The following is a 72,089-nucleotide window of genomic DNA, read 5'->3' as shown; positions in this document are numbered from 1 at the left end:
TCTCACCATTTTAAAGCCAAACAATTAAATTATATCTGGTTTTGACTCCTGGTTTTGAGCCCGTTGAGTGCATGTTTTCAAGCTTTTGTCTGCAATCATGAGGGCTAGAAGCTCACTTTTTTAAGCGAAACTGAGATTTTCACATAGTCATCTGACTCCAGGTGCTGGGGCTTTAGGAAAAACAATGTGAGACACACAATAAAATCATGTGAATTGGCAACCCTGGACCTGCTGTGAGGTTTCCCAGCTGAAAACAATGTTCCAGTTAGTCCTCATGCTGTATTGTAGTTACCTGTCCCAAGATATATTTCTTCTAGTTCATATTTAATACCTGTTTTTACTAATAACCTGATTTATCCAATGCAAGCAAGTGGCATTTAGGGAGGCAGAATAGAATTATTGGCACTGTGTAAATGTCACCATTTATGTTTCTTCAAATTTTGCTTGAAACATGTTGCCATTGTGCTGTTGTTACTAGCATGTATGTAATTGTGGTGGGGCAGAGATGCAATGAACCCATCCCCTTCACCTTGCAAAGCCTATGCAAGGGCCTATCACAATTGCAGTCAACAACGAGCAGGAATGCTGTCCCTTGCTGCATCCCTAAAGTGCTGGGAAAGCTGCAGAGAAGGCAAGGTCATGCCCAGAGGCTGCTCTAGCTATAGGTGGATCAAGGCAGCAGGGCCGCAGGTTTGACCTGGCTGCTTCTCTGTCAGGATGGTGGGGGAGAGGGCAGCAACACTGAAAACTTACCTATGGCAGCAGATTGCTTTGAGTGGCCTCTGGCCATGCCCCATCCCACGTGTGCCTGTGGCCCAGAGAGTCCACCCCTGTGGGTGCATATTGGATGAACTGAAGGTTGGTGTAGCCTTTTCAGTCTTCCTGCACATCCAGAGAGAGATTTGCCCCACCGAGAGGGTGAGCTTTGCCTTACTCACTGCTTAGGCCTATGGTTAGCCCTTTCAGCGAGATTTTTCACAAGCACTAAGCCTCTACAATCTGGGCCAGACATTTAAGTCCCTAAATGGGAGCTGAGTTCTTAAATAAGTGTCCACATTTTCAAATGTACTCAACATGCTGCGTGTTGAGCACTTTTGAAAATCTGGCCCTAGGTGACACAGTGGGAGCTGATGAGTGCTAAACTCTTTTAAAATGGGGCCCTATTTTAGATGCCCAAATGGGAGAAAACTGGCCCTGTGATAAATGAAGGGGTCGGGGGGTAGTTCCCTTTTATGGACACCCAGCCAGCCAGTAGCTATAAAATCCCTCTTAGTAGCTGTTCTCTAATTGCTCTACCTGTAAAGGGTTAAAAAGTCTCACTGCTATACATAGGTAAAAGGAAGTGAGTGGGCACCTGGCCAAAAGAGGCAATGGGAAGGCTAAAACTTCTTAAAATTGAAAAAAGACTCCCCTTTTGACTGTTAGTTGTTGTTCTCTCGTGGAGAGGCAGACAGGACAGCAGCTACGCTGTAAGGAGCTTGGGTCAGGTATGAAAAAATCATCAGTATCATGCCTAGAAACTACTCATTTAAAACCCCAGATATGTAAGTAGATCAGGAAATGTCTAGGGAGATGCGATTAGGTTTATCTCTTTTATATTGTTATGTCTCGTGGACTCCTCTGTGCTAACCCCAGGTGCTTTTGTTTTGCTTGTAACCTTTAAGCTGGACCTCAAGAAAGCTATTCTTGGTGCTTAATTCTTATAGTTGCTCTTTTAAAATCGAGCAATAGCTTGAGTTCCCAGATGTATTTTCTTTTTTTTATTAATAAAATTTACCTTTTCTAAGAACAGAATTGGATTTTTGTGTCCCTACAAGGTTTGTGCATGTTATTTAATTAGCTGGTGGCAACAGCTGATTTCCTTTTTTTTTTCCTTTTCCCCTCAGCTCTTCCCCAGAGGGGGGGTGAAAGGGCTTCAGGGTACCCCATAGGAAGGAATTCCCAAGTGCGCCTTCCTGGGCTCTCAAAGAGGTTCTGCACTTGGGTGGTGGCAGCATCTACCAATCCAAGGTCAGAGAAAAGCTGTAACCTTGGGAGTTTAATACAAGCCTGGAGTGGCTAGTATTAAATTTTAGAATCCTTGCGGGCCCCCACCTTCTGCACTCGAAGTGCCAGAGTGGGGAATTAGCCTTGACAGGGCCCAATTCTGGTTGCTGAGCACTTGAAAATGCAGCCCTGAATATGTAAAAGAAATAAAGAATTGCCTATCTCTCCAGCACTCTTCATAGAAAGGACTCAAGATCATTTAGAATGCATTGAAGTCTCTTACAGCCATCTATAGTAATTCAAATAAGCTTCAGCCACAATGAGCATCTCTTCGTAAATCACTTTCTACATGAATGCAACCAGGCTGAAGTTGCATTTTACTTACATTTCCTTTTAATGTCATTAGAGATAGTGCAATGATGAAGTCAATGTTTTGACTCCACAGGGACCATAGCAAGATGTTATATGAAAAAATATATAATTAAAAATGCAGGACAGCCAAATCTTTGATCAGATAATTGAGCTCTCAAAGCCATAAATTTCAGGTGCCACCTTTAACATTTCCAGCAGTTCATCTGAAAAAGAGACAGTATATTTATTTCTACCTTACTTTTCTCTTCGTTCACATAATAGAAATAATTGGAAAGCTACAGAGCGTAGACCATTAGTGATGCAATAAATATTGCATAAAATATTGTAGCTCTGTGGCAAGGGCAGAAAATAAATGCAGTTCCCAATAAATCTTAAGTTAGGCACAGCACTTGTTGGCCAATACTGCTTCCATGACTTGCAGTAGAACAACATTTCTGTATCCTGCACAGATGAATTTAATAAGTGTTATATCTATAACTTTCATAGAATCATAGAATATCAGGGTTGGAAGGGACCTCAGGAGGTCATCTAGTCCAACCCCCTGCTCAAAGCAGGACCAATGCCCAATTAAATCATCCCAGCCAGGGCTTTGTCAAGCCTGACCTTAAAAACTTCCAAGGAAGGAGATTCTACCACCTCCCTAGGTAACGCATTCCAGTGCTTCACCACCCTCCTAGTGAAAAAGTTTTTCCTAATATCCAACCTAAACCTCCCCCACTGCAACTTGAGACCATTACTCCTTGTCCTGTCATCTTCTACCACTGAGAATAGTCTAGAACCATCCTCTCTGGAACCACCTCTCAGGTAGTTGAAAGCAGCTATCAAATCCCCCCTCATTCTTCTCTTCTGCAGACTAAACAATCCCAGTTCCCTCAGCCTCTCCTCATAAGTCATGTGTTCCAGACCCCTAATCATTTTTGTTGCCCTTCGCTGGACTCTCTCCAATTTATCCACATCCTTCTTGTAGTGTGGGGCCCAAAACTGGACACAGTACTCCAGATGAGGCCTCACCAATGTCAAATAGAGGGGGACGATCACGTCCCTCGATCTGCTCGCTAATTAAAAATGGTACGTATCTCAGTGAGAACCTTTCCTTTTGATCAGTGGTTCCCAAACTTGTTCCACCACTTGTGCAGGGAAAGCCCCTGGCGGGCTGGACCGGTTTGTTTACCTGCCGCGTCTGCAGGTTCGGCCAGTCATGGCTCCCAGTGGCCACGGTTCGCTGCTCCAGGCCAATGGGAGCTGCTGGAAGCGGCGCGGGCCGAAGGACGTACTGACCACCACTTCTAGCAGTTCCCATTGGCCTGGAGCAGTGAACCGCGGCCAGTGGGAGCCGTGATCTGCCGAACCTGCAGACGCAGTAGGTAAACAAACCGGCCTGACCCAGCAGAGGCTTTCCCTGCACAAGTGGTAGAAAAAAGTGTGGGAACCACTGCTTTTGATGATTGCTGGTGGTCCACTTACATTATGTATAGTACATTTTGCAGGCCAATATAAATTGACCTTCTTTAATTTGTTATTAGGAATCTCCAGCTTCAAAGTTGACACTATGACATCCATAATATTTTCATAAACTGGGGGGCTCATAAGAGTTATGTACTAACCACTCCTGTCTCAGCACTGAAGTATCTGCTAGACTTGGACCTTGTCGAGGGGTCTGACTGTATTAATTTAACCTCCCCACACAATATAAGAATACTTTAATTATTTGTCCAGATAATTATAGCTGTTTACCTTGTGCCATGAAAGTCCAATTTAAATAGATTGTGAATCTTAGCCTAGGGAGTGTTCAAGATTTCTGCTGCTTGTTACTGGCAAAAGATGCATTTTAATGCTAGCATACTTATTTCATCATTAGGAGCATACTGAAGTAGGTACAGAGATCCCTCTTAAAAAAAGGTGATCATGCTGTAAATTGTGCTGCAGAAATACAGAAAGCTGTCAGCTATTTCATGAGCTTGCCCAGAGGCTAGAAATAAATTATGCTTTTAAGAAAGGTGCCACACTCAGTGACCTTTATTTAGTCAATGGAAATCTGTTAACAAAAATAAATATCTACATTTATACCACTTAGCTGAATGCCCAAATTAACCTCATTAGGGGTATCCAAACGCATCATAGATCATAGTGATTTTTTTAATTCAGTACTGGGTGGGTTTCTATGTTCATTTTTGGTATTCTGAGTGACAGGCATGCTGAAAAGCCTTAGCAATTCATTCAGTATGGAAGAAGAGCAAAACTCACCTCTTCCATGTAGCCATATGGCTCATACCAGTGCTGATCTGCAAGGCTACTCACTTTGCCACTCTATGGTCCTAATAAATAGTGGAACTTTTGGGGGCAATCAGGAAGCCACCATCTGAGGGGCAGCAACTTTGGGGACCTGCTGAAAGGAGTGTGGGAAAGGAACAGCATTATGATGTTGTGGCGCAAATCAAAACTGTGCTAGCTGCTTTACCGAAAGAGTAAGTGACACACCTCTGCTTTGCACTCTGATCATCCCCTTGCTGCTGAATTGCGCTCCTCCCAACCATTTGTTTTATCTAGCTGTTGTCTCTTGTCTTAGTCCCTGACACAAAGAGTTTACAATCCATTTTACTGTTATGTTTGTACAGCGTCTACACTATGGGTTCCCAGTCCCTGTTTGGGATCTCCTGGTGCAACTATAATACAGATAATAAAAGCAATTCCTGTCCCAAGGATCTTGTGACCTAATTATGAAAATGATGCAACAAACTCTGGGGGGAATGGGAGGACAAGAATTACAGCAATAAGATGGTGTGGTTCCATAGTTTTTTATCTGGGTTTTTCTGGATGGCTCCAGTGTAGCCAATTTAATTTTTCTGCTTAATTGATTGGTCTTATCATGGGCTTTGTGGAAGAAGTGAATGGTTTGAATGAGAAGTGGCAGGAGTTTCTCAGATGGGGATTAGGTGTGAGTCTGTGCATAGGGGTGGCATGGAAGGAGGACAATATAATCTAAGGACCTGTCTCCACAGGACATCTATACAGTATAATCTAAGGTGTAAATTTAAGTGGCCTTGGTTTAACCAGTATAACCCTATTCCAGTCTGAGTGCCTTTGTTCAGGCTAGCTTATGTGACTTTGGAAGAAGTTAACCAAAAAGCCAGTACGATATCAGAACGAGAGTGTCCATGTGGGGAGTTATATCAGTGTAATTGTAGCAGTTTAGTCTACCAGTGCAACTGGTAAAACTCTCTCCTGTGTAGACAAGCCTTAAAACCTTGCTCAGTAATTGAGTTTCTGTCCCTGTCTCAGGCACAATGCTTCCCAGAGCACTGTGGTCTGGGGCATGGTCGCATCACCACCCCTCTATACTCAATCAGGTCTGCCGGGCACGGGGGTGAGGGAATGGAAAGGTTCTAATGCTCTTGTCCTTGCCATTAAGTTAGGAGGGGCTGGTGTGGATAGCTTTGTGTGGTCCTGGAGTCTGAGGAGGGAGCACATTGTGTCTGGCTCCTGCACACATGTGGAAGTGAGGAGAGGGTCCCTGTTACTTTGCCTCCATCTTGTGCACCCATGCAGAGCTAGGCCAAGTTATGCTGTCCATGAAACTAGTCTTATCTGCCAATGAACTTTCCAGGGAGCACAAGATCTGGGTTTGGTGTCCACTCAGGGAGCTGTGGCAAACACTTAACACCCCCACCCTGCCCGTGAGTGTTTTTTTTCTTGTTCCTTCCGGTAACATTGCCCAAACTTCCAAAAGATGAGCCTCCCTGAAGGAGAATAAAACCATTCACATCTCCTTCATTTCCATCATGTGGCGTTAAAGGCCTATAAATATGAATTTAGACGTCTTCCATCCCCTCCCTACTCTTTCACAGCCCCCACCATCACTGCCTTTGGTAAACACTGGGGAGGACCTTCGTAATGTACTTTCTCTCCTTTCCTTCTGAAATGATAGAGAGAGACCCCTCAAATCCCTCATCCCCCCACCCCAATCATTTGTGTAAATAACCTTGGAGATGTGCAGCCACCACTGCCCAGCTTCTCGACCAGGTCTGTTGGGAAATAACGAGTTTCCCAAGAGGGCAATTACATGGACAAAGAATAAAGGAAAGCAAGACACTGCTGGATTATTTAGATATTTAAAAAAAAATTGGGGAAGAAGAGTCTGAGGACAGTGAGCAGGGGAAAGAAGCTGTGTAAAGAGTGGGGGATCAAAGAAAGGGATAAGTGGGGAGGGGAAGGAAGGAGGGAATGTGGGAGCAAGGAGCAAGCTGAAGAACACGGAGGAGAAGGGGAGAGACACCGAAAGGTCTGAAGTAGAACAGAAAATTTGCTGACACAAAAAACAAAACAAAGGAAAGAAACAGGTAACCGCACATGGAGAGAAACTCAAGTGAAGAGAGAACAAAGAGCAAGGGAGAGCAAGTAATTGTTTTAAAGAAAGTTTGGTGAGACAGCCAAACATACAAATATTTGATTTATAAATGACTATCCAGCAGTAGTGGCTTGGGAAACCTGCCTTGTTGATGGGAAATGGCTATAGAAGTCTGGTGTTGCAGGGGATTGGGATGAGTTGGTTTTAGTTTGATATCAGAGGATTTTTTTAAAGTGTATCTGTTTACAAATTTTAAGACCAGAAGGGACCATCATGATCATCTAGTCTAACCTGTGCATTGCAGGCCACAGAACCTCACCTACCCACTCCTGTAATAAGCCCATAACCTTTAGCTGAGTTACTGAGGTCCTCAAATCACAATTTAAAGACTTCAAGTTAAAGAGAATCCACTATTTACTCGTGCCCCATGCTGCAGAGGAAGGCAAAAAACTCTGAGGGTCTTTGCCAATCTGAGCCGGGGGAAATTCCTTCCTTCCTTCCAAATATAGCATGTTGGCAAGATCCACCGGCCACACACCTGAGAGAGAATTCACTGTAGTAACTCAGAGCTCTCCCCATCCTAGTGTCCCATCTCCAGCTGTTGGAGATATTTGCTACTAGCAGCACAGATGGACCACATGCCATTGTAGGTAATCTCATCATACCCCTCCATAAACTTATCAAGCTCAGTCTTGAAGTCAGTTACGTTTTTTGCCCCCACTGCTCCCCTTGGTATTCTGTTCCAGAACTTCACTCCTCCAATGGTTAGAAATCTTTGTCTAATTTCAAGCCTACAGTTGTTGATGGCCAATTTATATCCATTTGTTCTTGTGCCAATATTGACCTTAACTTAAATAACTCCTCTCCCTTCCTGGCATTTAGCCCTCTGATGTATTTATAGAGAGCAATCATATCTCCCCTCAGCCTTCTTTTGGTTGGCTAAACAACCCAAGCTCCTTAAGTCTCCTCTCAAAAGGTATGTTCTCCATTCCTCTGATCATCCTAGTAGCCAGTCTCTGCACTTTTTCAGTTTGAAGTAATCTTTCTTACCCATGGGAGACTAGAACTGTGCACAGTATTCTAGTTGAGGTCTCACCAGGGCCTTGTACAATGGTAATAATGTGACGGGATTCCCAGGGTGCAGCCTGTGACTGTGGGACCACTGTGCTCCCTTAACTCTCCAGCCTGGGCTGTCTCTCACAATGCTTTGTTAGTGACAAGCAGCAAACCCCTCCAGGCGCTGTTATCACTCAGCACACACCCAGCTAGATTGCATGAATGCTCCCAGAGCCACTCATGAAATCACACAGAGAAAGGCACCAGCCGAATTCCCCCAGCTCCCAGCCTTGTACCTCAGGAATACACAGTCTTCCACTGCTCAAGATGAGCAGTGCAAGTTTATTAATTGGTTCACCACTTCATCAATGGAAAGTGGACCTACACCAGCCTTTGTAAACCTGAGCAGATTTACCAAACACTTCAGGCAAACTCACTGGTAAAGATAAACAGTAAAACAAGTTTACTGTCTACAAAAGACAGCTTTTAAGTGATTATAAGTGATAGGCAAAAAGTCAGAGTGGTTACCAAAATAAAATATGAGCACGCAGTCTAAATTCTCAATCCATATTAGACTGGAAACACAGGTTTCACCCTTGAAACCTCAGCCAGTCTCCTCCGTTGGAGTCTTCAGTCTTCTCAGTGTCCTTGTTGTTTGTAGCACAGGTTGGGGGAGGAGAAAAGGTCAAGCATGGGGCCACTGCGTTCTGTTTTATACCTTTCATTCATGTGCTTGGAGAACACAAGTCCTGGCATGTCTGGTGGGTATTGCTGAGTCCCCAGGCAAGGTTGAGCAATTCCCTTGGTGTGGGCTAATGCAGGTGAGTCATTGAATTGTAACTCCCTTGCTGGACAATGGCTGTTGATGGTTGTTCAACACCCACCCGGGCACTGGCTATCCCCGTAGTTATTGTCTTTGTGGAGCTCGTATCTGGGTGCTTCCCAAACCCACAGCATATTTTAGTGACAACCATACAACACAATCTCATAACTTCATATGCATTAGTGATGTACATATTTAGATCTGAGTTTTAGCAGATCATAACCTTTCCCATGATACTTTATAAGGCATGCTTTATATGAAATATAAACGTATACAAATGATGAATATGGGATTTAAAGGGTGCTCCCCTGGGGTGTAGAAAAGTATTATTTATGACACTATCGCAACTAGAAATACCTTGCCTGATGGAGTCTAACAGCTCATTATCCTTTTTCCACAGCTGCACCACATTGGCCGCTCATAGTCAACCTGTGAACGACCAGTACCGACACAGTGGTGGCATTTGGGAATACTTTTTTAATGTTTGTGTTCATTTACTTTGCACATTGTTGGTACTTTAAACAGAACTTTCCAGATAAAAATAATGTAGATTTATTATTTGTTTGCATAAAAAACTTGTTATGCACTATATTTCAAATCTTCCATAATTTGGGAAATTGCACCTGGTGTTTGCAAACTTTCCAGATGACCTTTCCCAGTTAATCCCCCCACCCCCAAACTCCCTATATGTGTTTAGCTGGCTGCAGATTTAATCAGGCATCTAGACCTGTGTCTCCTCTGTCTTCCTGACCATTTGAAAAACCCCAAGGGGGGAAAAACATACTATGAATAGTAAATAATTAATAATAATGTTAAAAAGCTGCTGCTAGTCAGCAGATCTTTCTGCTCAATGAGTCAGCAAAGTGTGGGGGGGCGGCTTTCTCTTTCCTGTCATCTGCAGAACTGGCTTTTCTGCTGCAATTAGCCCTCGAAAAGGATAACATTTTTAGTTAGAAGCATGAACATATAAAACTCATCTGGATGGTTTAGAACTCAGGTTAAACTTTGTCACAGTATTAAGAAATGGTGAAGTGGAGACCGGGTCAGTCAGGATGGCTACAGGAGAGTAATAGAAGGCAGATATATAAGCCCCAGACTAAGTAGGTCCCTTTTCCCTGCGTAAGGTAACAGGGAAGGTTCCAGAACAATCAGGAACTTTCTGGAGACAATTAAGACAGGCTGATTAGAACATCTGCAGCCAATCAAGAAGCTGCTAGAATCAATTAAGGCAGGCTAATCAGGGCACCTGGGTTTTAAAAAGGAGCTCACTCCAGTTTGTGGTGTGCGTGTGAAGAGCTGGGAGCAAGAGGCACTAGGAGCTGAGAGTGAGAACATGGACTGTTGGAGGACTGAGGTGTACAAGCATTATCAGACACCAGGAGGAAGGTCCTATAGTGAGGATAAAGAAGGTGTTGGGAGGAGGCCATGGGGAAGTAGCCAAGGGAGTTGTAGCCATCACACAGCTGTTCCAGGAGGCGTTCTAGACAGCTGCATTCCACAGGGCCCTGGGCTGGAACCCGGAGTAGAGGGCTGGCCCGGGTTTCCCCCAAATCCTCCCAACTCCTGGTCAGACACAGGAGGAGTTGACCTGGACTGTGGGTTCAGAAAAATGGCCAAGCTGAGGGCTGCCGTGAAGCTTCAAGGTGAGCAAATCTGCCAATAAGCACAAGACCCACCAAGGGAGAGCAGGAACTTTGTCACAATACGTAACCATGAAATATCACCCCACAATTCAGTGGAAACTTTGGATTTTAAACTAAACAAAACCCAACAGCAACAAAAGCAAGTGTAACATGTAATTCTAAATTCTTCCTTCCCTTTTGTATTTTTACAGTTTAGTTCACATAAAATTAAGAATCAGAACGAACTTCTGCTACTTGAAATGTATTAATTAGGGTAAGCTTAGGAGGTATCCTATCTATCCTCAAAAGACCAGATGGTGAAGAAGTATGTAATTCCACATCACTGGCGTGCTGGCAATAATGGAGTCAGAATGAAGAATGAATTAATTTTAAATCACATCTGTAAGGAAATGGATTGTACAGCATGTTTTTTGTGCCATACAATTACTGCAATTTTAAACTGTTAACACCTTACAATGAGAAGCATTAATGAGTTATTTCTTTTTCATTCACAGGGCCAAATTCTGTCCTTCAATACATTCATGTGGCTTGTTGAGTTCAGCTCCCACTGAACTTAGAATCTGATTCACAGTATTTGAAAATTTTGAATATGCTGGCTGGAAATTCTGCCCCCACTCTCCTTTGTGCAACCTTATTTGGGTCACCAGAGTTGCCTGCCGGTCACAGAGGGCAGAATTTGAGCCAATATTCCTAGTTAGTATCTGTTTTTAAAACACCAATAATTAAATTTAAGACTTTTGATCAAGTGCAAACTATTGCACATTATAAAGAGAAAATATATATGTGGTTCGCATTTGTATTACACATCAACCTAGATGCCTCATGTGAGACCAAGACCACCGTGGAGTAAGTGGTGTTATGCGCTGGAACAGTCTTTGCCATGTCCTCTTAAGTTTGTGATAGGGGTCCATGATTTCAGTGGTCAGGGTCCCACATTCAAACCCCACTGATGACCCACAAAAATGGCAACCTGGTGCAGGGCTTGAAGTCTGCTGTGCAAGGTATGAGCTCTTCCTAACAAGGCAAGCACAGAGCACTCTGACCCAGTGTGTGTCATGTCCTTCTCTAGCGGCCAGTCCACAGGAGAGACTACAAGCCTATTGTGGCTACCAGTTCCTGGTGCTGGCACCAGTCATAGGGGAACATGCTTTCACTACTGAAGATCCCCAGTTCAGCCTCTGCTAATGAGTCAGACAAAGGGTCACAACACTTGCATTCAGGTACAGGGCTTGTGTTGGAGCTCAACAGCTTTGAGCTCTCTGCTGTATGCCACACGCGTAATTGCTGTATTAAGTGGCTTGGTATTGTAGAAATGAGAACAGAAAAAAAGGACACTGTGCTCAGTTTATACCTTTTTCTTCTGAAGGGAAGTAGCTCCTCTACAGAGAAACCCTTAGGATAGCTTGGAAAGAATTATACAACACTTTCCCACATCAGTAACTTTCATGATAAGGTGTATCTGTCTCTGAAAGCACTCATGGCCTGCATATCACTGGTGCACTAAAGAGGGCATGTGCCCTTCACGGTTCCTACATGGACCAAGTAAATAGACACATGTACTTTCATCTGATTCCTGCACTGGTTTCCATCCAATGAACTTTTAAATGAGTGGGACTCACTAGAAGTGTTCTGCGATGCTAATTCAGAGAGAAGCATCCTAGTTCCAGAAGCTAGCACCTTCATTGTGATGGAAAGTGGCAGAAGAAAAAGGGGGCTGCAGTAGCTATTTGGTGGGGTAGTAGAAGCAGAACAGAAAGGTGGAAAGGGGCAAAGAAAACATTCAGTGATGTCTGTGTATTGGGAAACTTAAAAAAAATAGCATTTTTCAGAATATACTGCAGGGGTAGGCAACCTGCGGCACGCGAGCTGATTTTCAGTGGCACTCATGCTGCCCAGGTCCTGGCCACCAGTCGGGGGGGGGAGGGGGTTCTACAATTTAATTTAATTTTAAATGAAGCTTCTTAAACATTTTATAAACCTTATTTACTTTACATACAACAATAGTTTAGTTATATATTATAGACTTATAGAAAGAGACCTTCTAAAAACGTTAAAATGTATTACTGGCACACAAAACCTGAAATTAGAGTGAATAAATGAAGAGTCGGCACCCCACTTCTGGAAGGTTGCCAACCCCTGATATACTTTGAGGGACCTGCTAAGCGGGACACTATGATTCCCATCAACCCCTTCCCAACTGGACATTCCCTTCCTCCTGGCCAGGCAACTGCTTAAGTACTTGCACCTAATGTAGCTGCAACCTGTCCCTTTCCTGCCAGCCCTAGTAAAATATACCTTCGCTTTAGTCAAGTATAAGTGGTTATGGGGACCTACCATGGCTAGTGTCTCCAAGGCCTAGTAGCTGAACTGGCTTCATTGCTTGTCTCAGAGTCACAGTATGCCTGGCACACTACTAGTACCTGAGAGGTTTGGTGTACTCCATCACTCAGCTGCTGTAATCATTACAATACCCAATGATCAGTAAACATCCCCTGAAATTTCCTTCACAACTGCCCCTGTCATAAATATAAAGGGAAGGGTAAACACCTTTAAAATCCCTCCTGGCCAGAGGAAAAACCCTTTCACCTGTAAAGGGTTAAGAAGCTAGGATAACCTCGCTAGCGCCTGACCAAAATGACCAATGAGGAGACAAGATACTTTCAAAGCTGGAGGAGGGAGAAACAAAGGCTCTCTCTGTCTGTGTGATGTTTTTGCTGGGAACAGAAAAGGAATGGAGTCTTAGAACTTAGTAAGTAATCTAGCTAGATATGCATTAGATTCTGTTTTGTTTAAATGGCTGATAAAGTAAGTTGTGCTGAATGGAATGTATATTCCTGTTTTTGTGTTTTTTTGTAACTTAAGGTTTTGCCTAGAGGGATTCTCTATGTTTTGAATCTGATTAGCCTGTAAGGTATTTACCATCCTGATTTTACAGAGGTGATTCTTTTACTTTTTTTCTTCAATTAAAATTCTTCTTTTAAGAACCTGATTGCTTTTTCATTGTTCTTAAGATCCAAGGGTTTGGGTCTGTGTTCATCTATGCAAATTGGTGAGGATTTTGATCAAGCCTTCCCCAGGAAAGGGGATGTAGGGTTTGGGGAGGATTTTTGTGGGAAAGCTGTTTCCAAGCGGGCTCTTTCCCTGTTATATATTTGTTAGACGCTTGGTGGCGGCAGCAATAGGTAAAATAGTTTGTACCTTGAGGAAGTTTTAACCTAAGCTGGTAAAAATACGCTTAGGGGGTTTTCATGTAGGTCCCCACATCTGTACCCTAGAGTTCAGAGTGGGGAAGGAACCTTGACAGCCCCAAACAAATATTTCCTTCTCTGGTATTTGCAGAGACCTTTTGAAATGTGTAGGCACTGACCAAGGAAGCAGGAGGGGAGGATCACATGTATTAATGGTCCAGTGTTGGGGATTGACTAGGGCCCTGATTCTCATTTGCACCAAGCCCATTTTCTACAAGGGAATATTGACTTCAAAGAGTGTGTGAAAAAGTTATGCATGAACTTCCAGGCCTGTTTACACTGCATGAGTAGCAGCGAGGGACTTTATTGTAACTGAGAAACAGGCCTGAATATGTATGTAGCTAGATAATAGATAAACTGCCAATAGCTAGTACATGAGACTATGTTCATGCATTATGTAGGTCTATCTAGTGAAGTGTATTGCTTTTGTGCAGTGTAAGTGATTTAGTCTCTGCCCCTCTTAACAATAAAGTAGTAAACTTTTGTGGCCCAAGGTCCAGTGTCCTTCAGCAGCAGCCATGGGAACTACAAGTTGTGAACTACAAACTGCGACATGTTGGGAGAACTTCCTGGGTCCTGCCAGGAAGTACCCTTTGCCCCTCCCAGCAGGAAGTTTCAGCAGTGACTGAAGCTGGGGGCACAAGGCAAGGAAGCGGAGAGGAGGCTGCTGGACTGTAATCCTGTTCTATGTTTCTTTAGAAAATAAAACTTTATTCCTGGTGGTTTGTCTGAGTGGGCCTGGTCTGAAGTGACTACACACTGACATACAACACGGAGCATATGGAGAAACTTCAGTATCCTAAAGTTGTGTAAAAAGCCACAACACAGACTTATCCTATCTTGAACAACCGGATATTGGGCCAGTGGACAGGAAGGGGGACAGGCTACACTTTGCAGGCCTGATTTTACTGTCAGATACAGCTGTTCAATGCTGTTGCTTCCACATTCCCTTGGGTAATTTGGCTTGGGAAAAGGTTTAGTTACTGATGTACACAAAGGACTCATCTTGTATGATTAGCATAATACAATGGTGAGTAGAAGACACTGGAAGTCAACGGAACTTGGTTCTCTTCCACACGCTGCCACTGAGTTCCTGAGAGTCCTTGGACAAGTCACTTAGACTTTTTGGGGGGGGGGGGGGGCATTTTCAACCATTTTACATTTTTCATGTTAGGCACCTGGAAAGAAAGGACCCAAAATTATCAGACACATTTGCAGATGTGGGCTTTAGTCTCGCTGCTTCTGTTTATCTATACAATCAGAATATGTTCCTAAAATGATAACACTTACCTATCTTTATAAAATGCTTTGAAATCCTTGGATGAAATTGCCAGATAAATTATGATTAATGATAATGGATAGCATAACCCTGCTGCCAGCTGGTGCTGGCAGCAACAATGGCTAAGTTCAATCTCTCTCTCTCTCTCTCAACACTACAAAACAGCACTAGCATGAGCCCTAACCCAGCAATCTGAGAACACTAAATACCACTCCTCGGCACCTTTAAGAAGCAATATACTGCCCCACTCACAAGCACTGAGTCTATGTATAACAAAATAAAACTTCTGTCAAGAACAGAAGGAAGTTGGAATTAATTTTGGGAAAAAACATTGTAACAGTGATTCAGAAATATGCAAACCACAAGAAAACACCCACCACATACTATCTTGGGCAGTAGTCCTTTGCCTCAGTTTCCCACCTGGCAGGGTGAAAGTCTGACAGAGTTATGTTCCTTTAACATGCCCCTCCACTTTCTCTCCAGTGCACCCTACTCACATTTGGTTGTCCAAGGTCAGTGAGATCCTAGACTTCAGAGGTGCGTTCACATAGGTTCACCTCCCACCGCTGAAGGACAGAGTGGAGCAATACTGTTGTGGCTGCTGCTACTGGCTACGATGCCATGTTCTGAGGTTCATCACTAGTTCCGTTTTTAGCGGTTGCAGCTCATAGGGACGTTTCTGGGTAGTGAGGAACCTTTCAGCACACCACTCTCCTCCCAGAAGGCTTAAGGCTCATCCCCTAGCTCTCTTCTTCAGGGTTTTCAGCTCTAGAGATCCCGAAGAAGGAACAGGGACTAACTTGAGTCTGATTCGCTCTGCCTTTAAACACTGGGTATCGAGGACTCTTAAACAGAGCCCTCACCACCAGCTAGGACCACCTGTGCTCACCCCTGCTGACTTTCACTTGGATTTGGCATCTCGCTACCCCCTGCTCAGCAAGCGAGGTTAAAGGTAGGGCAACCCCCCACCCTCAGGGCATATTAAATACACTTCTGCTTCCCTTTAGTTGTACAACGAGGATACCTTTTCGTACCTCTATGTTCAAGACTAAAGAGAATTTTACCCCAAAACAGCCACAACTGATCACTTTGGCAAAGCAGGTTTGTCTGATCACATAGGCCAAGTAAGGGTATCGATGTATGTGGGCTGCTCCCCCCGTTCATCAATGGAGGGCAGGGGAGAGATCATTGAGATCAGTGGCTTACCAGAGTATTTCTATTATTGCCACTCATAAAAACAAACATTATATTGTTACATTAATTAGCATAGTGCTGGAGAATTGGAAGGCAACATGGTCCAGTGGCTAGAGCCAGGAGAGTTTGATTCTATTCCTGATTCTGCCACTGACCTCAGGCAAGTCCCCTCACAGCTCAAGGCCTTGAGTTCTCTCCCACTGTTTGTCTGTCTCGTCTATTTAGATTGCAAGCTTTTCAAGGGAAGGAGCTTCTCTAATTATGAATCTGTGCGGCACTTAGCACAATGGGGGCCTGGTCTGGGCTTAGGCTATGAGGCACTACCATGCTATAACAATACAATATGTTTTAAATATAGAATGGTTTGGTGACAGAGCAGAGTCAGGTGTGTACAGAGCACAGAGGGAAGATAAAAACGTGCTTCAATATGATCAAAAGCAATAATGCTTCTACAGCAAAGTGCTGCTGTCATGGGATCCCCTTCATGCGGATTAAAGCTGAAGCACAGGCCCTTATTGTTGCTCTAGCCAACATAGCTGCTCTCAGTTATTACTAATCTTTCCATGGTTCCAGGAGTGCTGACACAAATCCAAAAGATTTTTTTTAAAAGGCAACCACACAGCTGCAGCCCAAGAAAAGATAAGGGTTATAAGCTAAGTCAGAAATGGTCAAACCTCCAGCTTCACTGTTTATTGTGGGTAATATGACTAACTGGAAAAGTTTTAAGCTGTATCTCACAGCAGTTGGAGCAACTGAAAATCCCGATAAACATAAGTTAACCCTGCTTCTTACGTTTTCAGTTACTGATCATTTTAATTTAGCATGTGCACAGTCGTCTAGCCAAGTGATGGCATCTTCAGTGGCGTGATGCAGTTCTTCTAGGCCACCGCTGAACCTAGTCAGCAGGCATTCCTCAACCGTGTGCGTCATCATCTGCGTTGTGCTGCAGCTGCACAAAGGGCTGTCACAAAGAAGAAGAAATGCAAATATATATGCCAGAGTCTCACAGGGCATGTCGGAGAGAGGCTACGACAGGGACACACAGCAGTGCCACGCGAAAGGCTGTACAGAGACTTGCCCAGTCGGGAACCTGTTCAACAGGGACCATTGATGATGGGGCAGGTCAAAACCAGGCGGGCAGATTGTGGGGTCGGTGAAAAGGGACAAGTTGGGGATTGTAACAGATATGCATTCCTCTCGCCAGAGTGTTTCCGCCCTAACATCCTGGCATGGCGGCTGAGACCATAATGGGCAACATGACGGTAAACATGCAGCTGGTGATTTTAAAAGGTCATTGTGCAGCGGCAGGCTTGGGTTGTCGTGTACTTTCTCCAGTAACTTGCCAGTGGCAACCTCTTGTCTGATATGAGGAGGAGCAATATTGCTCAGAACTGGAAGCCATGGGAGTGAAGTTGGGCGCAGGGTGCCGGAAATGATGTGCATGGCGGTAGGTAACCACGTATCCACCAGTTTGGTGTGTGAAGATCGACTCCATACTGGTGCACAGTACTTCTCCACCGAATATGAGGTGGCAAGAGCTCATGTCCACAAAGTTGGAGCACAAGCACCCCATGACAACCTGCCAGTTTGCTAAGGAGAGTGTTGCGTGTCTTAACTGTAGCTGTTGTCTTCTTCAGGTGTGCATGGTAACTCAGTGTGCGATCTAAGGTCACACCTAGATAGACTGGTTCTACTTCATGCTTCACCTTCTGACCGTTGAGATAAACATTCAGTTCTCAGGTTATGCTAGCATGATGAAGATGGAACAAACTGGAGACTGTTTTTATGATGCTTGGCTTGAGGCACCAAGTCTTACAGTAGTCAGCTAACTTTACCATGGCCCGGTTTAAAGTGGCATCAAGCTTGTGAAACATCCGGGCTTGGGTACCACAACAGATGTCATCTGCGTAAATGAACTTTTGTGACTCTCTTGTTGGCAGGTCATTGATGTAAAGGTTGAACAGGGTTGGAGAAAGCACAGAGCCCTGGGGTAACCCATTTCTCAGATCGATGTTAGATCGATGAAAACAACGCCTGTTTTCAAGTTTCCCTGGAAGCCATTTTCAACAAATGTGGTCAGAATGAGTATTTGGTCGCATGTGCTACGGCCTTGGCGAAAGCCAGCTTGGTCAGGGCTCAAAATTCTCTCCACATCTGGTAATACGTGCTGTGCCATAGGAACAAGCGCTCCAGTGCCTGGAAGCACACCGACAGTAATGATATGGGATGATAGCTTAATGGTTGACTTGAGTCCTTTCCAGGCTTTAGGAGGCCAATGACTTTTGCAGTGCACCATATCTTCAGTAGCCTGCCTTCACGGATGAACCTGGTGAAGAATTTCACATGCCAAAGCCACGCATGGGGGCCAAGGTTTTCCAGGAATTCTGGAGATGTGTTGTCATAGCCCACACTTGATGCTACCCAGTGTCTGTTCCAGCTCTGTTTCAGTGAATGGTTCTGGGCAGTTTCTGATCTAGTGTACACGTTTAAACATACTCTATTCGTTCCTCACTTGTCTTCGCACTTTCTCTCCAAAGGTGCTCTGGCCACTTTAAGTAGGTGTCTGGCTACCTGGCTGGGTGTCACTGAGGGTCAGCAGAGTGCAGGTGGCTGCTGCGTTGCTCCAAGGCATCAGAGCAGACTCCAACATTTGTGGCTGGAATCGGTAAAGTTCATCCTCTTGGTCATCTCCTCCCATCTGGCTTGGCAAGCAGTGTCCAATGATTCAAGCAGATGGTCAGCAACAACTGGGTCACCAGATGCCTCAGATTGCTCAAACAAGGCAGCGCTCTCCTCATCAAGAGAGGGATGTAGACTGGGCAGCAACCGCGTGGGATGGCTCTGCAGACTCCTTTGTAAATAGCACCACTGAAGCAACGGTAAGTCTCATTTACCGAGATATGCCGGGCTGGTATTGTCATCACACTCATCTCCAGCACTTCCCTGTATTTCTCCCAGTCAGCCTTTCAAAAGTTCCACCACTTCTTTCTGGAACGCTTGACAACTGGGAGCTGTAGCCTGATACGGATCAGCGACGGCCTGTGTTGGCTGTGTGGAAAACTATCCAAGACTTGGCATGTTGCTGGCTGAGGATGGCCATGAACTGAACTGACCCAGCACAAGTCAGAAGAGTAGTCACAATCCCATCTAGAAGAATAGAACATGTCTTGCTGCTTAGCATCATGGATAAGGGCACGGTCATTACAAGATGCCCAGTCTGCAAGTTGTTCACCGTTTGTGTCAACCTCCTTATACCCCCAGTCTGTGTGATGGCTGTTGAAGTCTCTGACCTAGCAGCTGGGTGTGGCAGGCTTGGTAGAACCAGTTGGTTCCAGCTGACGCTTGTAAACATTTGTCAGACAGAAACCGCCAACCTGGATAGTGTCACAGAATTCAGTAGACATCAGCTGAATGCCATCTGCAATATCAGACCAAATGTATGTGGCTTGGCCATGCTTTGGGTGTGCCACATGGCACACCCAGTTGAAGCCATCAATACTGTAACGCCCAGCTTTGGCGGTTGCCACGTGTGTCTCTTGCAAGCAAATGATGTCGATAATGTGTTGATAGAGCAAGAATGCCAAGTAAATCATGCTTGGCAGCCGACAAGCCCTCTACATTGAGTTGTAACACGCATAGATAGAGCTGGACCCACAACGTTGAAGTCACCGGGCTGCACGCTGGGATTATTGGTGACGACAATGCCGGGATTCATTGAGCTGGTGCTCGTGCAATTAGTCTCACTGGTTGGATCATTCGCTTCCCTGACTACTGGCAGGTGGCACAACGAGGATGCCTATCCATTGTATTACATAGAATAAGAAAAATGAAGTTACACCAAACACTCTTGCCATTATTTTTCCACCAACTGCCAGAGCCTCACATGTTATGTCCTCCACCTCTGCCACACGAGGGGGCAAATATTTTTTCCCCCTCTTTGAGATAAACCATTTTCAGTGAAAATGGTTTAAGTCCATAGTGTTTGGCATCCTTAAGCAACAGCAAAAAAACACTTTTTCTTCCTGGTGTTCCTCCCTTCCTAAATATTTCATAATTATGCTTTATGTATCTATACACCTAATTTCAAAATAAATGTCTGGGGGTTAGGGGAAAAGTTATGTAATAGACCCACATCTCTGTTCTTATTACAGAAAGTATTCATTTTATGGTGAATTTAAGAAACTTTGTGGTGCCTCGTGGTTTTGATTACTGCTGTGTAAACAGATGAAAAAATTTAAGCTAGCCTCAGTCTGTAATATAGCTGTTTGATCTTGATCATTCAACTTGCTGCAGCAAGCAAAGCAGACAAGGTGACTTCAGTGCTGCAGTTCAAAAATATTTTCCAAGTCTTCACTGTAAAAGGCTCTAGAATTCTCCATGTGGCTTCCCTACCTGGGGTGATTAAGGAAAGTAATTATTCCAATACTAATTACACACAAAACTACTGTAAAAGATTAAGTTTGCAAAGTTAATTCTACATTTTTTAAAATTTGGAGTACTTAAGGCTGCCATGCTGTCTGGAGTGGCTCATAACCATGAGTGCCTACCTCTAAGCAGTCTGTCAAAAAAACAGAGCAGGCACCCCAAACTGGTGGTGTGTTCTATAATTACATTTCACCAAGTTAATAATACATGAACTCCTGGATCAATATCAGTCGTACCATGGAGTCACAGACAGTCCCCTTGGGGTTCCCAGTCTATCTTGCTACCCAGGCAAGCTGGAATTAGTGATAGTCACATATTCAAAAAAACGCAACCCACCACACAATATATTCGGGTTGCTTCCGGACCGAATAGACTAGTCACTTACCCCAATCAATTGGTAAGCTAGATCTTACACCAAGGACAACACCTAGCCAATCTAAAGGTGTATTCACTAACCAGGAAAAAGAAGGTTTCAGAGTAGCAGCCGTGTTAGTCTGTATCCACAAAAAGAAAAGGAGTACTTGTGGCACGTTAGAGACTAAATAAATAAAAATAAATTGGTTAGTCTCTAAGGTGCCACAAGTACTTCTTTTCTTTTTAGGAAAAAGAAATGAGTTATATACAGGTTAAAACAAGCCAACATACACACAAATGAGTTACCATATATGGTTCCTAAAGATGACAGATGGGGTAATCTGTGCATTCAAATAGTCTTTTCAGACCCAGATTGAGCCTGGGCATCTCTGCTTCAGTTTAGTGTCTCTGGCCCTGTGAGAGTTCAAGCAGCAAAGATGAGAGATTCTCTTGTGATTCTGTTTTACCCCACCCCATCTCAGCAGCTCCAGCTGCCATCCTGCTCCCAAAACAGAGGTGTAGGTTGATGATCTACCTGGACATGGGTATTGGGAAGGACAACACCCATGGTTAATATGCTGTGCAGGGCATCTCACAGGAAATTAGATTCCAGCTCCGCATCCAGGCGCAGCTTCAGTTTACACAGTGTCCTGCCAGCATTAGACTTTGCAGTGTAAGGGTGGGGTACACTGGGTGACATGGGTATGGAAGTTTGACGAATGGGCCTCAGGCTGGTGTGGGGCCACTGAGGACAGGGACTTGGGAAGCCAAATAGAGAATCAAATACTTTCTAAATGGGGGTCAGGATTATACCCTCTTCAGAGATGGAAAAAGCGAGGCACCAGGTGGGACAGTGACCTGGCCAAGGTCATGCTACCAGTCAACGGCAAGGATGCAATACAACCCGCTCCCTGCTCTCATCACTGGGCCCTGCTGTATGCCCCCTCCAGCCATCCTCTCCCATAGCCATCCTAATACCGCTGTAGTCAAATCAACCCCTCAGCCAGGAGAGAGGGATTGTTCCCACCCACTCTGCCAAAGGAGGGGAACAGCCACTGGTGGGAGGTGACCTGGGAGTGAGTTGAACAGTGACACCTGGCTGTGGACCAGAGCAGCACCAGGGTTAGGGATCTGGGCAGGAGGGTCCTGGAACCTGCGGTTGCACATGGAAGCTGCAGGCAAGGAAGTGATGGGACTCAGCAGGCTTCCCTGTGCCCCCTCTGGCAGAGCTGTACTGCCAGCTGGGCTTCCCTGCTCCAGGCACTATCTAGTGGGGCTCAGCAGGAGGGCTAGCTGCAGTGCCTTTCCCAGGTGCACCCCTTAAGCCAGGGGTCTCCAAACTTTTTGAATCGCGCACCCCCAGGGACAGCGGTGGGGAAGCAAAAAAAGCACGCCGCCAAAGATGAAGCGGGGACAGCCGAGCTGCCACCGGCGTGCCGCCGAAGAATCAAAGGTCCTCCTCCTGCCGTGCACCCCCATGGATGGTTGTGTGTGCACCCCACTTTGGAGACCACTGCCTTAAGCCACACTCAGCCCAACTCCCACCCTGGCAGAAAGGGGTGAGGATGGGCTCAGGGGAGGGAATCCCATGGCAGGGGGCTAGGGCAGAAGCTGGGGGCAATGGCAGAGATGATTATTGGGGTGCCCCTGCTTGCCCCCACCTTGTGCATGCCCTTACCACAGGCACTTCCCAGAGAAGAAGCTACACAGTGCTCCAGACACAGCCAGCAGGAGCCCACCCACAAGACAGGTCACCTTTCTAATCTCCTTCCAGCCTGCCAGCCTAGCCACCTCTCCCCTACAGCTTCCTGCACACCACCAGCCCTATTCTCCCCACCTCACTCTAATGCCAGGGGGTTTCCAGGATGGAACAGGGTTTGTTAACAAAGGTCACTTACCACTAGGTGCCCCCTCTTGTCCAGGTACATGTGGCAGCACTTGCTGGGCTAGTCCCCCTGCTGACAGTGGCTCTGGCACTGTGGTGGTTTCCTCAGCCTGGTAACTCAGCCATCTAGCCAGGTCCCAGTCTCCAGTGTACCCCTTCCAGGGTGCCACTTCTCCCAAATTAACTAAGAGTCCAAATATGCTTTTGCCAGCAAGTACTTCCACCCTCTCTTGGGTTCTTCTTTAGCCTGTCTTCAGCTACCCTTGTTGGGCCTTTCTATTGGGTGTGACAAAGCTCTGTTCTTGCCTCCATGGGTCCCACATTTTCTGGCGGATTTCGCTAGCCTCAGAGGCTCACTGTGACCCTCCACATAACCCTTCTCTCTCTAGAGACAAAGGTCACAGTCTACTGAGCCATTTTCATCATAAGCCAGCAAGGGAGGTGAGGAGAAGCTATCCTTCCTTGCACAGTCTCTGTTGTCTCCCAGTCTCAGTGATTAATCAAAGGGCAAAGGTATGTGTGTGTGGTGGGGGGGAAGCCCAGGCCCACCCTCTACTCCAGGCTCCAGCCCAGGGACCCTAATAGTATCAGCTATGGTAGCTGACCTATTAGAAACATGACATGTACAATTCCCTGGGCTACTTCCCCCACAGCAGCCCTCACTTCCTCAAGCTCCACTTCACCCTTACCTCAGGGCCTCCTTCCTTGTACCTGATATGGTGTGTACTACTCAGCCTCTCCAACAGCACAACTTCCTTCCACAGCTCCTGACATGCCCACCCATCTGACTGACTGGGAGGCTCTTAACTAGTTTCAGCCAGCCCCTGATTGGCTTCAGGTGTCCCAATCAACCCAGCCTTCTCCCTGCCTTCTGGAAAGTTCTTAATTGGCCCCAGGTGTCTTAATTGACCTGGAGCAGCTGCCATTTCACTTATCCTGGTACCAGGGATTTGTTTAGCCTGGAGCTAATATATCTATCTCCCACTACTTTTCTATAGTCATCTGGCCTTGCCCTGTCACAGGGGTCATACACCCGCTTCTTTGGCACCAGCGTGGCCAGTTCCATCCTCAACTCTGGATTCCAGTCCAAGGCCCTGAACCACAGCCAGGTCTGCTCCTTTACCTTTGTTGCAGTTTTCCCTGGGACATTTCCTACCTCTCTTCTCAAGTTCCCCTCTGGGTCTCCCAGTCATTTCCTTGCTTTAGTCAGAGTATCTCCCAGGCCTCCTTGCCTGAAAAGTTTCCTTTTTCTGCTGAGATTCCTCTCTCTCTCTCTCACTCTAACTTTTTCCCCAGCTGGCCTCTATTGCTACTTAAGCCTGACTCTTTATGGGGAATTCCCTGATCCTTCTCAGGGGTTCATTCTGTGATCAAGTTGGCTTAGCACCAGACTCTCCAGCCCAAGGAAAAGTCATTTTATTACATGTCTGCTCTGCTGTCATTGGGCTGAGGTCTTTGATCAGTATTTCAGGCTGGTTTCTAGAGGGTCTGACTGCACACAGACCCCACAAGCTGGAACAGGAGTTTTGGATCCAGGAGAACTCTGACATTCAGGCCCATCGTCATTCAGAGGTGGACAGGTGTGGTGTGAGAGCCGGATAAACCCCAGTGCTGACCACAAGGAGCTGAAAGAGTCAGGACTCTGGGAGCTGAAGGGTTCATTTGTTCTGCAGTGAGGAGCAGAGCTGGGGAGCGGAGATGCCATGTGAATGAGGCTGTATGATGCTCTCTTCCAGCCTGAGGGGCTGGAGGATCCTGCCAGAAATGCTGTCCGGAGTCCAGGTGCCAGGACATCTCTGGGGAGCCTCTTCCTAGGAACAAAACAAGGACACCATGATGATGAAGATATCTCTGTCCCAGGGCTGGCAGACAGGGATGGGGGAAGCTCCCAGCCAGGCTTTGTAGCAGGGGCCCCAGTTCTCCCCCAAAAGATCCACATGCCCAGAGGAGTAAATACTTTTTACCTCAAGAAGGAGGTGGGATCTTTCATCTAAGCCTCTTTGAGACCCAGCATTGCATGGTTTGATAGGATGAGGAAATCTGTCCCCACTGCTTGTTGTCCTCTCTAGCTGTCTCCAGTGCCAACTCCCCTTCTTGTAGGGTTAGCTCCTGCCATCTCCCCTCAGTGCCCCTGACAGCTGTTCTACCTCCAACCCACCTGGGGACACAGCTCAAATTCTCAGAACCCTTTCCTCCACCCCCACCCAGGCAGGGCAGGGAGGGGGCTCTAGCCAGGAAAGCAGGAGGGATTCTGACAGGAGTGGAGTGGGGTGTGGGGAGTTTGAGACCTTTCCCCAAGTCACCCTCAGTAACTAATGCTGAAGCCACAGGATAGCAGCCATGGGGAACTGGCTGTGGGGCAAGAAGGAAAGGCTCACAGAGGGCACTTAGGGGACTCTTCTGCCTTTCCCAGGAGTGATAGCACCTTGTCCTAAGAACATAAGTCCATGAGGAACGAACACTTATAATTAATTAGCCTTGTTAAAGTGCTGGGTTGGAGCTGCTCAGGGGACAAGCTGGCTCTCTCCTGCTCATGGAGGTGAATTCATCTCCCTTCCCAGTAGGACCAGCTCTGATTCACATTCTCCACCAGGCTTCCTGATGCCAGGCCAGCGAATGGCAATAGGATGGGAATGAGGTTCAGAGCCCCACCCCAAGCTCCTGAGTCTAATGCAGCTACTTACTTTGTCCCCCATCAGCTGCTGGGCTTCCCCCAGGAGGGAGTAGGTGAGGAGCAGCCCAGCGTGGCAGACACACAGCAGGTGATCATGAATGGCCAGCACTGCTGTCTGGAGGAAGAACCTTCTCTGCCCCTCTGAGAAGAACTTTCCGAAGACCTAAAACCAACAGGATGCGAGGCTTCAGCAGATTGCCCAGAGCCAGGCTCCAGACCCTGGCCTAGAACGGCACCACCCTCTAGCGGCCCCAAGAAGCAGCCACTGCAGGGGACCCAGCCAGAAATTGGGTGGGGTCCCATTACCCAGCTGCGGTCAGTCTCAGTCTCCTGTTGGGTCCTATTTCCCAGCTGGGTTCCTTACCCCTTAGGTGCAGCAGCAGCTGGTAGAGCCAGTAAATCCCCTCCCTGGCCTGCTGGCTGATGTCCTTGGCTGGGTCACTGACGAACACAGTGAGACACACGGGATGGATGGCGTGCAGGAACATGAGCTGCTGGGCCTCATCCTGCACCCACCAGGAATGGGGTTAGGGGAGAGACAGACTGTTAGCCAGGGACCTCCCTGCCCCACCCACACCAGCTGCAGCGCTCATGCAGACCTCCACGGGAGATAGTGGGGACCCGCCCATTGTCCAAATCAGCCATGACTCCTACACAGGCAGGGTAAGGAACTGGAACAGGGGGGGAGGAGACCCCAGCAGGTGTATGACAAACACCCCCATCTTGGGGGTCCCAGAACATGGAGGAGAAAGGTCCCCATTAGGGGTGGTGGATCATTAGGGACAAGACCCTCTGCAGGGGGTTGGGATGCTGGGAAGGGGCAGGACAATCTCGGTTCCAGCCCAGATGGGGAACGTTTGTACCTTTTCTCTGCGCTGAAGCTACTCTCTGATCACCTTGAGAGCAGCTTCCTCTCTGGCCACGTCCACCCATTCCTCCTCCTCCTCATCCTCTGAGTCCCTGGGGGTCACTGCACCAGGGAGAGAAGGGGACAGGGAGACTCCTGGTGTCAAGGACAGGGGCGTGGTGGAGAGAGCAGGGTTAATGTCCCCCCTTCCTACCTCAGGGACACAGGGCCGATCAGGCCCCACACTCCCTCCTCTCAGGGATGCCTTCAGACCCCATCAGCTTCGTGAGCCTAAAGCCCCTTCCCACCACACACACACTGTCCTAGACTCCCTGGGAGGTGCCTGCTCCCCCCGGAGCATCAGGGACCAAAGTGGCACCAGCTCCTGCTGCCCCCACCCTCCCTCCCCCCGAGTTCCCGTTGCTGCAGGGGCAGCTCTGTGACTGCTGCTGGTGTCACTGGGGTTCGCGTGGCTCAGGCCAGACACCTGGTCTGGGGACCCACCCCGCATAGCACTGGTGGAGCGCCTGGGTCCAGGGTGTTCACAGCCCTGTCCTCACCCTTCACTGACCCCAGCCTGGTTCCTCACCTGGAACAATCAGTAGCGTCCATCGGCCTCACTGCTGCCAGAGACCCAGGAGCTGCTTCTGTCCCATGCCGAGCTGCTAGTGCTGGGACAGAGATCCTCCACCTCCTGCCCCGGGGAGACTGGAGGGTCCTCAGTGACTGGGCAGGGCCATGCCTCCTGCTGGAAATCAGGGCTGGGCTCCTGGGGCTGGTGCTGCTGCTGCCCACACAACAAACCCTAGAGCCACCCTGCCCTGCTCCCCTCATGTGCTGGGTCCCGCCTGCCCAGCCATATCCTGAGCCAGCTCCATTGGGGCCTGGCCACTGCCACTCCCGTCTTGGAGCCTGCGCTGGGAGTGGGTTTCCTCCGCCGGAAGGCTGGGCACTTCCACCTCCTGGCCTGGCCGAGAGCTGCTTCCACACCAGCAGGGACGGAGAGGCCGCTCTGCTCCTGGGGAAGATGGTGGCTGCTTCCCTCAAGCTCTAGGGCCACCTGCAGAGCCTTCTTCCTGAACATCCTCAGGAGCGTGGCCATCCCGGAACCGAGCGAGGAGAAGGCGTGAGTCTGGGGTCAAGGCAGTCTCTCAGTAAGGCACCTTTTTGGTCCCTTCACATCCCTGCCCCAGCCAGAGCAGTCCTCCTCCCGCCACAGGGGTGAAGGGAGTGCAAGCTACACACACTGGCAGGAGTTCACTGCATGATCTGCTCCTCGTCATTCCTGGCACTGCAATATCCAGGGAGTCTCATCCTTTTAGAGCAGTGGGGTCACTCACAAAGACCATTGGTTACTTTGGACAAGCAGCCCCCTCGTGCCCTCCCAGGCCACACTCCCGTCCAGGCTAGAGATGGAACAGAACCCAGGGGTTCCGATTTCTCCCGGGAAACCATTCTCCATGTCAAGAGTCCCTAGGCACAGGAAGCCCAGGGCCCTTCGTTCCCCATTGATTTCCATGCTCAGCAGTTCACAGGGTCTGGCCCAGCTCAGAGACTCTCAGCCTGGGTAATAGTCTCCCAGAAGGGACGGGGTGGGAGACCCATTTCTGGGACATTTCCAAACACACTGGAGACAGCTCTGGAGAAGCCTCTGCCCGGTCTGAGAGCGAGAGGCTCCTGTTTACAAATCAAATCTCCTTTTGGAGAGATCCTCTCCTCCTATTTCTGCCTCTTCCCAGATGTACAGGGGAAGCCACCACAGAACCCCAATGCCACTCACTCGCTCTAGGTGATGGAGTGATGCATGGAGGATGTTCAACTATCCCTCGCTCTCCTCCTCACTCCCCAAGCCCAAGGCAGGCTGGAGCGGTTGGTGTCCTGAGGAGTTACCCTGCCCAGCCTGGGGAGGGGAAGCTACAGGCTCAGGGTCACACCAAGTGTCAGAGCCATGGATGGGACCCAGCAGTCCTTATTTCCAGGCCCCTTCACTAACCACTGCTGCACACGCCCTCCCACAGCTGGCACTTAAAACCAGGCCCGCATGTCTGGTCCCCCTGCCTTTGAGAGGGAGTGTGCTCTGCTGTAATGACTGGACCAGGGGATTGGGAGTCAGGACTCCTGGGTTCCATTGCTGGCTTTCCTATTGACCTGTGGGACTTTGGGCAAGTTGCTCCCCCTCTCTATGGCTCAGTGGGACTCACATCCCTGAATGGGCTTTAAAAAGGACAATAGTTAAAATTTGGCCCCAACCATTTATTTTTTCCACAGATCAGCCGTTTTAGCAAAGTTTTAGCAAATTCTTTGGCGCTCAACACCTGGAAACACCCCTTTCTCCTTCACAGAGGGCTTTAATGCCCCTTATCTCACCCAGGCTCACTGCTGCCTGGAGTTAGAGAATTGGCCTTATTCCCATTGGACAGATGTGGATCCTGAGGTGCAAAGAAGGGAAGCAACCTACCCTAGGTCCCACATAGCCAGGCAGTGGCAGAGCCTGACAACAGTCCTGACTCCTGTTCCAACTAACAGACAAGAAACTCCCCAGAGGCAGGGATACGGCCCAGAATCCAGATGGTGAGAACATTCTCATGGAAGTCATTTTCTGTCAGGAAATCCCATTCAGACTAAACCAGTTTGTTTTTTGAATTCATAACAAGTTGGATGAAAATCCTTTCCAAATATATTTTGTTGCAAACAAAAGCATCTCCAGTTTGTCACAGTGTGTTAAATTGTCTCATCGCACACAAAGAGGAACCACTGTGATCTAGAAAATTAGATGAGATGCTTCAATCTGAGCTAAGAAGTTGCTGCTCTTAACAATTTCAAAATAATAAAATAGAAATGAAATAGAATCTTTCAGATAGTATATTATATCATAAGCTGATACAACTGAACATGATGGGACACCTCATATTCTTCACTGCTCCTCGTGACACTCTCCAGTGGATCTCCATCCTCCACCCACTGTGAGGCAGGTAGGAGCGGAAACTAAGAAACTAAGGCTGAAAAAGGAGAAGTGACTTGTCTTAGGTCACACGGCCCGTCAGTGGCGGAGTTGGGAACAGGATGCAGGAATCCTGCCTTTCAAACTAACCATCACATCTTGAATTTCATACATTGAATGATCAGGAGAAAGTGTTCTCAAATGAGCTATAGACCAACAATTGTTCATAGTAATTCTTCAGCAAGTATTTTAGGAGAACTAGAATGTTGGAGGGAATCATGAACTGCTCAGAGACAATTAATGGAGAGAAGCATCAAAATTCATCAAACATATAATTGTTTATGACTTATTTGCTTGGTCTTAAAAGAGAACAACAAGGGCCCGAGTCTCCTTCTTGTCAATAGCCCCCTGCTCATCCAATCAGGGTTGAGACTTTGAGGGGCGGGAGGCTGAGGGTTCTCATCAAATAGCTCAAAAAAATGGCCCAGGTCATCAGAAGAGATCACTCTCCAAGTACTATTCTAGCCCCACCTCTTTGTGAGGGCCTCCCACGAAGAGAGAGAATTGGAGAGGAACCCCCACGTCCCCACATATACACTCCACACACACACACACACAACTCCTGGTTGAGGGAGGAGAGCAGGGGAAAAAGACAAAAGAAGCAAGAGAAGACGAGAAAGGAGCGAGGGATGGAGGAAAAGGAAAACCAAAAAGGAGAAACCCCAATGTCTCCAGTGATTCTAAGGGACAAAGTCCTAGGTGGGAAATAAAATTCTGCCAACTCAATCAAGTGTTTTCTGTGCCTAGCATTCAGCCCCCACCTGATGGATCAGACTGAAGAGATTCCAAAGCTCTCTGAGGCCCTTACCTTGTAAACAGGGACCTCTGTTTTCTAGCAAAATCAGTAAAAGGAAAGGAGAAAACTCAAAAGAAGGTCCTCCTCGCGCTCACGTACGTGAACTAGAATTCTCTCTCAGTCCTCAAGGACAGACCTCGAGAAGGAGACTTGCTGAGGCAAAGCCACGGGGGTCTCTGAGGTTTCCCTGACCTTGCGCCCCTGTCCTGCCTGGCTGATGTCAGCATCTCTCTGTGAGGTCATCACCTCCCCACCACCTTTGCCCAATAGGCTGAGGTCCTGCAAAAGGCCCTTGTGATGTCACTGCCACACCCACCCCTTCCCTGCAGTGCTGATGTCCTGCCTCTGGCCAGCCACACTGGATGTTTGAGCTACTCTCTGTGGATCACCCCACTCAATGACTGTTGAGTCTGGGGAGCAAGCCTGCTACACAGTAAAGTATCAGAGGTTCTTCCCCATGCCACACTCAGGTTTTCATAAATTAGCAGACATTATGGCCAGAAGAGACAATTAGAGCATCCAATCTGACTCCCTGCGTATCACAGGCCTCCTGTTTAGCACAATAGCTAGTTTTTGACCAAACACGTTCCAGAAAGGCATCTCGTCTTCCTTAGAAGACATCAAGAGATGGAGAATCCACCATTTCTCTTGGTAGGTTGTTCCTTTGGTGAATCATCCTGGCTGTTGACTATTTGTGCCTTATTTCTAAAATGAATTTGTCTCTTTTCAGTTTCCACCCACTGAGTCTTATGATGTCTTTCTCAGATAGATTAAAGAGCCCTTTAATACCCGATATTTTCCCTCCATGAAGGCACTTCAACACTTCAATGAAGTCACCACCTGATCTTCTTTTTCATAAGCTAAACAGGTTGCGCTCTTTCAACAGCTCACTGGAAGACATTTTTTTCCAGCCCTCAAAACATTTTGTGGCTCTTCGCTGCCCCATCTCCAATTTTTCAACATCTTTTTCAAAGGTGGACACCAAAACTGGATTCAGTATTCCAATATTAGTCTCCGTGCTGCTGTGTCACCTCCCTATCCTACTCATGGCTCTGCTCATACGTCTAATGATGGCTTTAGCCCTATTCACCACAGCATCACACTGGGTGCTCATGTTGAACGGCTTGCCCAGTTGTTGTATCAACCAGGCAAGGTACTAACAAGCTTCAACAGGACTTTATTTTCAAAGTGGAAACCTCTTTACCAAGCTGCTGCTGCACCCTCTGTAGGGTTCTCCCAGCCTCTCAACTCCTGCCCCCTCCTTCCTGTTTCCTGTCCTTTCAGACTCCCAACAGCCAGTGCTCCCAATTCTAATAATTACAAGCAACATCTAAACACCACATTCCCTCCTCTCTTCAGAAACTCTCCTGGTTAAAATAAACATTATTGTTCTAACCACAGGAACAAATATGAAACAAGACACTATACTGTTGGCAGAAATATTACACTGAAAACACTGTAGATACTACATAACATAGTCTCTAGTCCAGACAGGTGGTCGTCTGGGTCTGACAGGCCGTCTCTCAAGCCCTGGTTCCAGTGCAATGTCGTCTTGTGTTGGTACTGTGGTGAAGTCATCCAATGCAGACTCGGTGTTGGCATAATCTCCGCTCGATGCATAGGCAGGTGCAAGATAAGAAGCATTCCATACCCGCCCATCAGAAAGTCGATAGGTATACGGTCCCTTCTTCTCTATGATTTTAAGAGGAGCTGTGAATTTATGGTCCCCTTTGCATAAAATTCCAGGTTTTTGTATTCTAACAAAGGAGCCACACCCCAAACTTTAGTTCCTTAGCACCCCGCCGCTTGTCTGTGAAAGCCTTAGACTTTGCTTGGTTCTGTTTGACTGTTTTTCTCACATCATCCTTGTTTGGGGCATCAGGTCATGGCTTTAACAATCCAGCAATGTTCAGTTTAGTATTCATCTGTTTCCCATGCAGTAACTGTGGGGGTGATCTTTGCATTGTGGCATGTCGTGTAGCCCGGTATGCTTGCAAGAAATCAGTAGTGAAGGGTATCCACAATCATCCTTCCAGTTTAGCCGTTTGCAAACTCTCTTTCAAACTTCTGTTAAACCGTTCCATTTCCCCATTGGCTTGAGGGTAATATAGGGATGACCTTCTGTGTAAAATGTTCCTCTCTGCTAGAAAAGTTTCAAACTCCAGGGAAGTAAATTGACTACCATTCTCTGAAACCAGTTCTTTGGGGTTACCTTCCCTGCTAAAAAGTGAAGAGAGGAACTTAATTACTGTAGCAGAAGAGATTTGCGATGTAAACGCTACCTCGGGCCATTTACTGAAATAGTCTATTAAAGTGATGGCATGACAGCAGTCACTTGGAGCAGTATCAAAGGGTCCTACAATGTCAATTGCCACTTTTTCCCATGCAGATTCAGGAAGAGGAAGAGGATGTAATGGAGGGGAACATGTCACTACTGTCTTATCATGCATTTGGCAAGTGACACAGGATTTTATGAGTGCTTCAGTTTGAGAGTCCATCCCCTGGCTACCAATACAGATCCCGTAGTCGTTGTTTGGTTCGGACAATTTCTTGATGAGTATCGTGTGCCGGGTGTATGAGTTTTGGCTGTAATTCTTCTGGCACAAGTAGCCGGTGTGTAGCTTGTAGCACACAGCCATCAAACAAAGAAAGTTCATCCCGAACTCTAAAATAAGGCAACAAAACTGGGTCAAGGTTTTTAGGGTTACTGGGCCATCTCTTTGTCAGAAATTCCTGTAGTTTTTGTTGAATTGGACACGCTGAACAAGCAGCTTGAAATTGTTCTCTTGTAACTGCAGTAAGAGTGCTTGTAATAAGCGCAACTACTACATCCTCATCCTCCGGTGGACCATCTGGTGAAGGCCAAGGTAGGCGAGAAAGGCAATCAGCTACCACATTTTGGTTTCCAGGCTTATATTCCAGTTCATAATTGAAAGAGAGTAGTCTTGCAGACCATCGAGCAATATGGTATCCTGCTCTTCCCAGTCCTTTCGTGGTGAGCAACGTCATCAAAGGGCTGTGGTCTATGTGTAACCTGAACGTGCAGCCCCACAGGTAAGTTCTCCATTTTTCAGTAGCCCAGACACAAGCAAGTGCTTCTTTTTCGACTGTAGAATATTTCCCCTCTGCATTACTTAGTGTCCTTGAAGCAAATGCAATAGTCCTCTCTGTGTTGTCCTCATGAAATTGTGTGACGACAGCCCCAAGTCCATAATCAGAAGCATCAGTAGTTATAATTGTGGGCAATGCAGGACTCAATAGTGCAAGTCCTGGACTATGTACAATCAAGTCTTTCACCGTTTCAAAACTAGCTTGTGCATCCGTTGTCCACACTAAGGTTAAACTACTCCGTAGTAATTCCCGTAACGGTTCAATGACAGAAGCATAATTGGGAATGAATTTTGCATACCAGGAGGTAAGACCCAAGAAGGAATGTAAGATTTGCAAATCTGTTGGAGGAGGAGCATTTGAAATTGCCAGAATATGATCTGGATCAGGTTTTAGTCCAGCCTGTGAAATTGTATGCCCCAGAAAGGAGAGTTCAGTTTGTCTAAATTTGCATTTGGACCTATTGAGCTGGAGGCCTGCTGTCCTGATGCAGTTTAGTAGAGACTGCAGGTTATTGTCATGCTCCTCTGAAATGTTTCCGAACACGATAATATCATCCAGATAGCACTGAACTCCATGTTGATTCTTCAAAATCAATTACATCATTTTTTGAAAGGCACTTGGGGCAGACGCAAGACCATATGGAACACGTTTAAAACGGAATAGTCCCTCGTGTGTGATAAATGCTGTGAGGTCTCTGCTATCTTCATGCAACATAACCTGGTGGTATGCGCTCTGCAAATCAAGAGTAGAAAACATCTTTGCTCTATGGAGTTCTGCAAATACTTCTTCTTTGTGAGGAAGAGGATGGCTGTCAATCACAATAGCTTTATTTGGCTCCCTTAAGTCCACACAAAGGCAAATGCCTCCACCCTTCTTCTTCTGCGTCACTACTATAGGTGAAACCCATTCCGAGGAGTTGATCTCTTCAATAATGTCCTCTTGAACAAGTTTTCTAAGTTCCTCTGAAACAGCTTCCCTGGCTGAAAATGGTAAGCGCTGTAACTTCTGTCATACAGGCATCACATTATTCTGCATTTTAACTTTATGCAGAAACCAATAAGCACAGCCGAGTTTCTCCTCAACTTGGTGTTGGGTCCCAGCTGAAACTGGTGTGTGTACCGCAAGAGTGCTTTGCTGAGGAAGATCAATTCTTCCTGATTTTACCCTGAGATTTAGAGCAGCCAATAAATCTCTGCCAAGGATGGGAGTGCCTTTGTGGACAATGTAGAACTCTGCAGTAACACAGCAATCACCAAAAGTAACTACTACTGGCAAGCAGCCATGTACTGGAACATGGTTTTTCAAATAGCACACCAAGTGAAGTTTGGGTTCAGTAAGAGGCACATCTTTAAAATAATGCAGATAGGTGGAATCAGGTAGTATAGATACTGCTGAACCAGTGTCCAACATTAGCTGAATAGTGTGGTTTGCCTGAGGGTATGGCGGAAAAGTTTACAGGGCACTTTCTCTGTTCTGAAATATGTGCAGTAGTGATTTTGTCCATGCTCAGCACAGTAACATCTGGTATTGTAACTGCATGCACCTGTTCATTGAACTGGCTACTGCGATATACATTAGCAAAATGTCCAATCTTTTTGCAATGATTGTACTGAGCTACTTTTGCAGGACATCCTGTGTAGCTTGCAAGGTGTTGTGGGGATCCACAGCGAAAACATGCTTTTACTGTATTTTGAATTTGCTGATTCAGTGGTTTTTCATTAGTTTTCCTCTTGCAATTGTGTGTCTGCAGCGGCAGTGAACTTTTCTGCAAAGGAGTCACAGCCTGGACTGTGCCTCCTGTATCCATGCTCATTATTTTGGCTTCAGCTGTAGCTGACTCAATCTGGGTGGCAATGGTTATTGCTTTTTCTAGTGCAAGTTGTGGTTCTAGAAATAAGCGTTCTCTGACATGAAGCATGGTTGTTTTCTCAATGAGCTGGTCTCTAATCATCTCATCTGCCTTATTCCCAAAGTCACAAAGTATAATCAGACTCCTCAGGGAAGCAATATACTGCATTATAGTTTACCCTGGTTTCTCCTCATGCTGGTGAAATCTGTAGCAATTAGCTACTACATTCACTTTTGGCACAAAAAAATTCTTTAATGCAGTGAGTGCAGTCCCATATTTATCATATGCAAGGGGAAACGTGTAAAATATATGCTGCCCTTCTGCTCCAAGGCAGTGGAGTAGCAGAGCACGCTTTCTTACTTTGGAAATCTCTGTAGCACTTATTGAAAGCAGATAAGTCTCAAACATATGGCTCCAGGTAGTAAAAGCAATTGGAGGCTCACCTGGGCTTTGCAGAAAGGGTGCAGATGGGTTCAGAGGCAGAAGATCCATCCTCGTCACCAGAATGTTGTATCAACCAGGCAAGGTACTAACAAGCTTCAGCTGGACTTTATTTTCAAAGTGGAAACGTCTTTACCAAGCTGCTGCTGCACCCTCTGTAGCTTTCTCCCAACCTCTCAACTCCTCCCCCCTCCTTCCTGTTTCCTGTCCTTTCAGACTCCCAACAGCCAGTGCTCCCAATTCTAATAATTATAAGCAACATCTAAACACCACACCAGTTTGGCCCGTAAATCACCTGCTTTCCTGGATACACTTCCCCATTCTGTAGGTGTGGCTGGCATGCTTTGTTGCTAGGTATAGGACCCTGCATTTGGCTCTGGTCAACCTTGTTTTGTTTGAATGGGTCCAGCTTATCAACGGATCGAGATTGCTCTGTATCACTGCCCTGTCCTCATCATTAATTACCACTCTGCCAGTATTTTATCACCCACCAAAGTTATCAGCAGTGGAAATCCAGTGACCAGCTCGGTCCCTCTATACACCCGCTCGTGGGAACAGACCTTCCTTCAGCAACCAAGACTTCCATCAGCCCTCATGGATGACGGGGAATTCAATCCTGCCGACTATGCCAATGATAAACGAATCTACTCATCGTTACGTTCCCTCTGGCAGCTAGGCATGGAATCACAGCCCTCTCACTGGGCTAGCGTTCCCCATCCATGGTTGCTCCAGCACCATGGCAGTTTCTCCAGCTGGGTCACCACCTTTAGTCCATCCTTCCGGGGCCCAGCTTGTCTCACACTAAAAGTCCAAAGAGGTCTTCCCACAGGAAGAAGTCCTTTTCCCTCCCTGGGGCTCTTGCTCAGCCTGCATCCCCCTTGCTGGGCTTGGTAACCCTCTCTGGGTGCATGTATGTCCTTTTCTTTGGGGCCCTTAGGGGAACCCAGTCCCACCCTGACACTGGTAGTAGCCCAGGGCCTTGTACCTAGATCTGCTCATTTCTCTTTGCTGCAGTTTCCCCTGGGTACTTCCTACCTCTCTTCTCAAGTTCCCCTCCAGGCTTTTCTTGCTGGTCGGAACTTCCTACCTACTTCTCATTCCAGTTCATAGCCCAGCTGGGTTTTATCACTGCTGAAGTCTGGCTCTTTATGGGGAGGTACATGGTGCCTTTCAGGTAGGGCTCATTCTGTAATCAAATTAGCTAAGCCCCAGGCTCTGCAGCCCAGGGGAAAGCACCTTGTTACAGGCCTGCTCTGCCCAGTCCTGCTGTTACTGGGCTGAGGTCCTTGCTCCCCATTTCAGACCAGGTCTCCAGAGCGGCTGAGTACACATAGGCTCCACTGGCTGGAACTGGAGTTTTCTTGCTATGATGACTGACATTCAGGCCCTTCATCATTCAGAGGCTGACGAGTGCAGTGAGGGGGCTGGAGAAACCCCACTGCTGATTGGAAGGAGGTCAAAGAGTCGGGACTCTGGGAGCTGAAGGGCTGTTTGTCCTGCTCTGGGAAGTGGAGCTGGAGAGCGGAGATGCCATGTGAACAAGACTGCATGATGCTCTCTTCATGCCTGAGGGGCTGGAGTCTCCTGCCAGAAATGCTCTTAAGAGTCCAGGTTCGAGGATATCTCTGGGGAGCCTCTTGCTAGGAATAAAACAAGGTTGGCACGTTGATGGAGACGTCTCTGTCCAAGGGCTGGGATCCAGGGATGGAGGAAGTTCTCAGCCAGGCTAGACATCAGGGATCCCATTTCTCCCCAAGAGAAACACATGCCCCAAGGAGTAAATGGCTCTTACCTCTAGGAAGGAGCAGGGTCTTCCACCTAGGCCTCTATCAGACCCAGCACTGTTTTGTTTGATAGGACGAGGTGACCTTTCCCCACTTCCCTCTGAGGTGGCTCAGCTGCAGGTTGCACCCATCAGGGAGGCTGTGACAGATCCCAGAATCTGGAAGACACCCGGGGAGGAGTCTCTTGTTCATTTCACACTCTGAGACCCCATAGAAGGGCCAAAGGGAGAACAAAGGGCAGGAGGTGAAGCTAACCCTGAGCCTCTGTTCCATCCCCACCTCCTCAAAAGTGGGGGCGTTCTGAGCTTCTGTTGGGCAGATGGGCTGTAGCCCTGACACAAAGGCCCTTCTGAACCATGTGGGGCAGGGAGAGCTCTGGTGCAGCAAGGTCTGGGGCCTTGTAGGGTGAGGAGAATTTCATATGAGGAGAGATTAGAGTGGAAAAGCTCATGCCCCTGATGAAGGAATTTTTGGGGCAGAGGAAAGGACCTTGCTCCACAGAGAAGGGAGAGCATTTCTGTCAGTGCCAGGGGGCTCCATTTCCACTTCCACTCGCTCCCCATGTAAGTGAGCCAGAGCAGTATCTCCAGCAGGGAACGGGAGTTGCTGGCATCTTCAGAGGCACAGCCCCGGCAGCCCCTCGGGCATCTGGCGTAAGTGCTGGATGATGCGGAGCTGGCACATCACATTGGCCATGAGGTCCCCGTGCTGCAAGGGAACAAAAAACCCATCAGAGACTCAGACACCCCCCCCCCTGGAATCAGGGGGGATTAATGGCACCTGAAACCAGCAGCATTTTCAGCCAGCACCTACCCACCTCTGCGGGATGGATTCACTCTTCTGACCCCTCAGGTTGGAGTCTTGTTGTCTTTCTGAGTGACCTCCAGTGCCAACATCCCTCCTTGTAGGGTGAGCTCCTGACACCTCCCCTGAGTGTCCCTAACAGCTCTTCCACCTCCAACCCACCTGAGGACACACCTCAAGTTCTCACCCTCTCCTTCATCCCACCCCCACCCAGGTAGGCAGGGAGGGGGCTCTAGAAGTGGGGGCAGGAGGGATTCTGGCAGCAGTGAAGTGGGATGTGGGGAGGTTGAGACCTTTCCCCAAGTCACACCAGTGACGAATGCTGAAGCCCCAGGATGGCAGCCCTCATGAATGGGGCAGGTCAGCAGCCCCTGCTGATTGAATCCTCCCATTCTCTCTAGAGCGGGTCCAACCCTGCCAGCAACAGGACAAGCTTCCCCCGCCCATGTGCCTCAGCCCTGCCTGGTCTGTCCTTGGCCTCCCAGGCTACCAGTGATGGGAGCAATTCTGGATGGTGGTTGGGGTGACAGACACTAGGCCACTGGGAACTGGGTGCAGCCCTGTGCGGCAGGTAGGAGAGGCTCGCAGAGGACACTTAGGGGACTGTCCTGCCCTTCCCAGGAGCAATAGCACAGTATCCTAAGAACATAAGTCCATGATGAGTTAATGCTTGTATGCAATTAGCCTTGATAAAGAGCTGGGTTGGAGCTGCTCCGGGGACAAGTTGGCTCCCTCCTGCTCATGGAGGTGACTTCATCTCCCTTCCCAGTATCACCTGCTCTGACTCTCATTCCCCACCAGGCTCCTTGCTGCCAGGCCAGTGAATGGTGACAGGATGGGAATGAGACCCCGGGCCCTGCCCTAACGTCCTGAGTCTAATCCCGCTGCTTATCTTGTCCCCCATCAGCTGCTGGGCTTCCCCCAGGAAGGAGTAGACCAGGACCAGCCCAGTCTGGCTGACATGGAGCAGGGGGTCGTGGATGGCCAGCACTGCCGTCCGGAGGAAGAATCTTCTCTGCCCCTCCAAGAAGAACTTTCCAAAGACCTAAAACCAACAGGACATGAGGCTTCAGCAGATTGCCCAGAGCTGGGCTCCAAGATGCCGGGGCTGGAACGGCATCACCCTCTAGTGGCCCAGAGGCAGGGGAAGAGCTGCTGTAGCCAAGGCAGCTTTCAGGATCCCCTGGCTCAGGGACACCCCTTTATTAAAAGATGGCAGGCACTTAGGGATCCAAAGCCTGTAGTAGCAGCAAAGAGTCCTGTGGCACCTTATAAACTAACAGATGTATTGGACCTTAAGCTTTTGTGGGTGAATACCCACTTCATCAGATGCATGTAGTGGAAATTTCCAGAGGCAGGTAAAAATATGCAAGCAAGAATCAGGCTAGGGATAACGAGGTTAGTTCAATCAGGGAGGATGAGGCCCTCTTCTAGCAGTTGAGGTGTGAACACCAAGGGAGGAGAAACTGCTTTTGTAGTTGGCCAGCCATTCACAGTCTTTGTTTAATCCTGAGCTGATGGTGTCAAATTTGCAAATGAACTGAAGCTCAGCAGTTTCTCTTTGAAGTCTGGTCCTGAAGTTTTTTTTACTGCAGGATGGCTACCTTTAAATCTGCTATTGTGTGTCCAGGGAGACTGAAGTGTTCTTCTGCAGGTTTTTGTATATTGCCAATCCTGGTATCTGATTTGTGTCCATTTATCCTTTTACGTAGGGACTGTCCAGTTTGGCCGATGTACATAGCAGAGGGGCACTGTTGGCACATGATGGTGTATATCACATTGGTGGATGTGCAGGTGAATGAACTGGTGATGGTGTGGCTGATCTGGTTAGGTCCTGTGATGGTGTCGCTGGTGTAGATGTGTGGGCAGAATTGGCATCGAGGTTTGTTGCATAGATTGGTTCCTGAGTTAGAGTTACTATTGTGCAATGTGTAGTTGCTGGTGAGGATTTGCTTCAGGTTGGCGGGCTGTCTGTGAGCGAGGACTGGCCTGCCTCCCAAGGCCTGTGAAAGGGAGGGATCATTGTCCAGGATGAGTTGTAGATCACTGATGATGCGTTGGAGAGGTTTTAGCTGAGGACTGTATGTGATGGCCAGTGGAGTTCTGTTGGTTTCTTTCTTGGGCTTGTCTCGCAGCAGGAGGCTTCTGGGTACACGTCTGGCTCTGTTGATCTGTTTCCTTATTTCCTTATGCGGGTATCGCAGTTTTGAGAATGCTTGGTGAAGATCTTCTAGGTGTTGGTCTCTGTCTGTGGGGTTGGAGCAAATGTGGTTTTACCTCAGCGCTTGGCTGTAGACAATGGATTGTGTGGTGTCTCTGGGATGGAAGCTGGAGGCATGAAGGTAGGCATAGCGGTCGGTGGGTTTTCAGTATAGGGTTGTGTTAATGTAACTGTCACTTATAAGAGCAGATCCAGACTAACACAGCTACACCTCTAAAGCCTGTAGCAGAGGCCAGGCTGGGCTGGAAACAGATCTCTGTGCGTGGGAGCAGGCACACTCTGGTGTGCAGCTCACAGCAATGACAGGGGATGCTGTATTGCTTCCAGCAGAGAGATCTCCTGCACTCAGTGGCTAGAGGCATGCGGGGGAGGGGGTTGGAGTTGACAGACCAAAGGCCTATTCCCCCAACTTAGTGATTTCTCAAGTAGCTGGGTCTGGGGTCTGCAGCTCCTGGGTTTCTTCCAAGGGGAATCCAACCTGCAACATGACAAGGACGCAAAGACTCAGGTCCCAGTCCCCACCGCACAGACACTCCCATAAACCTTTTGTTTCAGTGCAGCAATTCAGCTTGTGGGAGGGGGGACGAGCTCACAGTCCCTCTCATGTGGGATCTGCAGAGCAGCATTCTGTAGATGCACTTGCAGATCCAGGAGCCATTCCAAAGCCTCCTCTGTGACATTGTGGAGATCACCCATTTCACCTTGGACTCCAATTCTGGGGCACTGTGTTATGGGGTGGCTCCGTGACAATGTGCTTCTTTGGAACAATGACTGAGGTCCAGACACTCTGCCATTCCCTGACCTAATCCAGAGAACTAAGGTGGGTGCATGTGGTCCGTAGCGGTTTTGGAGATCATTGTGTCCCCTACCCATGTCAGACACACAAATTACAGCAACTAGCGAGGTTCCAACATGTGACCCTTAGGACCAGCGTCTCCCACTGGGTGCTGGATGAGGAACTCTGAGTTGGAAATAAAGAATCAACTCTTGTCCTGTCTCCAGTAGGTGGGCACTGCAGGGAACCCAGCCAGCTCCACTCCCTGAGCCGTGTCATACTGTGGCAGAGTGTCCTTACCTCCCACACCCTGGCTGTATTCTTGTAGCCCAGGAGCCTGCTGTCCTGGTGCCAGTCCCAGCACTACAGATATTCTGCTTCACGGATGGTCAGTCCTGGGAAAGACAAAAACACACTTGTCATTCTGATTGCAGTGTCTGTTTCCTTCCAATCCCATTGATGGCTGCACAGTGAGCAGAGTCCTCGCTGCATCCCTGACCCAGTAGAATTGCAGGGGGTGGAGAAGAACAGACACACACACACACAGAGACACACAAACACACCCACTCATCATCCAGCTGGGGTCAGTCTGAGAGAAATTGGCTGGGGACCCATTACCCAGTTGCAGTCAGTCTCAGTCTCCTATTGGGTCCCATTTTCCAGCTGGGTTCCTTACCCCTCTGGTGCAGCAGCAGCTAGTAGAGCTGGTAAATCCCCTCCCTGGCCTGCTGGCTGATGTCCTTGGCTGGGTCACCAATGAACACAGCCAGCTGTGCCACATGGTGACCCATCCTAGGGAACTCTGCTGAGATCTAATGGAAGGGAGAGGGAGAGGGGACTCCATCAGCATTTTCCTGTCAGCTCCCAGACGCCCTGGGCCAGGAGTCTCCTTCCCCTCAGCCACTCCACAGGAGATGCTAGAGCTAGACCCTTAATTTTCTCTGCCGCCAAGGGAGCCTGGAGCTGTTCCAGGATGCCAAGAAAAGACCCAAGGTCCTGGCACGAACCTGGTTGGAGCAGAGGCTGGAGCATGGTCCCCTTAAAGGCCCAGGGTCACCACTTAACCAGGAAAAGAAGAACTTGATTCAAGCCTAGCTCACCCCTGCTCTCGCTCTGCCTCCCCAAGAGAACACTCCTAACCCACAAACTGTGCAGCAGCAGATCCTACAGCCTGTCGGTGCCGGCCCACCCACGCTTGGAGTCAGGAAGCTGGGGTCAAGGTCACTTATGTCAAGTTCAGGGAGAGTGATGGTGAATCTGAGCAGGGCTGTGATGCTCCTAATGGCTCTGGCTCTCTCCTGGGACACCCTGGACCCGATCCAGAAGTTGACGTGCTGTTGGGGAAGGAGGCAGGTCAGGATCACTGGGCAGGTGCACATGCTGTGCAAATGAGCCCCTCCCCATCCCCAGGGGGCTGAGACATTGTGCGCAGGGTGGAATATCTAAGTCATTGATCACAGAGCTTTAGAAGGGGATTGTTGCCCCCAGGACAATGCCTGTACCCTGCAGGTAACAATTTGTCACTGTCTCTCTAGATTTGGACAACGTTAGGTGCTGGTCCCATCCTCCCAGAACTCCTGATTCCTCAACAGCTCACAAGGAAGGAGACAGACCCCTCACCCCTCCTCACTAAAGGCCTTTGTGGAAGGAAGGGAGTGACTGAACACAATCCCCCCAGGAATCTCAGGGCCCATCGGAGAGAAGCGCTGATTCCCTGTGGTCCTCCTATTTCTCTAGGAAGAAGCCTTTGCCTCTTCTCTGAGGACCATCTTCTGGATCTCATGTGTGGGGGGAAGAGGGGTCAGGGCAAGCCAGCCAGGGCCCTGTGGTTACTGCTCAACAGAACCAGGCAGAGCTCTGGGTGAAATCCCAGCTCCTTCCTCTGTCCTTCAAGAAGGAAGGGCCTGACACTGCATCTCACTGACTGCCCTGACCAAGGACGGCCCCCCCTGCGGGTTCAGCTAGGACGACAGACTGGAAAATGGACCTTCCAGTCTCTCCTTACCAGTCCTCCTAAGAATTAAGGTAAAATTTCCCTCCCACCCCCCTCAGGAGGCTCACCTCCAAGATGTAGTGGAGCCTGGCTGTGTCTGGGGACTCTACCAGCAGATTCCCCAGCATGGCATCCAGGAGCTCTGGTACGACCTTGTGCAGAGCCTGCAAAGCAAGGGAGAGCCATGGGTCAAAGTTATGGAAACTGGGGCTACACCTGACACAGGATGGGAAGAGCGGTCTCTGGAAAGCACTGGTGAAATCCCAAACACATATCCTGGCCTCTCTCATTCACATCCCACTGCAGGCAATTAGCAAGGATTCATGGCAGGGTGACAGCTGGCTCTTTAATTCATGACCTTAGGGCAGGTGTTATTGTGCTGGCAAGAGAGAGGAGCCGATATTAGACTGTACAGTGTGGGCTGGGACCGGCACCAACACGGACGTGAAACTGCAGGGAATAGGCACAGGCTGGCAAGAATGGAAATTGAGGCACCGAGCCAGGGAATGACAAGGCCAAGGCCTCACACACAGACAGTGGCAGGGCAGGAATAGCCCCTGTTCCCTTGACCGGGCAGCAGGGTATCTGTATCTAACCCCAGGAATGAGCCTCTCCCCAAAGGCCCCTTAATGTTACTGGAGTGAAAAGTACAGCCCAGCCAGGAGAGAGTGAACCTTCCCGCCATCTCTAACAGAGGAGCCGCCCTTGGGAGGTGACCTGGGAGTGGGAGAGGCAGTGACTCCCAGTCCTGGGCCTGAGCAGCACCGGGGTTCAGGGAGCTGGGCGGGGGGGTTGGTACCTGAGGTTGCCCACGGCGATCACGGAGTTGGCCAGGATAGCGCCGGGTGGAAAATTATTAGGCAGCTCCTCAATGCGCTCCTGTGAGACCCAAAAGAGACAGAGGAGCATGTGAGATTCGGGCCCCGCTGACACTTCCAAGTGAGGAGATTCCACAGCCTGCCCCCCACACAGTCAGCAGAATCCCCTCACCTAACTCCTGCTCCTCGCTTTCCTTCCTGCCCATCAAACGTGGCCCCCTCCCAGGATTCCTGCCGAGCTCGGTCCCATTCCCCTTCCCTCCTGCCTGTCAAAATTGGGATGCTGGGGGTTGGGATGCTGGGAAGGCGCAGGACAATCTCGGTTCCAGCCCAGATGGGGAACGTTTGTACCTTTTCTCTGCGCTGAAGCTACTCTCTGATCACCTTGAGAGCAGCTTCCTCTCTGGTCACGTCCACCCATTCCTCCTCCTCCTCCTCCTCTGAGTCCCTGGGGGTCACTGCACCAGGGAGAGAAGGGGACAGGGAGACTCCTGGTGTCAAGGACAGGGGCGTGGTGGAGAGAGCAGGGTTAATGTCCCCCCTTCCTACCTCAGGGACACAGGGCAGATGAGGCCCCACACTCCCTCCTCTCAGGGATGCCTTCAGACCCCATCAGCTTCGTGAGCCTAAAGCCCCTTCCCACCACACACACACTGTCCTAGACTCCCTGGGAGGTGCCTGCTCCCCCCGGAGCATCAGGGACCAAAGTGGCACCAGCTCCTGCTGCCCCTCCCCTCCCCCCCCCCGAGTTCCCGTTGCTGCAGGGGCAGCTCTGTGACTGCTGCTGGTGTCACTGGGGTTCGCGTGGTTCAGGCCAGACACCTGGTCTGGGGACCCACCCCGCATAGCACTGGTGGAGCATCTGGGCCCAGGGTGTTCACAGCCCTGTCCTCACCCCTCACTGACCCCAGCCTGGTTCCTCACCAGGATGGTGGCTGCTTCCCTCAAGCTCTAGGGCCACCTGCAGAGCCTTCTTCCTGAACATCCTCAGGAGCGTGGCCATCCTGGAACCGAGTGGGGAGAAGGCGTGAGTCTGGGGTCAAGGCAGTCTCTCAGTAAGGCACCTTTTCAGTCCCTCCCCATCCCTGCCCCAGCCAGAGCAGCTCCTCCTCCCGCCACAGGGGTGAAGGGAGTGCAAGCTACACACACTGGCAGGAGTTCACTGCATGATCTGCTCCTCATCATTCCTGGCACTGCAATATCCAGGGAGTCTCATCCTTTTAGAGCAGTGGGGTCAGTCACAAAGACCATCGGTTACTTTGGACAAGCAGCCCCCTCGTGCCCTCCCAGGCCACACTCCCTTCCAGGCTAGAAATGGAACAGAACCCAGGGGTCTAGACTTCTCCCAGGAAATCATTCCCCACGTCAACGTCACAAAGTCCCTAGGCACAGGAAACCCAGGGTCCCTTCGTTTCCTGCTGACTTCCATGCTCAGCAGCTCACAGGGTCTGGCCCAACTCAGAGACTTTCAGCCTGGGGAACAATTTCTCACAAGGGAAAGTGTCATAACCCTAGGGGTAGCCTAAATTCCTCCTTACTTGTAAGGGGTTAAGAAGCTCAAGTAACCTGGTTGGCACCTGACCAAAGGAGCCAATGGGGACAAAAGATACTTTCAAATCTGGTCTGTGGGGAGACGTTTTGTTTTGGGTTCTTTGTTTCTATTCCGTTCACTCTTGGGACTAAGAGGGACAGGACATCAATCCATGTTCTCCAAATCTTTCTAAACAAGTCTCTCGTATTTCAAACTTGTAAGTAACAGCCAGGCAAGGCGGATTAGTTTATCTTTGTTTTCTCAACTTGTGAATTTTCCCTGTGCAAAGAGGGAGGTTTATTCCTGTTTTCTGTAACTTGAATTTTCCCTGCGCTAAGAGGGAGTTTTATTCCTGTTTTCTGTAACTTTAAGGTTTTGCCCAGAGGGGAATTCTCTGTGTTTTGAATCTGAATACCCTGTAAAGTATTTACCATCCTGATTTTACAGAGGTGATTCTTTTACCTTTCCTTTAAATAAAATCCTTCTTTTTAAGAACCCGACTGATTTTTCCATTGTTCTAAGACTCAGGGGTTTGGATCTGTAGTCCCTTTGTAACCAATTGGTAAGGATATACGCTCAAGGCTTCCCCAGGAAAGGGGGTGTAGGCTTGGGGACATATTCTGGGGGAATAGGACTCCAAGTGGTCCTTTCCCTGATGGTTTGTTAAATCATTTGGTGGTGGCAGCAATCCCAAGGCAAGAAAGGAATCTGTGCCTTGGGGAAATTTTAACCTAAACTGGTAAGAATAAGGGGGTCTTTCATGCGGGTCCCCAGATCTGTACCCCAGAGTTCAGAGTGGGAAAGGAACCCTGACAGAATGGCTGGGAGCCCCATTGCTGGGATGTTTCCAAACACACTGGAGACAGCTCTGGAGAAGCCCCTGCCTGGTCTGAGAGCGAGAGGCTCCTGTTTGCAAATCAAATCTCCTTTTGGAGAGATTCTCTTCTCCTATTTCTGCCTCTTCCCAGACATACAGGGGAAGCCACCAAGGAACCCCAATGCCACTCACTTGCTCTAGGTGATGGAGTGATGCATGGAGGATGTTCAACTATCCCTCGCCCTCCTCCTCACTCCCCAAGTCCAAGGCAGGCTGGAGCGGTTGGTGTCCTGAGGAGTTACCCTGCCCAACCAGCAGGCAGGGTGATGACATTGGGCGATTGACTGGCTGTGAAAACAAGAGTCTGTTTTATTGCCAAGGGATGGAGAAAGTCAGCCAGCAGCAGGGGGTACAGAACACTGCCCTACTGCGGGGGTGACAGCACCTCCTGGAGCCTGACATCCTGGCACTTTACACACCTTCATGAAACCTCCCAACCCCCATGAGCTGTAGGGACAGGACCCCAACCCTACTGATGGGAAATTAGTGGGGGAAGCAAAAGTGGACGGGAATCTGGGAGGCAGTGACCATGAGTTGGTTGAGTTCAGGATCCTGACACAGGGAAGAAAGGTAAGCAGCAGGATACAGACCCTGGACTTCAGGAAAGCAGACTTCAACTCCCTCAGGGAACGGATGGGTAGGATCCCCTGGGGGACTAACATGAAGGGGAAAGGAGTCCAGGAGAGCTGGCTGTATTTCAAGGAATCCCTGTTGAGGTTACAGGGACAAACCATCCCGATGAGTCGAAAGAATAGTAAATATGGCAGGTGACCAGCTTGGCTTAACGGTGAAATCCTAGCGGATCTTAAACATAAAAAAGAACCTTACAAGAAGTGGAAGGTTGGACATATGACCAGGGAAGAGTATAAAAATATTGCTCGGGCATGTAGGAATGAAATCAGGAGGGCCAAATCGCACCTGAAGCTGCAGCAAGAGATGTCAAGAGTAACAAGAAGGGTTTCTTCAGGTATGTTGGCAACAAGAAGAAAGCCAAGGAAAGTGTGGGTCCCTTACTGAATGAGGGAGGCAACCTAGTGACAGAGGATGTGGAAAAAGCTAATCTGCTCAATGCTTTTTTTGCCTCTGTCTTCACTAACAAGGACAGCTCCCAGACTGCTGCGCTGGGCATCACAACATGGGGAATAGATGGCCAGCCCTCTGTGGAGAAAGAGGTGGTTAGGGACTATTTAGAAAAGCTGGACGTGCACAAGTCCATGGGGCCGGACGAGTTGCATCCGAGAGTGCTAAAGGAATTGGCGGCTGTGATTGCAGAGCCATTGGCCATTATCTTTGAAAACTCGTGGCGAACGGGGGAAGTCCCAGATGACTGGAAAAAGGCTAATGTAGTGCCAATCTTTAAAAAAGGGAAGAAGGAGGATCCTAGGAACTACAGGCCTGTCAGCCTCACCTCAGTCCCCGGAAAAATCATGGAGCAGGTCCTCAAGGAATCAATCCTGAAGCACTTACATGAGAGGAAAGTGATCAGGAACAGTCAGCATGGATTCACCAAGGGAAGGTCATGCCTGACTAATCTAATCGCCTTCTATGATGAGATTACTGGTTCTGTGGATGAAGGGAAAGGTCGGGCTTGACAAAGCCCTGGCTGAGATGATTTAATTGGGGATTGGTCCTGCTTTGAGCAGGGCGTTGGACTAGATGACCTCCTGAGGTCCCTTCCAACCCTGATATTCTATGATTCTATGATTCTATGAAATGGGCCTGGGGAGGGAAAGCTACCGGCTCACGGTTACACCAAGGGTCAGAGCCATGGATGGGATCCAGCAGTCCTTATTTCCAGGCCCCTTCACTAACCACTGCTGCACACTCCCTCCCACAGCTGGCAATTAAAACCAGGCCCACATGTTTGGTCCCCCTGACTTTGAGAGGGAGTGTGCTCTGCTGTAGTGACTGGACCAGGGGATTGGGAGTCAGGACTCCTGGGTTCCATTGCTGGCTTTCCTATTGACCTGTGGGACTTTGGGCAAGTTGCTCCCCTCTCTATGGCTCTGTGGGATTCAGATCCCTGAATGGGCTTTTAAAAAGGATAATGGTTAAGATTTCAGAGGAACAGCCGTGTTAGTCTGTATTCGCAAAAAGAAAAGGAGTACTTGTGGCACCTTAGAGACTAACCAATTTATTTGAGCATGAGCTTTCGTGAGCTACAGCTCACTTCATCAGATGTTTACCGTGGAAACTGCAGCAGACTTTATATACACACAGAAATCATGAAACAATACCTCCTCCCACCCCACTGTCCTGCTGGTAATAGCTTATCTAAAGTGATCAACAGGTGGGCCATTTCCAGCACAAATCCAGGTTTTCTCACCCTCCACCCCCCCACACAAATTCACTCTCCTGCTGGTGCTAGCCCATCCAAAGTGACAACTCTTTACATAATCAAGTCGGGCTATTTCCTGCATAGATCAAGGTTTTCTCACATCCCCCCCACCCCCATACACACACAAACTCACTCTCCTGCTGGTAATAGCTCATCTAAACTGACCATTCTCCAGGTTTAAATCCAAGTTAAACCAGAACATCTGGGGGGGGGGGGTAGGAAAAAACAAGAGGAAACAGGCTACCTTGCATAATGACTTAGCCACTCCCAGTCTCTATTTAAGCCTAAATTAATAGTATCAAATTTGCAAATGAATTCCAATTCAGCAGTTTCTCGCTGGAGTCTGGATTTGAAGTTTTTTTGTTTTAAGATAGCGACCTTCATGTCTGTGATTGCGTGACCAGAGAGATTGAAGTGTTCTCCGACTGGTTTATGAATGTTATAATTCTTGACATCTGATTTGTGTCCATTTATTCTTTTACGTAGAGACTGTCCAGTTTGACCAATGTACATGGCAGAGGGGCATTGCTGGCACATGATGGCATAGATCACATTGGTGGATGTGCAGGTGAACGAGCCTCTGATAGTGTGGCTGATGTTATTAGGCCCTGTGATGGTGTCCCCTGAATAGATATGTGGGCACAATTGGCAACGGGCTTTGTTGCAAGGATAAGTTCCTGGGTTAGTGGTTCTGTTGTGTGGTATGTGGTTGTTGGTGAGTATTTGCTTCAGGTTGCGGGGCTGTCTGTAGGCAAGGACTGGCCTGTCTCCCAAGACTTGTGAGAGTGTTGGGTCATCCTTTAGGATAGGTTGTAGATCCTTAATAATGCGTTGGAGGGGTTTTAGTTGGGGGCTGAAGGTGACGGCTAGTGGCGTTCTGTTATTTTCTTTGTTAGGCCTGTCCTGTAGTAGGTAACTTCTGGGAACTCTTCTGGCTCTATCAATCTGTTTCTTTACTTCTGCAGGTGGGTATTGTAGTTGTAAGAAAGCTTGACAGAGATCTTGTAGGTGTTTGTCTCTGTCTGAGGGGTTGGAGCAAATGCGGTTGTATCGCAGAGCTTGGCTGTAGACGATGGATCGTGTGGTGTGGTCAGGGTGAAAGCTGGAGGCATGCAGGTAGGAATAGCGGTCAGTAGGTTTACGGTATAGGGTGGTGTTTATGTGGCCATTGTTTATTAGCACTGTAGTGTCCAGGAAGTGGATCTCTTGTGTGGACTGGACCAGGCTGAGGTTGGTGGTGGGATGGAAATTGTTGAAATCATGGTGGAATTCCTCAAGGGCTTCTTTTCCATGGGTCCAGATGATGAAGATGTCATCAATATAGCGCAAGTAGAGTAGGGGCTTTAGGGGACGAGAGCTGAGGAAGCGTTGTTCTAAATCAGCCATAAAAATGTTGGCATACTGTGGGGCCATGCGGGTACCCATAGCAGTGCCGCTGATCTGAAGGTATACATTGTCCCCAAATGTGAAATAGTTATGGGTAAGGACAAAGTCACAAAGTTCAGCCACCAGGTTAGCCGTGACATTATCGGGGATAGTGTTCTTGACGGCTTGTAGTCCATCTTTGTGTGGAATGTTGGTGTAGAGGGCTTCTACATCCATAGTAGCCAGGATGGTGTTATCAGGAAGATCACCGATGGATTGAAGTTTCCTCAGGAAGTCAGTGGTGTCTCGAAGGTAGCTGGGAGTGCTGGTAGCGTAGGGCCTGAGGAGGGAGTCTACATAGCCAGACAATCCTGCTGTCAGGGTGCCAATGCCTGAGATGATGGGGCGCCCAGGATTTCCAGGTTTATGGATCTTGGGTAGTAGATAGAATATCCCAGGTCGGGGTTCCAGGGGTGTGTCTGTGCGGATTTGATCTTGTGCTTTTTCAGGAAGTTTCTTGAGCAAATGCTGTAGTTGCTTTTGGTAACTCTCAGTGGGATCATAGGGTAATGGCTTGTAGAAACTCGTGTTGGAGAGCTGCCGAGCAGCCTCTTGTTCATATTCCGACCTATTCATGATGACAACAGCACCTCCTTTGTCAGCCTTTTTGATTATGATGTCAGAGTTGTTTCTGAGGCTGTGGATGGCATTGCGTTCCGCATGGCTGAGGTTATGGGGCAAGTGATGCTGCTTTTCCACAATTTCAGCCCGTGCACGTCGGCGGAAGCACTCTATGTAGAAGTCCAGTCTGCTGTTTCGACCTTCAGGAGGAGTCCATCTAGAATCCCTCTTTCTGTAGTGTTGGCAGGGAGACCTCTGTGGATTAGTATGTTGTTCAGAGGTATTTTGGAAATATTCCTTGAGACGGAGACGTCGAAAATAGGATTCTAGGTCACCACAGAACTGTATCATGTTCGTGGGGGTGGAGGGGCAGAAGGAGAGGCCCCGAGATAGAACAGCTGCTTCTGCTGGGCTGAGAGTATAGTTGGATAGGTTAACAATATTGCTAGGTGGGGTGAGGGAACCATTGCTGTGGCCCCTTGTAGCATGTAGTAGTTTAGAAAGTTTAGTGTTTTTTTTCTTTTGTAGAGAAGCAAAGTGTGCGTTGTAAATGGCTTGTCTAGTTTTAGTAAAATCCAGCCACGAGGAAGTTTGTGTGGAAGGTTGGTTCTTTATGAGAGTATCCATTTTTGAGAGCTCATTCTTAATCTTTCCCTGTTTGCTGTAGAGGATCTTGATCAGGTGATTCCGCAGTTTCTTTGAGAGCGTGAGGCACAAGCTGTCAGCATAGTCTGTGTGGTATGTAGATTGTAATGGATTTTTGACCTTCAGTCCTTTTGGTACGATGTCCATCTGTTTGCATTTGGAAAGGAAGATGATGTCTGTCTGTATCTGTACAAGTTTCTTCATGCAGTTGATAGATTTCCACTCCATACGGCTAAATGCAGTGCCTTGCATAATGACAGGTTTCAGAGGAACAGCCGTGTTAGTCTGTATTCGCAAAAAGAAAAGGAGTACTTGTGGCACCTTAGAGACTAACCAATTTATTTGAGCATGAGCTTTCGTGAGCTACAGCTCACTTCATCAGATGTTTACCGTGGAAACTGCAGCAGACTTTATATACACACAGAAATCATGAAACAATACCTCCTCCCACCCCACTGTCCTGCTGGTAATAGCTTATCTAAAGTGATCAACAGGTGGGCCATTTCCATTAAGATTTAGCCCGAACCATTTCTTCTATCCACAAACCAGACATTTTAGCAAAGTTTAGAATTTATTGGCGCTCAACACCTGGAAACACCCCTTTCTCCTTCACACTGGGCTTTAACGACCCTTATCTCACCCACGCTCACTGCTGCCTGGCGTTAGAGAATTGGCCCTATTCCCATTGGACAGGCGGGGATTCTGAGGTGCAGAGAAGGGAAGCGACCTACCCAAGGTCACACACAGCCAGGCAGTGGCAGACCCCAACAACAGTCCTGACTCCTGTTCCAACTAATAGACAAGAAACCCCCCAGAGGCAGGGATACGGCCCAGAATCCGGATGGTGAGAACATTCTCATGGAAGTCATTTTCTGTCAGGAAATCCCATTCAGACTAAACCAGTTTGGTTTTTGAATTCATAACAAGTTGGATGAAAATCCATTCCAAATACATTTTGTTGCAAACAAAAGCATCTTCAGTTCGTCACAGTGTGTTAAATTGTCTCGTCGCACACAAAGAGGAACCACTGTGATCTAGAAAATTAGATGAGATGCTTCAATCTGAGCTAAGAAGTTGCTGCTCTTAACAATTTCAAAATAATAAAATAGAAATGAAATAGAATCTTTCAGATAGTATATTATATCATAAGCTGATACAATTGAACATGATGGGACACCTCATATTCTTCACTGCTCCTCGTGACACTCTCCAATGGATCTCCATCCTCCACCCACTGTGAGGTAGGTAGAAGCTGATTGTTATTCCCACTTGACAGAGGGAGCAACTAAGGCTGAAAAAGGAGAAGTGACTTGTCTTAGGTCACACGGCCAGTCAGTGGCGGAGTTGGGAACAGGATGCAGGAATCCTGCCTTTCAAACTAACCATCACATCTTGAATTTCATACATTGAATGATCAGGGGAAAGTGTTCTCAAATGAGCTGTAGACCAACAATTGTTCATAGTAATTCTTCAGCAAGTATTTTAGGAGAACTAGAATGTTGGAGGGAATCATGAACTGCTCAGAGACAATTAAGGGAGAGAAGCATCAAAATTCATCAAACATATAATTGTTTATGACTTATTTGCTTGGTCTTAAAAGAGAACAACGAGGACCTGAGTCTCCTCCTTGTCAATAGTCCCCTGCTCATCCAATCAGGGTTGAGACTTTGAGGGGCGGGAGGCTGAGGGTTCTCATCAAATAGCTCAAAAAAATGGCCCAGGTCATCAGAAGAGATCACTCTCCAAGTACTATTCTAGCCCCACCTCTTTGTGAGGGCCTCCCACAAAGAGAGAGAATTGGAGAGGAACCCCCACATCCCCACACATACACTCCACACACACACACAACTCCTGGTTGAGGGAGGAGAGCAGGGGAAAAAGACAAAAGAAGCAAGAGAAGACGAGAAAGGAGCGAGGGATGGAGGAAAAGGAAAACCAAAAAGGAGAAACCCCAGTGTCTCCAGTGATTCTAAGGGACAAAGTCCTAGGTGGGAAATAAAATTCTGCCAACTCAGTCAAGTGTTTTCTGTGCCTAGCATTCAGCCCCCACCTGATGGATCAGACTGAAGAGATTCCAAAGCTCTCTGAGGCCCTTACCTTGTAAACAGGGACCTCTGTTTTCTAGCAAAATCAGTAAAAGGAAAGGAGAAAACTCAAAAGAAGGTCCTCCTCGCGCTCACGTACGTGAACTAGAATTCTCTCTCAGTCCTCAAGGACAGACCTCGAGAAGGAGACTTGCTGAGGCAAAGCCACGGGGGTCTCTGAGGTTTCCCTGACCTTGCGCCCCTGTCCTGCCTGGCTGATGTCAGCATCTCTCTGTGAGGTCATCACCTCCCCACCACCTTTGCCCAATAGGCTGAGGTCCTGCAAAAGGCCCTTGTGATGTCACTGCCACACCGACTCCTCCCCTGCAGTGCTGGTGTCCTGCCTCTGGCCAGCCACACTGGATGTTTGAGCTACTCTCTGTGGATCACCCCACACAATGACTGTTGAGTCTGGGGAGCAAGCCTGCTACACAGTAAAATATCAGAGGTTCCTCCCCATGCCACACTCAGATTTTCATAAATTAGCAGACATTATGGCCAGAAGAGACAATTAGAGCATCCAATCTGACTCCCTGCATATCACAGGCCTCCTGTGTAGCACAATAGCTAGTTTTTGACCAAACATTCCAGAAAGATATCTCGTCTTCCTTAGAAAACATCAAGAGATGGAGAATCCACCATTTCCCTTGGTAGTTTGTTCCTTTGGTGAATCATCCTGGCTGTTGAATATTTGTGCCTTATTTCTAAAATGAATTTGTCTCTTTTCAGTTTCCACCCCCTGGGTCTTATGATGTCTTTCTCTGCTAGATTAAAGAGCCCTTTAATACCTGATATTTTCCCTCCATGAAGGCACTTCAACACTTCAATGAAGTCACCACCTGATCTTCTTTTTCATAAGCTAAACAGGTTGAGCTCTTTCAATAGCTCACTGGAAGACATTTTTTTCCAACTCTGAAAACATTTTGTGGCTCTTTGCTGTCCCATCTCCAATTTTTCAACATCTTTTTCAAAGGTGGACACCAAAACTGGATTCAGTATTCCAATATCAGTCTCCGTGCTGCTGTGTCACCTCCCTATCCTACTCATGGCTCTGCTCATACATCTAATGGGGAGCAGGCCTGAGGGGAGCTTGGATAGTCCTGTAAAGGTCAAGGACAAGCCAGGAAGGGGTCAGGCTGAGCACATAGGACAAGGCCCTAGGAGGGAAAGACAGGGCAGTTTAAGTGATTGGGCAGATAATCCAATTGGTTTAGGCTCTTAGGCCCAGAAACCCACAGGTGAAAGTGATTGTCGGGGCTTATGTCCTTCTGCCCCAGGGTAGATTTTATAGTGGAGAAAACTGTTACAGTAAGGGGGAAGTGAGTTAACTCCCAAGGTCTCAAAAAGTAATAACAATTTTTTTAAGTACATCAGAAGCAGGAAGACTGCTAAACAACCAGTGGGGCCACTGGATGATCAAGATGCTAAAGGAGCACTCAAGGACGATAAGGCCATTGCAGAGAAACTAAATGAATTCTTTGCATCAGTCTTCACTGTTGAGGATGTGATGGAGATTCCCAAACCTAAGCCATTCTTTTTAGGAGACAAATCTGAGGAACTGCCCCAGAATGAGGTGTCATTAGAGGAGGTTTTGGAACAAATTGATAAACTAAATAATAATAATAATAATTAATAATAAATCACCAGGACCAGATGGTATTCACCCAAGAGTTCTGAAGAAACTCAAATGTGAAATTGCAGGACTGCTAACTGTAGTCTGTAACCTAGCATTTAAATCAGCTTCTGCACCAAATGACTGGAGGACAAATGACTAATGTGACGACAATTTTTAAACAGGGCTCCAGAGATGATCCTGACAATTATAGGCCAGTACACCTGACTTCAGTACCGGGCAAACTGGTTGAAACTATAGTAAAGAACAAAATTGTCAGACACATAGAGGAACATAATTTGTTGGGGAAGAGTCAACTTGGTTTTGGAAAAGGGAAATCATGCCTCATCAATCTACTAGATTTCTTTGAGGTGGTCGACAAGCATGTGGACAAGGGGGATCCAGTGGATATAGTGTGTTTAGATTTTCAGAAAGCCTTTGACAAGGTCCTTTGCTAAAAGCTTTTAAGCAAAGTAAGCCATCACAGGATAAGAGGGGAGGTCCTCTCATCGATCAGTAACTGGTTAAAAGACAGGAAACAAAGGGTAGGAATAAATGGTCAGTTTTCATAGAGGTGAATAGTGTTGTCCAACAGGGGTCTGTACTGGGACCAGTCCTATTCAGCATATTCATAAATGATCTGGAAAAAGGGGTAAACAGTGAGGTTGCAAAATTTGCAGATGATACAAAACTACTCAAGATAGTTAAGTCCCAAGCAGACTGCAAAAAGCTACAAAAGGATCTCTCAAAATTGGGTGACTTGGCAACAAAATGGCAGATGAAATTAAATGCTGATAAATGCAAAGAAATGCACATTGGAAAACATAATTCCAACTATACATATAAAATGATGGCGTCTAAATTAGCTGTTACCACTCAAGAAAGAGATCTTGGAGTCACTGTGGATAGTTCTCTGAAAACATCCTCTCAATGTGCAGCAGCAGTCAAAAAAAGCGAACAGAATGTTGGGCATCACTAAGAAAGGGATAGATAGTAAGACAGAAAATCTCATATTTCTTCTGTATAAATCCATAGTACGCACACATCTTGAGTACAGTGTGCAGATGTGGTTGCCCCATCTCAAAAAAGATACATTGGAACTGGAAAAGGTTCAGAGTAGGGCGACAAAAATGATTAAGGATATGGAATGTCTGCCATATGAGGAGAGATTAATAAGACTGGGACTTTTCAGCTTGGGAAAAAGATAACTAAGGGATATGATAGAGGTCTATAAAATCATGACTGTTGTGGAGGAAAGTAAATAAGGAAGTGTTATTTACTCCTCATAACACAAGAACTAGGATCACCAAATGAAATTAATAGGCAGCAGGTTTAAAACAAACAAAAGGAAGTATTTGTTCACACAACGCACAGTCAACCTGTGGATCTCTTTGCCAGAGGATGTTGTGAAGGCCAAGACTATAACAGGGTTAAAAAAAGAACTTGATAAATTCATGGAGGATAGGTCCATCTATGGCTATTAGCCAGGATGTGCAGGGATGGTGTCCCTAGCCTCTGATTGCCAGAAGCTGGGAATTGGCAACAAGGAATGGATCATGTGATGATTACCTGTTCTGTTCATTTCCTCTGGGGCACCTGGCATTGGCCACAGTCGAAAGGCAGGATACTGGGCTAGATGGACCTTTGATCTGACCCAGTATGGCTGTTCTTATGTTCTTATGTCACCCAGTGAATTTGTATCACAGTGCATACCCACAAGGGGGCAGAATTAAGACTTCACAGACAACCTTAAATCTGGCATTTCCTCACTTCTGACTGCTCAAACCTGCAACCTTAATTAAGTTCTTTTAAATTTTTTTTTGTATAATTTCTTAGGTTTACAAAAAACAAACTGAAAAAAAACAGAAATTCCATCATGTGCAATCGTGTTGAAATGCACATGGGTCATCAGCAGGGCTGGAGCCTTTTGACCCATTCCACAGACCTCTGTCACTTGACCTAATGGCTGAAATGACAGCAATAGTAGGTTGTCATCCTCTATGTGGAGCAGCACTTGAGAGGGATGAAGCACACTTTGCCAGTGGGTTTCACAGGTACTTGCTGACAGCAGAGGAATGGTGCGACTTGGGAATCTTGGGTCCCATTCCAGGCTCTGATGTGGACTGTGCTCTAGTGAGCACAGGCACATCTTCCTGTTTTCCCTCAAGTCTGATACATTCTGTCCTCTCCTAGTCCTGTCTCCTCCCCACCCCTAGCTCCTTGTCACAGTCCCATTCTCCTTGTCTACCCAGTCTGAGTATCCACTCCTCAGGCTTCACATCCCAGTCCCAGTCTCCCTCTCCAGGCTCACTGTTTGAATCCCAGTTCTTTCCCATTCCCTATGCCTAATCTCTATCTTGTTGTCCAGCCAGTCTCAGTCATTCCCCTCCCTGCTCTGCATCCAGTCTACCCTAATCTCCCCCTTTGGACTCCTCATCCAATCTCAAATCCCTGCTCCAAAGCATGGAGGTGCTAGAGCTTAAAGAAAAGGTCACCAGAAATGTTTAACATGGGTAAAACGATATTTTATTCCTCTCTCTCTCTCTCTCAACTGAACATTTTTGCAAGTAATTTTCCAGAATGACTCAGGTGTGGGAATCTTCCTCACATCTTAAGCAGTGAAGACAGATGCAAAAAATTCTGATGTCAAGCTGCCAGTCTCTCTCCCTTACTGTCTCTGCTTCTCTCTCCCCCTCTCCTACAGCTATACCTTTGCTGTGTCTCTGTTACCATGTCTTTCATTCACTTGCAGACAATATTTCTTCCCACACTTCTCTTCAACTGTTGGTGTTGGTCCTGCTTTGAGCAGGGGATTGGACTAGATGACCTCCTGAGGTCTCTTCCAACCCTAATATTCTATGATTCTATGATTCTATTTTGCGATCTCTTCTCTTGTACACCTGCAAATAGTCTGTCCTTAACACTACCACATTCCCATGGCATACACATGTGACCAATACTGTCTCTTCTCATTCTTCTTCTTACCTGATTGCTCATTCCATCCCCTAAAATCTGATTTCTATAGGCCCAATGCTGTTCCCTTTAAGTCAATGCAAAAATTCCTTCTGGCATCAAAGGGAGGACAGCTGAGTGGCTAGTGAATTATGGGGTCACCTCTAAGGTTCTGATCATCTCCTGCAAGATTCTAGATACTCGCAACATGCACTGACTCCAGTGGGAAGTAGAATATGATCAGCCACTCACAGAATGGAGACACACACTGTAGCTAAAATTTCCTCTGCCTGTTCACATAACCTTTTAACAGAACTTGAAATCTAAATGATTAGTTTTCTGATCAAACACTACTGAAATATTCTGTGTCACACTCTTCCTATTATTTAATCTATAGCAGGTGCCTTGAAAACTTATTTGGAAGTCATTTAAATTTAAAAGAAGAAACACCGTGATCATCCCAACCACAGCTAACTTAGTTAATCAAATAAGATTTTTACATAGGTCAGGAACTTTAATCAAAGACATAAGCAGCACCACACTGGGGATAAGGTGGATAGCAATCTGGCTAGATTGTCAGGCTCAATGGATAGTGATCAATGGCTCGATGTCTAGTTGGCAGCTAGTATCAAGCGGAGTGCCCCAGGGGTCACTCCTGGGGCCAGTTTTGTTCAACATCTTTATTAATGATCTGGATGATGGGATGGATTGCACCCTCAGCAAACTTGCAGATGACACTAAGCTGTCATCTGCAAATTTAAAAAAGGGAAGAAGGAGGATCCTGGGAACTACAAACCAGTCAGCCTCACCTCAGTCCCCGGAAAAATCATGGAGCAGGTCCTCAAGGAATCAATCCTGAAGCAATTACACGAGAGGAAAGTGATCAGGAACAGTCAGCATGGATTCACCAAGGGAAGGTCATGCCTGACTAATCTAATCACCCTCTATGATGAGATTACTGGTTCTGTGGATGAAGGGAAAGCAGTGGATGTATTGTTTCTTGACTTTAGCAAAGCTTTTGACACAGTCTCCCACAGTATTCTTGTCAGCAAGTTAAAGAAGTATGGGCTGGATGAATGCACTATAAGGTGGGTAGAAAGTTGGCTAGATTGTCGGGCTCAACGGGCAGTGATCAATGGCTCCATGTCTAGATGGCAGCCGGTATCAAGTGCAGTGCCCCAAGGGTCGGTCCTGGGGTCGGTTTTCTTCAATATCTTCATAAATGATCTGGAGGATGGTGTGGATTGCACTCTCAGCAAATTTGTAGATGATACTAAACTGGGAGGAGAGGTAGATATGTTGGAGGGTAGGGATAGGATACAGAGGGACCTAGACAAATTGGAGGATTGGCCAAAAGAAATCTGATGAGGTTCAACAAGGATAAGTGCAGGGTCCTGCACTTAGGACGGAAGAATCTAATGCACCGCTACAGACTAGGGACCGAATGGCTAGGCAGCAGTTCTGTGGAAAAGGACCTAGGGGTGACAGTGGACGAGAAGCTGGATATGAGTCAACAGTGTGCCCTTGTTGCCAAGAAGGCCAATGGCATTTTGGGATGTATAAGTAGGGGCATAGCCAGCAGATCGAGGGACGTGATCATTCCCCTTTATTCGACATTGGTGAGGCCTCATCTGGAGTACTTGTCCAGTTTTGGGCCCCACACTACAAGAAGGATGTGGATAAATTGGAGAGAGTCCAGTGAAGGGCAACAAAAATTATTAGGGGTCTGGAACACATGACTTATGGGGAGAGGCTGAGGGAACTGGGATTGTTTAGTCTGCAGAAGAGAAGAATGAGGGGGGATTTGATAGCTGCTTTCAACTACCTGAGAGGTGGTTCCAAAGGGGATGGTTCTAGACTATTCTCAGTGGTAGAAGATGACAGGACAAGGAGTAATGGTCTCAAGTTGCAGTGGGGGAGGTTTAGGTTGGATATTAGGAAAAACTTTTTCACTAGGAGGGTGGTGAAACACTGGAATGTGTTACCTAGGGAGGTGGTAGAATCTCCTTCCTTAGAAGTTTTTAAGGTCAGGCTTGACAAAGCCCTGGCTGAGATGATTTAATTGGGGATTGGTCCTGCTTTGAGCAGGGGGTTGGACTAGATGACCTCCTGAGGTCCCTTCCAACCCTGATATTCTATGATTCTATGTGGGGGAGAGGTAGATATGCTGGAAGGTAGGGATAGGGTCCAGAGTGACCTCGACAAATTGGAGGATTGGGCCAAAAGAAATCTGATGAGGTTCAACAAGGACAAGTGTAGAGTCCTGCATTTAGGATGGAAGAATCCCCATGCACTGCTACAGGCTGGGGACCAACTGGCTTAGCGACAGTTCTGCAGAAAAGGACCTGGGGATTACAGTGGAGGAGAAGTTGGATATGAGTCAACACTGTGACAAGAAGGCTAATGGCATATCGGGCTGCATTAGTAGGAGCATTGCCAGCAGATCGAGGGAAGTGATTCTGATGGGTTCTGTCACAGAGACCCCCTTGGGACTGTCACCTGACGTGCTGAGACTACCCCTGAGCCCGTTTTCTCTTCCAGTTTGGTCCTCCAGAACACTGCCTTGTTGAGCCAGACACGCAAGCCTGCTGCAGCACAGACCCAAAACTGCAGACTTAACTGAAAACAGCTTAGCAAGTGCTCCTGTCTCCAGCATCCAGACACCCAGCTCCCAATGGGATCCAAACCACAAATAAATCCGTTTTACCCTGTATAAAGCTTATACAGGGTAAATTCGTAAATTGTCCGCCCTCTATATCACTGATAGAGAGATATGCACAGTTGTTTGCTCCTGCTGGTATTAATTACTTACTCTGGGTTCAATAATAAACAAAAGTGATTTTATCAAGAATAAAAAGTAGGATTTAAGTGGTTTCAAGTGATAACAGGCAGAACAGTAAGTAAGTTACTAAGTGAAATCAATCAAAATGCGTAAGGCTAACTTAATACACTAAGGATCTAGTTACAAATACTAACTTCTCACCCTAGATGTTATCTCAGGTACAATCCTTTTCAGACCAACCTTGTAGTTTATGGCCTGGGTCCAGCAATCACTCACCCCCCGTAGCTACAGCCCTTTGTTCCAGTTTCTTTCAGGCATCATTTTGGGTGTGGAGAGGCCATCTTTTGAGCCAGCTGAAGACAAAGTGGAGAGGCTTCCAGAGCCTTTTATATTCTCTCTCTTGTGGGCAGAAACCCCTTTGTTCTTCTGTGCCAAATCACAGCAACAAAATGGGGTTTGTAACTACCTGGGCAAGTCACATGTCCATGAATGATTTAGCTTTTTGCAGGCCGACGCCATTGTTTACATGTTGGTTTGAACATTGCCAGGAAAGCTCAGATGTGGATTGACATCTCCAAAGTCCATTGTTAGTTAAGTACTCCCAATTACTTGAAAAGTTCCTTCACAATATGTTGGCCAAACCTTCCTTATGTGTTTTCTACAGCAAACACTTTAGATACAAGCATAGAGCCAATGCTCATAACTTTAGATATAAAAATGATACATGCATACAAAGAGGATGAATGCATTCAGTAGATCATAACCTTTGCAAAGATATGTTACATGGCATACCTAGCATAAAGCTTATTCCAGTTATGTTACATTTACACTTATAAGCATATTTTCATAAACATATAGAGTGCAACGTCACAGTGATTATTCCCCTCTATTCAGAACTGCCGAGGCCACATCTGGAGTATTGCATCCAGTTTTGGGCCCCCCACTACAGAAAGGATGTGGACAAATTGGAGAGAGTCCAGTGGAGAGCAACAGAAATGATCAGAGGGCTGGGGCACATGACTTACGAGGAGAGGCTGAGGGAACAGGGCTTGTTTAGTCTGCAGAAGAGAAGAGTGAGGGGGGATTTGATAGTAGCCTTCAACTACCTGAAGGGGGGTTCCAAAGAGGATGGAGCTCGGCTGTTCTCAGTGGTGGCAGATGACAGAACAAGGAGCAATGGTCTCAAGTTGCACTGGGGGAGGTCTAGGTTGGATATTAGGAAACACTAATTCACTAGGAGGGTGGTGAAGCACTGGATTGGGTTACCTGGGGAGGTGGTGGAATCTCCATCCTTTGAGGTTTTTAAGGCCTGGCTTGACAAAGTCCTGGCTGGGATGATTTAGTTGGTGTTGGTCCTGCTTTGAGCAGGGGACTAGACTAGATGATCTCCTGAGGTCCCTTCCAACCCTGATATTCTATGATTCTATGATAATGGAACTGACCTCCTTTGTAATGTGCTTTGAGATCTTGTCACCAGTTGTTGTACTTACTGCTGGGTGGCACCTTCTTCTGGTACTTCTGGAGATTAGTGCCACTCAATTCAGTACCACCTTTCTTCTCTTTCACACATTGTCACTCTCCTCCCACTCATGGAGTCACAATACAGCTGCTTCACAACTTGGCCCTCTGGATAGGTATGACAGGATCCGCAACCTGAACTGTGGTACTGCTTAGCCCTCTGTTCCACCAACCTGGGCTCCCTCTCACACTGTCATGCTGTGACAAGTTACAAACCTCTGGCAGGTACTGGATTTACACAGACATCCACAGGGTGGGACACATGTAGCTGAATTACATGAATGCTTCTCCCAGCCACCCATGAACTAACAACAGAGAGGGTCCAACCAATTCCCACCAGCTCCCCAGCCTTACACCGCAGCGCTGTACCATCTAGCCCTGGTTAGAAGCTTGACCAGTATAAGTTTATTACCCAGTCTGCCCCCCCTCAATGTGGAGTGGACATGCACAAGCCTTTGTAACTGAACTGAAATTTCCCACGCACCTCAACCAAAGCACACTGTTTTAGGTAAAACATAAAACAGATTTATTAACTACAGAGAGATAGATTTTAAGTGACTAAAAGTAGTAGGCATAAAAGGTCAGAGATGGCTACCAAAGAAAAGATAAGTGCCCAATCTAAACCTTAAACCTTATTACACTAGACAGTATTTAGATCAGCAATTTTCTAACTCCACTAGATGTTACAGTCCTTCATACACAGATTTCTTCCTGAAGTCTGGAAGTTCTTCTCTTCAGCATCCTTGTTGCTTCCAGCATAGGTGTGGGGGGAGAAAGGCCAAGCATGAGGCCACAGTCTCCTATTTTATATCCTTAGTGCCTAAAAGACACTTGCCCAGATATGTCCTGGTGGGCTTTGCTGAGTCACTGGGCTGGCAATCCTTCTGGGGTGGTCTCATGCAACAGAGTCATAGACTTGAGCAGTCCCCAACATGTGATGCTTGGACAACTGTCATTGAATTGTAAATCTCTTGATTACAACTCCCCTACTGACTAATGGCCGTGGAGCACTCTCCTGGGCAGGGGTCCTTTATATGTCACGAGAAAATTTACAGCATACTGCAGTAACAACCATACAGAAAAATCTCATAATATACATATTTGGACAGAACAATGGGTTTCAGCAGATCATGACCTTTCATATATCTTACACGGCATGCTTTCTATGAAATACCACAACCATATATGAATGATGAATATGGGGGTTACAGGGTGCCACTTTGAGGTACAGTGTGTCACAGTAGGTCAAACTGTAATTTCCCCTTCTGGAGAATCTTTCCAAGACTCTCCATACAAGCAGCATTAGGGAGTCTTCACACCCACTGTCGTGACTATATCACTCCAGCAGTGACTCAGGCAACCGTTCCATTCACTGACCATATCAATATCACTCTGCAGTGGTGGAACCCAGGCCTGCTCTCTGCTCTGGGTTCCAGTCCTGGGCCCTACAGCGAGCAGTTAAAGCCTGCAGCTACATCTACCTTACTGCTCTCACCCTGGACTGCTTCCTACCCTACTTCTCCAAGCTTTGCATTCTCCAGCCTTCTTGTTCGGACCCCTCTCTCTTAGGACTATTATGTTAGCCCTTCCTCCTTGGTTCCTATTCCCCACCCCTTTCTTCTCCCTTACTTCAGGGAGAGAGACTATAGGTTTCCTCCCTGCCACCTCCCACACTGTTGCCACTGCCTCCTGGCTTCATAAAAGCCCCATCTGTTCCCTCAGAGGTGAGCTTTGTCCCAATTAGCACCCTCCATGTGGACTACATCTTCCAGTTTGCAGCTTAATTGGCTGATTGGCACCACCTGGCCTAATTCAGCTCTTTCAGGGCTGATGTGGGGAGCACATCCCATTACAGATCTGCTGATGAAAGTATCATATAAGAGCTAGGTAGTATTAATTATTAATTATTATTATTGTTAGAGGCACTCAGGACTTTGCAGGGTCTTATATAACATCTTTCATTCAAGGTGTATCCCAAATGTCTTATAATATTGTTAGAAAACTAGAGCTAGATTATGCCTGGCCCTTTTGTGAGTGTATGGGGTTGTTAGGGGGGTGTACAATGAGTCTTCCCTACCCATGGACCATGTACAAGGACCCAGAACAACTGCAATACTTGTGCTCCCTGTTAGCATCCCTACAGAAGCAAACAATCCTAAAGGGATCTTGTACACTGTCCCCCCTCACATCAGTCAGCCAAGCTGCCAGGACACATAGTGTGTCCACTCTTGAGAGTACAGTGAAGTTCCGTGGTTATGGTCTCTTCATAGTTTCCACACCAAGTGTGTTCAGAGTTAGAGGGCTGAGTTGTAGCCTGAAGGGGGTCTTTTCCGTTTGTTTTTTCATGTTGGAATAATAACCTTTAGTTTCTTTTGATTATAATCTCCCCTCTACACTTTAAGAATAGAATCCTTAGTTAGAAAAGCTCCCTGAGTGAAAGATTTGGTGGTGGTTGTTACTAAACCAGGAACTACATTGCACAACTGGCACCATGTAACATTTACAGTGTTGCATCTTTTCATGTGAAATTTAGCAGCTTTGACTTTTGTCTAAAGTTGGCTTTGAATTTGTGGATACTTAGAGAAAAACCTGTAGGAAAGGGGACTGAGATCCCAAAGAAACTGGACACTGGACGCCTTGAAAACTGAAAACACAGGAGTTTGCTTAGTTCACCAGTCAGATTTGGTACCTTACATGGCAGTGGTCACCATTAAATAATTACCAATATTTGCCATGCCACAGAATTGTGACACCACAGTTGTTCAGGAATCAGAGAACAGTGTGGCACATGCTGATCGTTAGGTTAGTTAGACATCTAGTTCTCACTGAGCAAAACAACGCTGACAAAAGTTGCGTTGATCAAAATCTTAACTGTGGGACAAATAGCAATCATGTAGGGGGGGAAAAATCTTGATTCATATCACAACTGTGCTTTTTTGTTTATGATTAAGAATGATCCATAATGTCCTTGAATTAGGGAGGCCAATGTCATGCCAGCTGTATTGGCATGTTCAAAAATTCAGCTTTTAATACAGAATAATGATTTATCTTGGCTCTACTAGAGAAAATCTGATTGAACTCCAAAGATTACAAAAAAGTTTCCTTCTCCACAAAGATTAAAATATTATAACAGTTAGCAAAAGAGAGTGAAATTACTTAATAGTGCTATTCAAACAGTTTTAGACAGCTTTTAATTAAAAATAAAGTTTAGAAAAAAGGTCTATGAAATCTCTTGCTCTGAATGGAGGTAGTTTGCTAAGGCCGATTTGGCAGCAAAGTAACTCCAAAAATAGAGCACTGGATTGGCTCCCAGCCAGAAGGAGGAAAACTTGCAGATGTTGCTTTTACAGACACCAACAGAATGTATATCTATGACCAGATGTGGTGACTCTTAGAGTTCTGTTTTATCATCACACTAATATATGCTGAGACTGAGTAGTCACATCCTACCTCCTCCTATAGGCCCTGATTCATCAAGTCATTTAAGGGCTTGCCTAATTTAAAATATGGGAATAGTCCAACTGGGATTGCTAATGTTTTTAAAGCTAGGCACATACTAAAGTACTTTGTTGAATCAAGCAATAATGCATATAACAATGTGATCTGAATACGAGTCAACTGAGTAACAAAATTCTCTTATCTACTGACTTGTCATAAAGACAAAGGTTTCCCCCTCCTCTTTTATCTTTCTGTACTTGATTTTATGGGCTTATTTCCTTCTGATTTATTTCTTCCTTTAGGCTTTGGTTTGTCTGTTTCCTATTGTTATAATTCATCAAACATTTCACTCATAATTACTTTCCAAACCAAGGCAATCAATCCAGAGCAACATACTTAAAATAAATTATAATTAATCACATACCTTTCTGATATGTAATGTTTGTGTGATGTACAAAATTATTTCCTGTGTGCATTTATTATGTTGACAAGCTATAAAAGGATATAAAGTTTAATTTAATAACAAAAAGATAGGAATAGGAAATAGTCATGTTGTCTCCTATTATGTATAGCTTCATTTTGTGTTCAACAACAATATAAATAAAGGGTAATCAGTAAGTCATCTACATCATTTAAATCACTTTTTTTCAATATCTGCACAATGTAGAATTGCCCCATCTACCCTGTAGTAATAGATTTTCTATTTGAGGCCTGTAAGAAAAAACCTTGACTGAGAAAAACAATGCAAAGACTCAAGTTTGATTGAGCACAGGAAGTCAACAGATGATGTACCCCTTAAATAAACAGAATCTACAATGAGCAATTTGCTACATTCTAGCAACAAAAGGCACAAGTCACAGTGGTTGAATATTAGAAGAATTCTCTTCCTTTTCCTGATTTTCCCACTTGTCTTAATTTACTTTTCTTCATTTTCCTCTTGTCACAATCACAGACCAAGAGCAATTTCCATCAACATAAAAGATGAAATATGAGAATATCATTTGTTTCTAAGACAACACAAAATTAATGGGTATGTGGAGAATTTCACTAAAATAGGCTAATATTAAATATAGATATTTTTCACACATCTATTTTTTTCTCTCCTCATTTTCTCTTTTCCCCAAAGTTTCTCCAGTCTGACCATGAGCACCCTAATTAATTATTTAGATTTGGATCATCAACGTGTTGCACAAGTCCTACTTCCACTATTATCTTTAGCCAATGTAATACACAGTTTCATTTTTTGCTGGAGAAAATGCCCTTCTCTGGTCAAGGATCAAAAATACCATGTGACTTAAGTGACCAACCCCCAATAGCAATAGAGTTCCAATTTCAGATAATAAATGCAGTAATTTGCCCAAATGACTCAGTAAATTATAATAAATAATGCACACAGCTGGAAAAATCAAGACAGGCTTCTGGATAGCTCACAAACAGAAAAAGGGACTTGATTCATCAAATTGTTTATTGTGAATTATATGCCCAGTCTATGAGTTACCTACAGCACCTCACAGGAACATTATGACGATTAGTTAGTCAATGTTTGTAAAGTGCTTTGAAGATGAAGGCATTAAGGCCTAGGTCCTCAAAGGTATTTAGGCACCTAACTCCCATTAATTTCAATAGGAGTTAACTGTGAGGATCTGGGCCTAAGTATCAACTACAGAAACTACTAACACTGTAGCTTTTTTGTGTTCTGCATTTAAAATCTAAGGAAAACAATTAATAGACCCAGGCTAATAAGGCTCATTTGGTTCTCACAGAAAATTTCACATGAGAATTTGGAATCAGAGCCTTTCACAGGGAATCTGGGTGGACCACTCCCTCACGCTGTTGCAGTGGAGTCCAGTTGAACCTCAACATCCCAAAAGCATCACATTAAAATCACTCATCCAGATGACATTGCGGTATTGTGAAATCCCTGCTTCTGTTTCTATGAGAACCATAAACAATCTCTTTGTGCACTCTGGGGAGAAAGCTCTTTTAAAATGGCAGATTAGCAAGACTGAACAAAGCAGTCACTGGACGACCCCCCCCCAACTAATCTCAGGATAGGAGGCTGGAATGATTAGCATCTGAGGTTTTAGGTGCTCATCCAAATGGAACTCAGAATCCAAATATTTTGAGGTTCCCCTATCATTAGTTATTAACCTGCACCAGAACAGCCCAAATGTAATGGATAAGGCATAAGCAGTAAGGATTTGGTGTAATATTTTTAAATCATACTAAATACTATGTGGTACTTTCCCTTTCTTTGCTGAATGAGTATTCTGTCAACATTTGTTTTACTACTCAAAGTACAGTTGAATATCTGAGAGTACTACCTCCAGTAACCTACATTTCTCTGATTATATGGTACATTAAACGTTGGCAGTTACTTTAAGAACCATAGTTCTTCATGCCATGACAAGTCTGTTTGCATTAATTCTCCCATGCAATTCTTCCATCAGGATTAAACGTGAAGGCAGTACCTGACCTAATGCCAGAAGCAACCCATGGCATTCCCTCACTTTGCAGAGTGGAGACATTAATGCATATAATTTGTTCAGTGTCTCTGAACAATATACACAGTCTGTATATCAGAAGTTAATCACTGTATCTACTAGAGAAGCGGAGATTAGATACTAAAGTGAGTGGTGCTTAGAAATACCAGTAATAGAGTCAGATCCAGTCTGGCTCTCAATGATGCAATAATACGGTAATTTGTATTCAATTTAATCATTTTATAGAAAAGATGAAAAAACTAACCTGACATTTTAATATTTACATTTAAACATGACATTCAGCTCAGAAGTTCACACCTCAGCGAGGTGACCCTATCATGAGAGGGGTGAGTTCCCAGATGTGCTGTTGTTATTTTTTGGTGGGAGACTTTACTGCAAGGGTGGATTAATAGGACAGCAGCACCTCTGTATATATTGTGAGAGATGAAAAAAAAAAGATGGACATTTTTTCAAAAGGGTCTACACAGTAATTTGCAGAGTATTGTAGAATGCAACCAAAAAAGGTAGAAACCTTAAACTTACAGGATTTGTAATTATTTAGTTAGTTAGTTAGTCATTTTCCATGCCCTGTTTTCTCCTGTCCCTGGAGGTTTTTGCTTTGCTTCAGTGATACACCTTTTTGCAAATTGTATGAATGTGGTATAAAAATCTACAGCAATGAATTCCAAACTGTAGTCTATCAAACTCTTCCCATTAGTACACGGAAATATGTGATAATGCTTGTTCTACTCCTTTGCGTGCAGCTCCAGCTAGAATGTGGCTAGGTTCCTCTGCTGAGGCTGCTCCATGAAAAGAGCTGCATCCATCCCTGCCCCTCCCTGACTCAGAGGCCTCACCAGAAATGTAACAAGGAGCTGCCACTGGCATGGGACTAGCCCCCAGCAAAGGATCAGCCACTACCATAGGTCCTGCCACCAGTGCCAACCAGGACCAGCTGCAATGAGATCCACCATGATCATGGACAACTCAATGCCATGGATCCACTACATCTGCCATTGCTGTGGGATCTACTGCTACATCACTGCAGAACCAGGACCAATTGTCACTAGGATCAGCCACCCATAGGACCTGCCCCTGCAGCAGGATCCACCATTTGGGATCCACCACTGCCACAGTACGTTTCCCAATATTGCTACTGGTAGGGATAGGGGACAAGAGTACATTGGGTGTGAAGGAGTCACTGAATAATAAAGGCAGGAAAACCTGATAACATTAGAGGGGAGTTTTTCATGACAGTAGAAGTAGCTCCAGTGATATTTGGTAACAAAATAAGCAAGTGGCTGTATTCATTTCCATTATCCAACAAAACTGTATCAGGCTGAAAATGTGAAAGAGCAACTCCTTTCCTGAGTTAGGAGTAGCCCATGCTTTGTCATTCCACTTGATGCACCCGCTGATGTGAAACCTTCTCACCTACATAATATATGGATCTGATGGCAAAGTTGAGGAAGACTTCCTTTTATATCAGTCTTTGCCAAACCACATTACTGCAAAGGAAATATATCAAATATTGGATGGATGCCCTGAGAAGCCTTAGCCACAAAGTACATTGATGGACACTTGAAAACTGTTATGGATGCTTCTGTGAAGATAGTTAACTATCAAAGTTTGTCCTGTGAATTCTCCAATTTTTGCTGTGTTGTGCGATGAACTGGGCAGCTCCTCCTTCACGCTGAAGTTAATTGATCTTTGATTAAGGCAAGTAGTGACACACCTCTTTGAACTCTCTCCCGAAGTGCAAAGCTTTGTGCCAGACCTCTTATTTGAGTTGTCTGCATGCTCTGGTGACCACTCATGGTTTGTACTGCTGACTTTCAGCTATTCTCTCCTGAGTGAATGAACTCAGCTGCAGTCAGCTTGTGACAGTCAGTGTGCCGTGTACAGGATAAGGCTGAAGTGATCATTTACTTGGCAAGTAAACTAGTATAACCTTGACAAGTTCCCTACTGTCAAGGTTCCTCCCCCACTCTAAACTCTAGGGTACAGATGTGGGGACCTGCATGAAAAAACCTCCTAAGCTTATCTTTACCAGCTTAGGCCAAAATTTCCCCAAGGTACAAAATATTCCACCCGTCGTCCTTGGATTGGCCGCTACCACCACCAAACTAATACTGGTTACTGGGGAAGAGCTGTTTGGACGCGTATTTCCCCCAAAAATACTTCCCAAAATCTTGCACCCCACTTCCTGGACAAGGTTTGGTAAAAAGCCTCACCAATTTGCCTAGGTGACTACAGACCCAGACCCTTGGATCTTAAGAACAATGAGCAATCCTCCCAACACTTGCACCCCCCCTTTCCTGGGAAATGTTGGATAAAAAGCCTCACCAATTTGCATAGGTGACCACAGACCCAAACCCTTGGATCTGAGAGCAATGAAAAAGCATTCAGTTTTCTTACAAGAAGACTTTTAATAAAAATAGAAGTAAATAGAAATAAAGAAATCCCCCCCCTGTAAAATCAGGATGGTAGATATCTTACAGGGTAATTAGATTCAAAAACATAGAGAACCCCTCTAGGCAAAACCTTAAGTTACAAAAAAGATACACAGACAGAAATAGTTATTCTATTCAGCACAATTCTTTTCTCAGCCATTTAAAGAAATCATAATCTAACACATACCTAGCTAGATTACTTACTAAAAGTTCTAAGACTCCATTCCTGGTCTATCCCCGGCAGAAAACCAGCATATAGACAGACACACAGACCCTTTGTTTCTCTCCCTCCTCCCAGCTTTTGAAAGTATCTTGTCTCCTCATTGGTCATTTTGGTCAGGTGCCAGCGAGGTTACCTTTAGCTTCTTAACCCTTTACAGGTGAGAGGAGCTTTCCCCTGGCCAGGAGGGATTTCAAAGGGGTTTACCCTTCCCTTTATATTTATGACACCTACTTTGGATGGTTTCCTCACCATGCTAATGTATGCCTTCCATTCAAACTGAACTTGATTCTCCTGGAAGGAGATCTCTGAATACATCCCCAAAGACCCATACAGTGAAAAGTTCATTAGAAAGAAGAAGACCTATTGGAATTTTCCTGCAGCACATTCAACAACCAGCCCCTGAAAGAGTTTTGGCTGCAAGTATAGGAAGTATATCCAGCACCTCCAGTTGAATCTTTGAAATATTTGATGCCTTTCATATCAACATATGTGTGAGAATGGATTTTTCACTTAAGACAACATGTGGAACCAGATTGCAAGCTGGTGGCATTTTGAGACTGATATTGGCCATGGTTTCTTCCAGAAAGGAACCACATCAATCCCATTCAATAGAGTTAAACTATACAAACAGTGTCTTTGTTCTTCTTTTCTGACATAATCAATTACAGTAGTTGCCAAATGAATGAAATGCACTCATTAATACGAGCAGGACAGGAGGTCAGAATAGGACGTGATCTCTATGTTGGCCCTCACTACTAAGAAGTAATCCACACTGTGAGACATTCTGGAATCCCCTGATCTAGGCAGATAGAAACTATCCCAGCAACAGCCCTTAGGCCTGCCAGACTGGTCTGAGAGAATGTGCATTGTGATGTCACAATTGTGCATTGTAATGTCACCAGTGTACATTGTGATTCCCAAAGAAGACAAGGTTTCTTTAAGCTATCTCAAATAGCCACTGAGAATGTTCAAAGTGATTATTCTAGAATTCTTCTTCACCTATATTTAATCTTTTCCCTCCAAACCAAACAGAGACATTCATCCTCAATCAGGCTTTCAAACTTCCAGACTTTTAATGATAGCACAGTTCAGCTAATCATTTTTATACTGAATCTACTGTATTTTACCTTCCTATATGTCAAAATAGGTAGTATCTGATGCAGAGGCAGTCCTTAGGTAGATAGATTTTTTAGGTAAGGTAAAACTCACCCCTGCTCAGAAGGCTAGCACAGGACTATGAGTCCACTTAAACCAGAGATTACCGTTGGAGCAGAGTTAGGCTAACACTGGGCACTTTTGAAAATCCCTCTCAAGAGCTCCATTTTAGGCTTAGATCTGGGATAAAGCAAACAAACCTGACTTTCCCTAGCCCTGCCCAACATTCAAATGTCAAAATTAAGGTGTTTTGTTATTTATTATTTGTATTGCATTAGCACTCAGAGC

Source organism: Lepidochelys kempii, chromosome 2, assembly GCF_965140285.1.
Source record: "Lepidochelys kempii isolate rLepKem1 chromosome 2, rLepKem1.hap1, whole genome shotgun sequence".
NCBI classification, from domain to species: domain Eukaryota; kingdom Metazoa; phylum Chordata; order Testudines; family Cheloniidae; genus Lepidochelys; species Lepidochelys kempii.
Note: the sequence above shows the minus strand (reverse complement) of the source record.